General features: G+C 43.2%; 3 protein-coding genes across 10 annotated transcripts; 2 read left to right on the top strand and 1 right to left on the bottom strand.

Moving 5' to 3' along the window:
- Positions 1–15,970: 15,970 nt before the first annotated feature.
- Positions 15,971–24,758, top strand: PRDX4 (peroxiredoxin 4). Of its 2 annotated transcripts, XM_065858943.2 has the most exons (8): positions 15,971–16,259; positions 18,764–18,881; positions 19,898–20,014; positions 20,579–20,701; positions 21,320–21,450; positions 23,040–23,074; positions 24,243–24,289; positions 24,635–24,758. In XM_065858943.2, the coding sequence occupies exons 1-8, from the start codon at positions 16,019–16,021 to the stop codon at positions 24,636–24,638; spliced, it is 816 nt and encodes a 271-aa protein (XP_065715015.1). In that variant the 5' UTR covers positions 15,971–16,018; the 3' UTR covers positions 24,639–24,758. The 2 variants fall into 2 exon arrangements, with proteins under 2 accessions (XP_065715015.1, XP_065715008.1); XM_065858936.2 differs by lacking the exon at positions 24,243–24,289 and having other exon boundaries at positions 15,972–16,259.
- A 2,722-nt stretch (positions 24,759–27,480) lies between these two features.
- Positions 27,481–51,546, bottom strand: ACOT9 (acyl-CoA thioesterase 9). 7 transcript variants are annotated; one of them, XM_071812307.1, is made up of 16 exons: positions 51,339–51,546; positions 49,860–49,951; positions 48,292–48,318; positions 45,476–45,521; positions 41,748–41,918; positions 41,617–41,654; positions 38,686–38,769; positions 38,026–38,129; positions 36,840–36,913; positions 34,775–34,842; positions 33,661–33,810; positions 32,586–32,671; positions 32,030–32,115; positions 31,154–31,241; positions 30,818–30,968; positions 27,481–30,581 (listed from the first exon to the last, which is right to left on the bottom strand). In XM_071812307.1, exons 1-16 carry the CDS (start codon positions 51,350–51,352, stop codon positions 30,523–30,525), a joined length of 1,338 nt encoding a protein of 445 aa, XP_071668408.1. In that variant the 5' UTR covers positions 51,353–51,546; the 3' UTR covers positions 27,481–30,522. The 7 variants fall into 7 exon arrangements, with proteins under 7 accessions (XP_071668408.1, XP_071668416.1, XP_071668406.1 ...); XM_071812315.1 differs by having other exon boundaries at positions 32,586–32,676; positions 33,699–33,810; positions 51,339–51,541; XM_071812305.1 differs by lacking the exon at positions 51,339–51,546 and adding an exon at positions 50,767–50,913.
- Positions 51,547–58,760: 7,214 nt separating this feature from the next.
- On the top strand, positions 58,761–61,828 carry SAT1 (spermidine/spermine N1-acetyltransferase 1). The gene is made up of 6 exons (XM_065859065.2): positions 58,761–59,041; positions 59,344–59,395; positions 59,487–59,570; positions 60,768–60,869; positions 60,963–61,003; positions 61,311–61,828. The coding sequence occupies exons 1-6, from the start codon at positions 58,976–58,978 to the stop codon at positions 61,479–61,481; spliced, it is 516 nt and encodes a 171-aa protein (XP_065715137.1). The 5' UTR covers positions 58,761–58,975; the 3' UTR covers positions 61,482–61,828.
- The last annotated feature ends 9,332 nt before the right edge of the window (positions 61,829–71,160 follow it).

Raw genomic sequence — 71,160 nt, 5'->3', positions numbered from 1 at the left:
CATAGCAATGTTTCCAGCTCTGCATGCTTCACTGATGCTTCGTTTTTTCCATTAATGTTCATTTAATTTCATATTTTAGCAATATTTGTGTCTCCTGTTACGTTGCTGATGCCCACACTCAGTTCAGCTTCCTCAGCTCTTTATTCCACGTTAATTCTCTCAGGCGCCTGAGTTCGACTTTTCAGAAATCACGTCCCTCCAAACCCAGGCCTGGCCCAGCTGTTTTGAGGTATTTTACCAGGGCAGCAGGGCCCACTGAGCAGAGCAAGAGCAGAGTAAAGCCAAACTGTTCCTCATGGTGCCTGCAATCCCCATTTGTCCGCCCAGCCTCCGAGAACAGCAAAGCCCTGACCCTACTCCATCATCTCCCAGCTGCAGTTGCCTGCTGGGGAAGGGAGGGTGGAAGGAGCTGCTCGGCTCTCCCCCAGCCAGCCCAAGGTGGGACAAGACTGCAGGCATAGTGGGGGCTTGGTGGTTGCACAGGTCCACATGCACTCTGCCATCACAGCTGGCTTGTGTGAGAGCCAAGACCAAATCTAACCCCTAGCAAAAGAAGGAGGCTTCTCCAGGCTCTTCTACCTTCAGCTACCCAAAGGATGGGCACTGTTGTTCAGGAGCATCACAATATTTGCTTATTTTCCAAAAATTCCTCCTTTGAAAGCCTCAAAATCACATGAAAACTCATCTTTCATTTATGAATAAAACAAACCACAGTTTTGGGCCTCCATGGGAGCCCAGGCACATGAACCCTACACACACACAAGGAACCAGACAGGTTTAAAGATCTCCAAATCTATTACTGTTCCCATGTCCCCACTTTTTATCATATGGATTGGGCAACACCACTCCAAAGCTCACAGCACGTGGCTCATCCTTTCCTTTCTCCCAGGCTTTGGGCTCTTATGTGCCACTGGCAGTGCAGCAAAGGGGAGTTTCAGTGCAGGGACTTCCCCCACTGGTCTGGCAAGAAGCAGATCACTGCTGCCTAGCAGACCTCGTGCTCATCACTTGTGGGAGCATCCCTGTCACCAACAGCAGGCTTTGCATCAGAACTGTTCAGGCCAGAAGCAAAATCTTTACAGCTTCTGAAAAACAGCCAGCACCTGTAGCTACAGACAGGGCAGACTTGCATTTTCTTTGAGTGGCTGCAGAAGGATTCAGCTTGTTTACTGACCAGGCTATACGTTCTGTGGTCTGGTGTGGAGAGTCTCTGGCTGTGTGCTGTGAACAAGCCAGGGCTTGATGCGGCTGTGCTACACGGAAGGATTTCCCTGAGACACCAGAGACAAAAGGAAAGTAAACAGGAGCCGCTCTGCTCTCGACCCAGGCTGCAGGAGGGGCGTTGCCGCTGCGCATGAACAGTCTGTGAACAGTGCCCTGCAGCCAATCACCATAGTGGGGGGGGATGAGTGACTGTGAGTGTAACCAATTGTAGCCTGCACTTGCCGCATGGCCTTTTGGTATAGAGTATATAAGGCTTGGAAAAACGTGGTCTCGGGGACATTGATATTCAGTGTTGTTTAAGAGTTCATTAAAGAGTACGGATGGTAAATTCACATTGAATTAGACTCCTTACTCTCGCCCGGCCCGCCCGTTCGATCAAAGAGCTTATGCCGGCGTCTGGATTCGTCGAATTTGCTACCGCCACATTTGGTAGCAGAGGATGGTTCGTTAGCAGAGCATAACGCTTCGGATCTACATATGGTAGCAGAAAGATGGATCGTTAGCAAAGCATATCGCTCCGGATCGAAATTACTGCGGTGAGCAGCGTTCATAAAAACGGATTACCAACAAGCTTGAACAACTTAAGAGTGTCAAATGTAGAGAAAAATAAGGAACAAATTGAGTTTCAAAAACCAGCTTGCCCTTCACAAACAATGCAATCAAAGGTGCCTATAGATTCTACTGACCAGCCGCAGCCCCGACATGGCAGATGGTCAGGGGTCATCAAAGATGCCATTCTAGAAGGTGATTGGTCTCCAGCAAAATTAGCCCTACCGGTAATTCAAAATATGAACACTCAGACAGCGGTATGGGAACCACACGATTGGAAAATTTTGCAGCAAGCAAAACAAACAATCACCAACTATGGTATACGTTCAGAAGCGACCAGACAAATACTGCATTGGATTTTTACCGCTGACTTATTGTGTCCCATGGACTGTCAAAATTTAATGCGCCTATTATTAACTCCAGCGCAATTCCTCCTGTGGGAATCAGCTTGGTATCAACGAGCGCAGCAAGAAACAGCAAAACACACCAGTCCAAATGACCCATTAACCAATGTGGTACCTGATGCCTATACAGGTCGTGGACAGTATGCTACCATAGAAGTTCAACTGCGATTTACAGCTGAAATTCACCGAAAAGCTGCACAACTTGCCCTAGATGCCTTCTTAACCTTACCGGGACCATTAGCTCCCTCATTCAGCGGAATACGCCAAGGCACCACAGAAGATTTCTCACATTTTATTGACCGGCTACATGAGGGAGTAATGCAAAATCCGGACTTATCAGAAGAAATGAAAAATCAAATGTTTCGGCTGTTAGCTTTTGATAATGCAAATTCAAAGACTAAACAAATATTAGCAACTCTGCCACCAGGATCATCAGTAGAACAAATGCTGACACGAGTAGCCAGATCAGAAGAACACCGAAGTGCAGAGGTGATGGCTGCCGCTTTCGAAGGGGTCATGCAGAGATCTCTCCGACAAGTTAGCCAGCAAGTCTCATCTACAATGCAACCAGTTGTAGCAGCAGTTCAGCGATCAACAAATAAATTCTGTAAATCATCATACAATTCCTGTCATCGCTGTGGAAGTAAAGAACACGTCCGAACGAACTGTACTGCAGCAGTTTGGTGTGACAGATGCCAGTCTAACACTCACGCTACAAAAATTTGCCGGAGATCGGGAAACGGTCAAGTGAGCGCGAACGGAGTGCGCGCGAGGACACAAAGAACATCTCCGAACCTGTATCCCAATCAGCGACCAACTGTGAACCAGGCTTCTTTCACCTCAACAAGCCAAGCACCGCAGGAAGCCTCGGAGTTGATGTGGAGACAGCAGTAGATATAACATTGACCAATACTGCAATTCATAGAATACCAACTAATGCTAAAGGACCTTTATTTAGACAAGATAGTCTCATTGGAGGCCTATTGATTGGCCGTTCTTCTGCTAGTATCAAAGGTCTTATAGTAATACCAGGTATAATTGATGCAGATTTCACAGGAACTGTTCAAATCCTGGCCTACACTCTGCATCCGCCAATTTTTATTCCTCCTGGGAGTAGAATAGCTCAGGTAGTAGCACTGGAAAACTGCCTACCAATGCTTCCAGGAGTCCCTCCAGCATCCTCAACAGAAAGGCGTGATAAAGGATTTGGATCGACAGGTCCTACAGTTTGCTTCACCTCATCAATGACTCAGCGTCCCATGTTACGTGTGCAACTATTTCAGTCTGATTCTACTGTTGTTGTAGAGGTAAATGCAATGCTTGATACTGGAGCTGATGTCTCCATCATTAGTCAATTCAAATGGCCACGAAATTGGAAACTTCAAAAATCAATCTCTTCCACTGTAGCTGGAGTAGGGGGTCAAACTACTCCAAATATAAGTGTTGATCCCATTTCAATTAGATTCCCTGAAGGTCAATGTGTTACCCTTAGGGTGTATGTAATGGAATTGCCAAGCAGCCTTGAGGCGCTTATTGGCCGTGACGTCTTGGGGCAACTTGGTGCCGTGTTAACTACTTCACCTTTTCCTTAGTGGTCACTGGAAAGCAGTTGCCCAACCCTCCATTGACCTGGCTAACAGATAGCCCAGTTTGGGTTGACCAGTGGCCATTAACAGAAGTGCGACTGCAAAAGGCACGTGAATTAGTAGAAGAGCAATTAGTTGCAGGCCATATCAAGCCTTCTACTAGTCCATGGAATACCCCAATTTTTGTAATACCAAAAAAGAGTGGAAAGTGGCGATTATTACATGACTTGCGAAAGGTAAATGATCAAATGCAAGCCATGGGTGCTTTGCAGCCTGGATTACCATCACCTGTAATGTTACCAGAAAATTGGCATATTCTAATTATAGATTTAAAGGATTGTTTCTTTACCATTCCTTTACATGAGCAAGATACACAGCGTTTTGCATTTACACTGCCTTCAGTAAACAAAGCGGAACCAGCTAAAAGGTATGAGTGGGTAGTGCTACCGCAAGGTATGAAAAATTCTCCTACACTGTGCCAAATGTATGTTGCATGGGCACTTCAACCTATTCGTGCATCATGGAAACAAACAATTATTTATCATTATATGGATGATATTCTGTTCTGTCAACAAGCTGAGTTCACAGAAAGTTCCATAGTCCAAATTACGATCAAACTCAAAGAAAAGGGGTTGGTTATAGCTCCAGAGAAAGTTCAAAAGTCTGCACCTTGGAAATACCTTGGTTGGTCCATTTGTGATGCACAGATTCGTCCACAAAAAATTGAATTACATACTGATTTACAAACATTAAATGATGTCCAACAATTGTTAGGGGACATACAATGGATTAGAAATTGCGTAGGCATTACTAACAATGATATAGCACCTCTTACTTCACTTCTAAAAGGAGGTGATCCAGCTAAGAAAATAAGCTTAGAGTCCGTGCATCTCAAATGTCTTTCTGATATTACACAAAAAGTACAGACAAATTGGTCTAGCCGAAGACTTTCTGATAGACCAATTTCCCTCCTTATTAGCAATCTAGAACATCCGTGTGCAATCATCTGCCAGTGGCAAAACAAAAACGGGGAATTCCCCATAGATGTTGCTACAGATTCTTCCTTTTGTGCCACTGTCAGATTGAAAACAGAAAATGATTTGCAATTATTAGAGTGGATTTTTCTCAGTGTCCAACCAAAATTCAGTATTCAAACGAGACCAGAAGCAATTGGAGAACTGATTCGAAAAGGAAGATCTCGAATATTAGAAATTAGCGGTCAGGAACCAGATGACATCAGTATTCCGATAAATGGAGCCGATTTAGAATGGTGGCTGAGACATTCGATGCCTATACAGAATGCATTATTAGGATTTATAGGCAAGGTACATTCACGACAACCAAAAGGTAAACTATGGCAATTCCTTAGAACAAATCAGTGGTTAGAGAGGAGCAAAGTAAAAGCAAAACCTGTTGAAGGCCTTACAGTATATACAGATGCAGGAAAACAAAGACACCAGGCAGCATGTGTCTGGCAAGAGAATAGTCAATGGAAACAGCATTTAATTGAAGGTTCAAAAGAGGATTCATTGCAGACTTTAGAGCTCACGGCAGTAATATGGGCCTTAAATAATTGGCTGAAATCTGCTTTAAATGTTGTCACAGATTCTTTGTATGTAGCAGGTGTAATACCCAGAATGGAAAATGCCCTGTTAAGACAATCGAATAATCCTCGATTAGGAAAATTGTTTGTACAATTGAGAGCTATTTTAAATCAAAGAAAAGAACCCTGTTGTGTGATTCACATCCGCAGTCATCAATGGAATCTTGGTCTAGGTGAAGGAAATCAAATTGCAGATAGTTTAGTAAGTTCAGTACAGCACATGCCTCCAACAGATAAATTCCAACAAGCGAGACAAAGTCATGAGAGCTTTCATCAGAATGCCAGAGGTCTCCAAAGACAATTCGATTTAACTTTAAATGAAGCAAGAAGTATTGTACAGGCATGTCCTCAGTGTGGAAGCCAGATGTTAGGTATAGGAATCGGTGTCAATCCTCGAGGTTTAAAAGCCTTAGAATTATGGCAAATGGATGTGACACATGTGCCAGAATTTGGAAGACTTAAATATGTGCATGTCACAATTGATACTTTTTCAAAAATGATATGGGCTACTGCTTTACCAGGAGAAAAAGCACTACATGTATGTAAACATCTTACAGCTTGTTTTGCTGTAATGGGTGTCCCAGAAAAGATTAAGACAGACAATGGCCCTGCCTATGTTAGCCAGAAAGTTAGAACTTTTCTAATGAAATGGGGAGTGAAACACGTTACAGGTATACCTCATTCCCCAACAGGCCAAGGAATCATCGAGAGAGCACATCAAATCATTAAAGGGTATTTGAGCAAACAGAAGCAGGAAGAGTTAGATTGTCAACAGCGTTTAGCAAAGGTGTTGTTTACCTTGAATTATTTATGTCTAACTGGAGATCATGAGGAGCCTCCTGTGATCATTCATCATTATCAGATCAGACTAGGAAGGAAAAACACTTTACCGGAATTCATGGTGAGATATCGTGATCCCACCACTGGATTGTGGAAGGGACCGGTACCTGTTATTTTTAATGGTAGAGGGTATATGTGTCTCTCCACAGATCAAGGTCCATTGTGGGTTCCAAGCCGAGCAGTAAAGCCGGAGTTGAAACAAACTCAACCAAGTCAACTCCCTGCAGCAGAACCCTCGGAGGTCACAGAGTGAGGTGTAACCTTTGCATTGATTTAGCTGTGACATGTATGCGTACTATAGTTATATAAGTAGATCTTTAAACACCACTAGCTCTTGAGTAAGTTTATCAACACCCAGCACATCGTTTGTTATAAGTTGAGTATCTTTAAACCAAAGTTCTTGGAATTTGTTTAATCAATCCATTGCGATATTTAAACGGCAATGGAATACCTCAGGTTTATTGCAAAGTGCACTGTTTATGTTGATTGTTGTTGTTATTTATATGTTATGTATAAGTTGTTTTTTATCACATATCAAAGAAGGATTAGTACACACAGCTAATCAATCCTGGCTTGTCCAAAAAGAAAAAAAAAAAGGAGGAATTGTGGAGAGTCTCTGGCTGTGTGCTGTGAACAAGCCAGGGCTTGATGCGGCTGTGCTACACGGAAGGATTTCCCTGAGACACCAGAGACAAAAGGAAAGTAAACAGGAGCCGCTCTGCTCTCGACCCAGGCTGCAGGAGGGGCGTTGCCGCTGCGCATGAACAGTCTGTGAACAGTGCCCTGCAGCCAATCACCATAGTGGGGGGGGATGAGTGACTGTGAGTGTAACCAATTGTAGCCTGCACTTGCCGCATGGCCTTTTGGTATAGAGTATATAAGGCTTGGAAAAACGTGGTCTCGGGGACATTGATATTCAGTGTTGTTTAAGAGTTCATTAAAGAGTACGGATGGTAAATTCACATTGAATTAGACTCCTTACTCTCGCCCGGCCCGCCCGTTCGATCAAAGAGCTTATGCCGGCGTCTGGATTCGTCGAATTTGCTACCGCCACAGTCTGGAGCCTTCTTGATTTGTTATTTTTCAAAAAAACACCCACCTAGCATAGAAACAGGTCTAGGTGACATGTCCCCTTGGTGAAGGAGGACATACCCTGAGTGACAATCTTTCCCCTCCTTCCCACAATAACAACCCTGCAGCAGCTCTCCTGCTGTTATCCGAGACACCCAGGAACACCAAGATGGGAACGGAAGCAGCATGGGATTATGATGAGCTACAAACCCTTAACAAATAATTTGATACTGCCACTGCCTGGTAAAGGAACCAAGCACAGAGCCTGTGGCACAGCCAAGCTCATTCAATATCGATACCAGCTTGCCACAGCTGTTTCTGGCGGTATCCAGGGTTTTCCAGTAAGTAAACTGACCTGACAGGTAATAAAAATGAAATCACAGAAGAGATGTTGTCAGGCATTTTTAATGAGGCGTTTTTTAAGTAATTATTCCTTGCTAAACAGTAAGAGGCTCCAGTCTGTTGGTAATGTGGCTGCAGACTCACCAGGACGAAAAGCATCATGTCAGCCCTCTGCATAACCACAGCAAGTGTTGGAAATGACCTTGAAGTCTGTTTTCCTACAGGATGATCAGGAGATATGGAACCTGAGTTTTCCTTTTTTTTTCCTTTTTTTTTTTTTGAAGTGCTGCTTGTTTCATTTCCATTAACAATACCATCTGGCAGAAATCTCTCTGAAATCAACACCCCAGTCTAAGAGAGGAACTCTGGCCCACAAACTATTCTGTGTTATCAGCTTTCTTAACTGGGAACTTCAGCTCACTCAGCCAACTTTTCATAACAACTATTTCAAAGCGTAGGCTTGAGGAATAATTTCATGTAGCTTTGCAGCAGGTCAACATGTTATTTTACTTATCTCAGCAACAGTTACCATCTTCAAAATCTTGGAAAAAAATCTTATCTTAAAATCTTGTCTTAAAATATTTTTTTAAAAACTGGGCGTATTATTTAGCAGGGCTTCCCACCCAGTGAACAGCAGAAATGGAGACGACACAAATTTTGACACGTCTGCAGCTTCAGAGCATCTCGGACCTGCCTGTCCCCACGCTCAGAAACAGGCTTTGCTGCCTGGAGCAGCACGGGGTGCACCAGAGCTGTGCACGGGCTCAGCAGTACGATGCAGAACAGCTATTTAATTTTCAAATCATCCGACTGCACGAACAAACCTGTTGTCTTATTTACCACTTTAGACGCAATACTGAAAAAAACCTGTCATGTTATTTTGGCTTTTACTCCTTTATTGTAATTTAAGTGCATAAGTTGCATATCGTGCTTTGTTTTAGGCCTCCAGAGGAGCAGTTACAAGTAAATCAGCTGCACCCAACAGTAGCAAGTATAGTATCTTCTGAACATTTTCCTCTATTTTTTGTTCTGCAATGGTGACTGAGATTGCAGGGTATAAACATACAAATGCTTTGCACATAGGTAGGATACTTTCAGTGCACTATCTTCAATACATGTAGTATCTTGAAAATCCTGTGTTTTCACTTAAGAGTTTATAAACTTACAAGCCTTTCTAAACTTCTAAGAATGATGTCTTTCTCAAGAAAAAGTAAGCACATAGTAATAAATAAAACTCCTAGCTGGAAAATATGGGGGTTTTTTCCCCCCTTTAATTATGGGAAAACAACAGAACTCGATTTCAAGTTTAGATGCGGTAGATCAAATATTGGCTCTTGCACAAAGGCATGGTTTCCCAAGGCCCCTTGGAAAGCTGATGATCCAAACAGAGAAGAAGCTTTGACACAAACAGGGGTTATGTTGGTACTGACCTAAATTAACATACAGTTCACTACCAACACAATTTATACACTAAATTATACTAGAAGAGCTAACTGAAGGAGATTCAACATATAAACTTATGGTCTGGGGAACACAAATATTAGATCTATTTCAGATCCGATGACTAAGAAATTTTGCTTTGCAAGGAAACCTCTAGGTCCTTGTTCTCTGAAATGCAAGCAAAATTGAATTGGAATGGATGCTACCATAAAAAATGTAAAGTCTTCATTTATTTACAGCAATTCTAAATGGAGTATGGAGATTTCTGAAGCAGCGGAGAAGAACAAGGGCCTGTGCACTCCACTCATCTTAGTCAAACCAGAGACGGTAGCTTTCTGAACTGCTATTTAAACTCCCAGAAAAATGTGTGTAGCTAGCAAAAAAGGAAGCAGAAATGAAAATCCAATATTTATTTCAGTACTCCACAGTGATCAGGTTAAAACCTAACTTCTGTTACAAATTGCTACCTCTTTCACCACAAGTTTTATGGTTGTTTTTTCTTATTTTGTCCTCTTTTTTTAAGAGACTACTTCAGTATCCCCAGCATCTTCACTCTCCGAGGCATAATAGAGAAAGTTTCTTACTGAAAAAATATACAAGGTTGACTACCTTTATTGTTGTAAGAGGTTCACAGGAACTGGCGTTGTTTATGAGTATCGAATATAGATTTCATCTTGTATTTCCTTCACCTGTGGACCTTGAATTTTAGGGGAGAGAGAGGAAAAACAAACAAACAAACAAAAGTGTTTCTGACACCAGATCCTCAGATCTTAGGAAATTTAAGGCACTTGGAGGATACATTACTTCAATTTTTGTAATCAGTGTAACAGTATCTTACTGCCACCTAGTGAGCAATGTAAAAGCCACTAACACATCAAGGTGCATGGATATTTCTGGTCAAAAGCCATTTTTCTCTTTCACAAATAGAAGAAAAGGCAAATTTAGATATGGAACAGTGCTAGAAAACAGATAATACAAAGATCTTTTCAAGAGAAGACTGAAAAGGGGCAGGCAGGTAGGCATAAGGAGAGAAGCTGGGAATTTTTTAATACCATGTTATCCCTGTATCATGGGAATGAAGCCTCCTCTCCTCCACAAATCTTGATGTGATCACGCATGCTTCAGGCAGCAGGACCTACTTTTTCAAAAACAGTTAAACATTTCATTTTCCCCCACTTAGGCCGAATGCAAGGCAGCTAACACATCCATAAGCTTGGGCAAGGTTTTAGCGACTGCCCACGAAACAGACCTACCCAGGCATCATCAACAACCATCAGCAACATCTGTCTCTCTTCTGGTTTGAAATAATACGACATTGGGCTGCCACGGGGCTCCCTTCCACCCATGAGGCCACAGTGGCAGGCACCTGCGAAAGCAGGACACAGCTTCGCTTTTTGTCTGAGCTGAGGTGACAAATTTTCCACCTTTTCCCAAAGGCTGACTGAGCTCAAGACTTAGACCAAAGTGCATTGGCCTCAGCTCAGATCTGAGAAGGAAGAACCAAGAGTGGGACCCCAAGGGCAGGAGTCTGTGAATCCCCATGAATGACAATGATGGAGATCACTACACTTGGCACAGTGGGGTTTCTCCTCTGTGGTTGAAGGTCTCTGTTGATTAGCAACACCAGATGAAAGTAGCTAGATTATTTTGGCTAGCAAGCTCCTAGCTGTGATGGTCTCAGGGCACATCAGCAGCACACCGCCAAGGGTCTAGATGTCCAGCATTGGTTTCTAGGTGCAGCACTTCAATTGTTCTTCATAGTCCGCTGACTTGTAGACCACAGCATATGCCTAACAGGTATGGTTCAGTGTGGGCTTCCTCTGTCCTCACTGTTGTCAGTTTGACCTACCAAAAATCGTGCTAATGCTCAGAGACATTTTGGGCACTTTATTTGAATAGACGCTTGCCAATGGAAGAAAAAATGGGATAGAGCATAAATGCACTTGTAATTCACCCCTCCAGGTGTCAGCCAAAGGAACACTGACGGGGCTGCCCAAGGGCTACAGTATTTATTAGGTCAAGAAGGCTGTTTCACAGTATTTGTTTATCTTCAGCAACTTGTAGGTTCTGTCAGCACCTACAGAGGCAGAAGAAAGCTTGGAATGGGTGGTGCTTTTGGAACCGTGCTCCCCCATGGCCCAGTGACCAGCAGTTTTGCTCACCCTTTTATGCCATGCTCAGTCAAACACACAAAGACCATACTCAGTCCTGTTCCTATCACACCAACCCCGCAGGGTTTCTGACACTGATACCGCAAGAAGCAGAACCAGCTGGAGGAGAAGGGAAGGAAATTAAGCAGAACTTTTCTATGGCAGGTGTGTTTGAAGAGGAAAAGTATAAATTCATCTCCAAACACTAGCATATTCCCCAAAGGTAGGTTACAGGAATTATATAGGAATAGCTATTACACCTCTACACTGTCAAGTGGCAGATTTGAAGAAACTTCTGTTTATATTCAATTAGCCATACTGCTTCAGCTATATTAGCAGCAGGCAGAAGTCAGGATGAACCTCTCATCAAAGCAAATGGAACCGCCCAGCACTTATCAGCCTGATACACTTTTTCTTCAGGGACCCTGTGCAGTCAGTGCACACACAGCTGATCCCACCAGGCTAGCCTAATCAAGAGACAAAAAGAAGACTCCTCTAATTGGTAACTTTAATTATGATCATTCTGATCCAATACCACTTACAAAACAGATGTTTTCTACCCTGCTTTCTCCAGCAAAGTTTTCTACACTGCAGATTTTCTGTCACGCATGACAAGCAATGCAATACATTTGTTAAAATGTCCCTGTAAGCCATAAGGAGGATAAACCCAACTGCTAGCTTCACCAGCACAATATTGAGCATCTGTTTCATCTGTTCCAGGAAACGTGACAGGCATCTTGCTACAATATACTATGTTAATTTTTCCAAGATATTTTTATATTAGGTCATTTAAATGATAGTGAGGTATTTTATCACTACAAGCAAGGACAGAACCTCCATAACCATCTCTAAACTGCTTTAGTAGCGTAAATCACTCCCTGCTCCCACAATTCTAATGCCACCATGGCAATGACATCCTGCCACAGTCAAGCCCTTTGCCAAAACCAAACAACCTTGTGGGCCTGAATATGGCATGACATGCAGTTAACACAACTTAAAAGAAAGGAAGGATTTAAGAGCTTTCCCTTTACATGTGGTAAACTCTACCAACTGCAGAGAGCTGTACAATTGGAGCCCTCAGTACAGGAAAGACATGGACCTGTTGGAGAGGGTCCAGAGGAGACTACAAAAATGATCAGAGGGCTGAAACACCTCTGCTGTGAGGACAGGCTGAGAGAGCTGGGACTGTCCAACCTGGAGAAGAGAAGGGTCCGAGAAGACCTTATTGTGGCCATTCAGTACTTAAAAGGGGCCTATAAGAAACATGAGGACAGACTTTTTAGGAGGGCCTGTTGCAATAGCACAAGGGGAATGGTTTTAAACTAAAAGAGAGCAGATTCAGGCCAGACATGAGGAAGAAATATTTTACGACGAGGGTGGTGAAACACTGGCCCAGCTTGCCCAGAGGGATGGTAGATGCCTCATCCCTGGAGACATTCCAGGCCAGGCTGGACAGGGCTCTGAGCAACCTGATCCAGTTGAAGATGTCCCTGCTCATTGCAGGGGGTTGGACTGGATGACCTTTGAAGGTCCTTTCCAACCCAAACCATTCTATGATTCTGTGATTCTATGGATGAGTGCAGCACAGTGACGAATGAAGTAGTGTTTCCCATATTACATACTAGCAATGTAACTTAATTTTATCGATTTAAACACAAAAATCAGTATTCAGTTCAAGTATTTCATCCCTTGGCAAAGAAAAAAGGCTGTCTGTGCTATCCATTTGGACACTGAAGCATGACAGATATTTGGATTTCATCTTGAATTTCATTTACAGATTTTTAAACTTTTAATCACTGGCAGAAGCTTTGATAGTACAGCAGCAGCCAGAAAGTCTTCATTGTTGCTCATCTGAACTCTGTTCCATGTCTATATATACTTAATCACATAAGAACCTCAAATTAGTGCTATCCAACTAACATGTTCAACAGACAAAACACATTTCTGTCCTTCAGGATTTTCTCCACTCACAAGACACCAGATTCTTTCCTATTTTTATTGCATTGATTTTACCAGTTTTCTCTCTAATGTATTGGTATTTGCGAAAAATCTTTCAACTGAAGGATGTTAACATTATGCAAAGTACATACCTCTCAACCTTTCAACTGTTTTCAGCTTTACTATACAACTACTCTTCAAATCACTGCTCTTCCATGTGGTTCAAAATACCAGCAGAGAAGAGCAGGGACAACCAAACTAACTTTGTGAGGTCATGACTGTGACTTTCTTTACAAGCAGTGACATTTAGGAGAGCTTGATATTAATTTCAGTATGACTAGAGTTGGATCATGGAAAACAGTGATCTACCAGCACATTTTAGCAAGCTTAAATGTAAAGCATGCCTGAATCTGAAATCAGTGCAAGTGCCAAGATTGTTCAAGTGCTTTTTATCCACCAGGGCCAGAGTGCTTAACAGAAGCAAACAGATTTTGTTCATCCTCACTTTAAAGGCATGCCCTTGACAGAAGAGGAAAGTCAAACCTAAACAGCAGCACTGAAAAGATCAGATTTTATCCTACTTCCAACATTTTAGGAGGTATAATCAGAGACTGGCCACCATCAGTTCACTGTGGAAAAAACAGGACAACGGGATCCCATGTGCCATCAAGTCCATTTTTTATAATTTCACACACACTGATGAAGCCCGATAACTATGTAGATATTTTGCTTCCATAGCCGTCAGAGAGCTGTTCCAGAACCTCACCCTTCTGACCCTCAGTAATCTTCAACCCCTTCAGGTGGGCAAATATGCCAAAGTAAGGTTACTTCTGTGACAGTAACAGTATGAATGGCATTTTCCAAGCACGATGCGTAACTTGTAGAATCTAGACTGGAACTTAAAGGCAAACATGACAAGAGATGGGAAAGGAAAGGAGTTCCTTCTGAAGAGGAGTCAGAGCTTTGGAAGAAAACAACACTAAAATCACAGGGTAAGAAGTCCAAGCAAGTTTGCAAGGTCATGTTTCTCCCACTTCTGTGAATTTAATTTTGTGAAATATCTTTTTAAAGGGTGGATTCTCTTGTAGGAAACCAGAAAAACAGCAGGATTTTTTCCAGACACAATATATCATGATAGGTGCCTTGCTAATCACTTTCTTCTTTTACAGAGCCTATATTTTTTGAAAACGGCCCATGGTGTTTTCTTTTCACTCTGCTCTTTATGTGCCTGTTCCGTATCATTCTTAAAAGAGAAAAATTGTACTGTCCATTCTGGCACGGGTACCATACCATCCTGAAGGTGCACTTAGCACAAATCATCTGCAGAGACTGGATGCAATGCAGATGTTCCTCTGCTAAGACCCTGACATTGTCAGTCTGGAGTAACCCTCTTAGTGAACCATGAGTTTCCCCAGAGGATGGCATCCACAGTGCTGCAAGCACAAAAGGTCAGTGGTGTCCCCACTTTTGGTAAGGGATAGCTCCAGCCCTTTCACATCTGAATTTTTAAGGATCCTGGTTACAATTTCATTGATCCACTTGACAGATGATCTGAACTGTCCCAGTCAACGAGGTACGCCTAGCATAACTTAGTTCAACCAGGCATTGTGCTGCGAAGCTTCACCTACTGCTCGCCACAGCCTACTCACTGTCTCCAAAATTTTGCTTGTTATTAAATGCGCTGCTGAATTACCTTCTAGCTATGCTTGTGTGTGACAAATATGTAACTATTTTGTGATATGAACCACTATCTACTGGGCACTGAGAAAAATGACCTCACAGGGCAAACTTGGAACAAGATATTTGTGCCACAAAGCTCATCACAGGGCTGGAGCGCTTCTGAGAGGGCAGGTTGAGAGAGTTGGGGTTGTTCACCCTAAAGAACTTATAGCAGCCTTCCAGTACCTATAGGGATCTACAAGAGAGCTGGAGAGGGACTTCTTACAAGGGTATGTAGTGACAGGCAAGGGTTAATGGCTTTGAAATGGAGGAGGGTAGATTTGGACTGGATCTAAGAACAAATTATTTACCATGAGGGTGGTGAGGCACTGGAACAGGCTGCTCAGAGAGGTGGTAGATGCCTCATCCCTGGAGACATTCAAGGCCAGGCTGGATGAGGCTCTGATCAACCTGATCTACTTGCAGATGTTCCTGCCCATGGCAGGGAGATGGACTAGATGAGCTTTAAAGATCCCTTCCAACCCAAACCATTCTATGTTTCTATGATTCTATGAAGTAAAAGGCATTTAGTAGTCTCATTTCTGTTTAGCCACACTCTTAATGCAGCCACTTGCACTACATGGTGCTCATTCATGAATTGCTGCCCAGCTGGCAGCAATGCAAGATTTCAGATCTATGGCAGTTCGCTTTTCCACATTTTGTGTATTCATTAGGCCAGAGGGTACAAGCTGCGCTTGGCATAGACTGGTACGGCTGTGAGTGATTAAATGCCCACAGAACCCACTCTGCCACGATAAGGATAGAGACAGGATTATCTCACGTATTGGTAGAGAGTTTCCTTCTGCAATCACACGCACTGGACTACGTGCACGCTCCCTCTCCACATACACGTGTATTTTTCTTTTCTCTTTTTTCTCTAGGCACGTACACAATTTACCATTTGCTCCGGGACTTAAACCCGAAGCCACAGCCCGGCCGGCAGTGCCCGGGTTGCAGGCGGCAGGCAGCGCCCAGCCCCACCGAAAGGCAGGGCCTGGGGGTGGGTGTGCCGGGCGGCCGGGAGCCTCAGACCTCCGCCTCTCCTCAGGCAGCGGCCGCGGGGCGGGGGCCTGGCCGTGCGGCGTGTGCGACAGGCCCGGCCAAGCTCCTCCCGCCGCCGCGCCGCGGGGACGTGCAGTCGCTCGGCGGGCCATGGAGGCAGCGTGGAGGGGGCTGCGGGCGGGCGGCGCGGCAAAGGCCCGTTGCTCCGCTCTGCTGCTTCTGGCGGCGGTGGCGGTGCTGGGAGGCGAGGCGGCGGAGGCGGAGGAGCCGCGCTCGGCGCGGCAGCGGGGGGACGAGCAGTGCCATTACTACGCTGGGGGGCAGGTCTACCCGGGAGAGGCGGCTCGCCTGCCCGTCTCCGACCACTCGCTGCACCTCAGCCAGGCTAAGAGTAGGTGCCGGGCGGGATCGGGGAGTGGGAGACCGGCGGGTGCCGTACGGGTGCCCTTTGTTGCGCCGCCGCCGAGGGGCTGCCTGGGGCCGGGGCGGGGAGAGGCGCCCGCAATGCGCTTCCGCCGCGGGGCGGGCGAGGGGCGGGGGGCGGCGGCGGCCGCCCCGCGGCTTGGAGCGGCAGAGCAGCGGGGAGCGCCACGTCAAGCCGAGCGCCTTGGCCCTCCGCCGTGGGACTGCGGCCCTCCCGGGATCCCCATGTGGCTGGTTCCCAGACGGCCGCTTTGCCCGCCTCTCTGCACCAGCAGCAGCCCCTGGCTCTGCATGGCCCCCACCGCGGCGTGGCCGGGTGTCCCTGCGGGTGTCCCCGCGGGAGCGGCACTGGCTGCTCAACCCGCTGCTCCCGGGTGCTTTCCCTCCCCTCCCGTCGGCTTCCGGCCGCCGTAGCGGGCATGCGGCTGCCGGGGGGCGGGGGGCTCGGGAAGGCTCAACGTCCTTTCCAGGTCTGCGTGTTTATGATGTTAAACTGACAGCGAGTTAACGTTTCCCACGCATTCACCAACGCTTGCGGTTCCAGATACAGCGAAAGCGATCAGGGGAGCGCTTTGAACGACGTGCAGGAATGCCTTGTGTTCGCACGGGGAATAGAGATAGCCAGCGGTCACCTCTCTTGGCGCTTTCTGGCCATACTGGGCTGGGTTTGCCACTTTTGTGCAGACCCTCTCGTTGTGGTTTAAATGCTTTATGGTAGACTGAGGTGCAAGCGTCTTTACTTGAGTCGCAGTGAGATGCTCAGGGGGGTGCCTGTTCAAGTGCTCAGCTGCTCCCCAAAAGTCCTGGTTTTTTAGACTGAAGAAAGGAGAGAAGTCACACAAAACGTGTCTTTGCTGCGAGAATTTAGAGCTTTAAACCCTTTTCCTCTGCCAAGACAGGGCATAAATTCTGTTATAAACATTTGCAAACAGATGCTATGAGAAAGATGGAAAAGCAGTCAAGATACTTGTAACCAGTTCTGTTATTTTTTTTCCGTCCCTTTGTAATATTCTTACAACATTTTAGACAAGTCTTTTTCAGCTAATAATATCACTTAAAAACAGGTCAAGATACAACGTATTTTATTTAATTTCTTTTCTTTCTCCCTAGTAATCTGAAGGTCAGTTGAAGAGAATGTTTTGCTGTGATGAGATTAGATGATGAGTGTCACTGTTTTGTAAAGAGCAATATTTGAAACATTGTGGAGAGCTTAAAATAACTTGAAGATTAATCCTTGCTGTCACTTGAAAACTGTCGCATACCTACAAAGACTCGATAAAAATTTTAAAAAAAAAGAGGTCTGTAGCTTGAAATCTGGTCAGAAAGAATTCTACAGAAGACTTGAGAGGATTTCATCAAAACCAGTAAACTGAAATTATCGCTCGTACCTACTGACTCTCTGTAGTTGTATTGCTGCATCCCTTGTGGGTTATATCATGAGAATCCAAAGCCAGCTGCCTTCCCATTCACAGGCACGATGTGTCCGAAGATTTGGGGTATTTTTGGCAGTCCTTGTTGTAGATGCTCAATAACTAACAGCTGTAGGTTGTCCTAAAAAAAAAAGGAGAGACCAACAACATAGTCCTTATCCAGATAATAATTAAGATTCTCTATATTCTTCTCAGCAGCATTTCCCTAGTTCCCAGGGACTGTAGGTCAATGTCCTTGACATCACAAGTATATTCAGATCACCTTGGATCTCCAGCATACCCTATTCTTTGTCTCAGAGCTCACATTGCTATGAAAATAGTACCTGGCAGAATAATTTTTAATGGTTTTAATTCAAGGTTAATCCCTTCTGGTAGGAATAGTAGGTATATTTCATGCATTTTAATTGGATTTTTTTTGTAAAACACAATTATCATCAAGTTACAATTTGCTTAGGAGTTGTAATTTAATAAATACACACTGTGGTTTTAGGCATTTGTCTCCAAACGTGTTACAGCATGTATTCTTTTTGTGGACTTGAATTCCAAGTAGATTTTTGTATGACTAAAAACTGACAATATGAATTTGAACTGAACCATCTTATGTTTCTGATTTGCAACAGCTATTCCTAATGAAGTAGTGAGGGTTCCTGAAATCTTAAACAGCTTCCCCTTCAGTCTAACAGATGTTCTGCCATGGCCATGAGCTGGTAGCACACACATGGTTTGTTCAGTACACCCAGATAAGGTTTGTGTGGCCTTGATTATCAGTGATTCAAAGGGTTTATGTATTAGCACAAGTTGGTCAAATTATTGACTTTCCATATGTACTGAAAACTACATTTATTAATCATTCTGTAGCCTATGCCAGCTATGCACTTTTTAAAGCGATAAGAAAGTTTCGTTTTGTAACTGTGTGCAGTAGGTTGTTTTTCAAGCAAAAGGAGGAACAGTTGGCCCTGCAGGCAAGCCGGCTAGTGAACAGCTTGGTTTGAATACGTGCTTTGTATTCTGACTTTTAATTGAACTTTTCTTCGTATTTCAGTCTCCAAGCCAGCACCTTACTGGGAAGGAACAGCGGTCATTAACGGAGAGTTTAAAGAGCTGAAATTAACAGATTATGAAGGAAAATATCTTGTCTTCTTCTTTTATCCTCTAGACTTGTAAGTAAGATCACTGTAGACATACCAAGACTGAGTACAGCTACACTAGACTCATAGTTCATTAATTTTGGCCTTTTTTTGAGATCTTGGGTTTTTTGTTTGGTAGGGGCTTGGGGGAGAAGAAAGAAGCAATGAAAGAAATATGGTATTTTCATTTGTGTTTTCATCGTGCATTGGTAAAATTGTGACACAATCTTTGCCCTAATAAGTGTGTCCACTAATTTGTGTCTCCACACACACACACAAAAAAAAAAACCTTCCCATCTGTAGCAACCTTCACATTCTGTTTGATGCTGTAAATCACTGCTGCAAACAGAAGACAGCATCCTATCTATATTTCCAGAATGTATTAAGGACATTAAAAGATTACATTTTCCCTTTAAGTTCTTCCTACAACACCCTAAGGACTTCTGACATTGCCCTCATTTATTTGGTATCTGGTAACTTAAGTGGCTGAGTGGAAACACCTCAGCTCTCTACCAGACAGTCCCATTCATTTCCACAAAATGAAGACAAGAGGACAAAGATGCATAACTACCTTGACATTATAAAGGAAATAACATGGCTCTTGCCTGTTAGCTTCAAGGCCTTAGAAATTGTGGTCTTTATTTCTTCTGTAGTGGAAGTCAAAGGTCAAAATAGTTAAAATTTGCAGATATGCACAGTAAAAAGAAATTATAATATATTCCTCTGAATAAAATGGCATATTGTGCTTAAACTCAGCCACTTAATATTCAGGAAGTCTAAAGGAAAGTAACAGTAAAAACACTTATAATCAGATTGTAAGACAGCACAGGTTTGTGATCTTCTTCAGTAATAAACTGTGTGTAACTAAGCCAGAAACTGAGGCTTAAAGATTTGTCAGGCAACATTTTGGTTAAATACTTGAAGAAGCAATAAAAAAATAAGTAAGAGCTGAAATTGTTTATGATGAATCCACCATTTTAAGTTAAACAAAATTTACTGGATGTGTCGTAAAATTTTGACTTGTTTTTATCTTGTATTAAATTATCTAGTACATTTGTATGCCCAACCGAGATAATTGCCTTCAGTGACAGAATTGAAGAATTCAGAGCAATAAATACGGAAGTAGTAGCATGTTCTGTGGACTCAAAGTTCACTCACTTAGCATGGTATGTATCTTTTCCTTATCTTTCACTAAAAATTATTCACGAGCCCATCTTAGCTGAAGAACTGTATCCCCAGATTTGTAGCCTATGTAGGTGTATCATAATCTGTAAAAGCATGATACTATTGGTACAACTCTTTAAAATATTTTTCAGTAGTAAAATTTTTGAACGCTAGTGTGTGAAAGTGCCTTTATCTTTGAATCTTGTTTGATACATACTGCTTGAAATATATCATGTCTCAGTCCAAAAAATATTTCAAATACAAAAGAAAAAAAGGGATAAGGGTGCAGGTATCTGTAGAGACGTTACACTGTCCCAGTTCGTGAGCACATTGGTGTAAAGCTACTGTGACTGATAAGAAAGAGGTCATTGTTAATAAATGTGGCCAAAAACTGTGAAAGATCCACTGAACATTTTGCTTCAACTGTAAATAGTATTCATCTCCCTTGTATGAAGAACAAGAAAAATGTTGCTTGCCCGAAATCTGTTCTGATTTGTGACTTTTAACTGTGTGTAGGGAATATAAATCTTTATGAGAAACACATCTGTATCTCGTTTCTTTCAAAGGATTAATACTCCTCGAAAACAAGGGGGACTTGGACCTATGAGGATTCCGCTTCTTTCAGATTTGACGCACCAGATTTCAAAGGATTATGGTGTATATTTGGAAGATCAAGGACATACACTTAGGTATTTCACTTGGTTACTGTTCATTTTGTTCTGCTGGAATGGTACTGACTACTTCATATCTAAAGAAGCTTTTGAAATTTTTCTTTGAGAGCAATTTTTACTTGGGGCTTAGTGCTGAGAGACAAAATATATATTGAATAACACAAAAAAATTAGCCGTAATGAGTCAGAACAGGGATGGAGGTTACTATCCTGTTTAACAGCAGATACCTGGGGCAGGGCAAACATGCAGAATACCCCAGGGACCTCCCAAATCCAAGTGGAGTCAAGACTAAGAGTAACTAATAGATTGAAGAGATACATGTTTTATAAATTTGAGTAGTTGCTTTTGGGATCCCTGAAACGTCTTAGCATCTACAGCGTCCTCTGGCAGGGCCTGCCAAAGTCTGGCTTTGTGTTCTGCAAAAAAATATCCTTTTTTGGTTTTAACTTGCCATCATCTCATGTCATCTGATGCCCCAGGTAAAGAATTGTAGGTTAGTAGTATTCTAAGGTGGTGGGTATTGTATGGTGTTTTCAGAGATCAAATTCTTCCCATTCAACAGACATGCAATAGTATGTAAACACATCACTGTAATTCATTCTGTTTCCTAACACACACAAAAAAATGTTTTCACAGAGGCCTTTTCATTATTGATGATAAGAGAATCCTTCGACAGATTACGATGAATGACCTTCCTGTTGGGAGATCCGTGGATGAAACGCTGCGTTTAGTACAAGCATTCCAGTACACAGACAAACATGGAGAAGGTGCTCTTTTAATTATTCTACTTTGATGTTGAAGATTGTTTTACTTAGAGTGGAAGCTGTATTTGTAGCTTTTAGGACGAAAGGTACTCAGTAACTTTAGAGACTAATCTCATATAGGGAATTAAGTGGTTTGATTGCCCTGCTACAAGATTCTGTCGTCCCAGTGCTTTCATAGGTTGTTTCTAGAATAGTAGTTGATGTTTCGCTTCACATCCGTGAGAATGCAGAGCATAAAGCATTCCTTGCTCTGAATTAAGGTATTAGGTACCATCTGTCACAAGCATAAATCTGTACAAAATATGAGGCCGTGACAAATCAGGCCCAATATTTCAGTACGTTTTGACATACTAAAAATAACTGAGATGCCAGTCATCCTTGTCCAGTGTCATTCATTGAGGATCCACGACAAGTATTTGAGAGTGCTTCGTGCCAAGATACATGGTGATGCTGTGAAAGTTAGACCACCACACTTGTGTTTTCTTTACAAGTGCTATGGGATCATCTTCCCCTGACAAAGAAGCTTTCACTGGCTTCAAATCATTACTTTGTCTCAACAATTCGTATCCTCCTTAGCTCAAACATTGAATGAACTTTTCACATTTCTTTAATTAATGTGTTTAAATAAACACATTTTTCTATTTAACGATTTGTTTAAGTATTAATACACATGTTCAGCAGCTGAACTTCCATTTCAACTCAATTTCACCTGGCATTTGAAAGTGCATTTATCTTACGGTACAAATCATTATTATGCTTTGCTGTACAGATTTAAAAATGTAAATGCTGATACTTAGGCTACACACAGTTGACTGAGGAAATTTAACCTCTCTTGTTTAGTTACAAAGCTGTCTTACAGAATATTGATCTGCAGCATGTTTCCAGAGTACCTGCAGAGGAGAGCCTCCCTATACGCCTTAATGGCTTCTTTGCACAGAACAGGAAAAAAGTTCTCCACGATTCCTATTTGCATTTGTGGCATTTTGTGTGGCAGCATGCCTTAAAGCAGCGTGAGATGGCATAACACATTGGGCTAAAGACTCAGAGGGAGAGCTCTGGACAGATAAGAGCTTTGCTCCAGAATGTGCAACTGCGCAGGTGGTCACAGGTTTCTCTGCCACGCTGCATGTTAACCACATGCTGTAATCCCTTTACTCCTGAGCAAGGCCTCAAATAAAATCACTCATTCTCTTGTGGAATCTTTGAACTGATTTATTTGCTAAAAATTTTTCCCTAACATTGGTTTTAAAGAAAGAAAGGTAGATCTCTGAGTAGTCACCCGAATTTTGTTGCAAAACTTTTGTTTCCGCTACAATAGGTGTTCATTCTCAGACAGTGCTTTGTCTAGAAGGGCACAAGAATTAAACCAAGGCATCATATCCATCCAAAGATAGCAGAAGTGGTAGCTGGTAGCAGGTATCAACTGTTATGACACCATCCCATGTATAAAGCAAACTGCAAGTTGCAGATATTTACATATGACATTTGTGTGCTGTGTTACTTCAGGTTCAGAAAGATAATGTTAAATGCACAGAAGTAAGTGTGTATAAAAATACTTTTACTAACTTTTGTCTTTTTTTTTTTCCCTTCAGTTTGCCCTGCTGGTTGGAAACCTGGCAGTGAAACAGTAAGTCACTGTTTATATTTAAATGCATGTACTATTAAAAAACTCCGGTAAAGCCAAATCCCAAATCTTGGCAATTTTCAGTGAGATTATATGAGTAAACTCACATTATTATAGTTACAGCTTTTGGATTACTACTGATTTCATTAGGAGCTCATTTCCCTCACACTATTCCAGTTGTTTCAAACTCCCTGTGTATGAACAAAACTCTCTTGAGCAGCAGTTAGTTAGTGATCAAGAATGTTTTTTTTTCCCTATTAACACCTGGTGAGAAGAAGTTGGAAACTCTTGAATCTGTCTTCTCGGTTATTTGTCCATATAAATTCTTGGTTCTGTTAAGTGCTGCTGTGGATCCTAGCTAGGCACTACCCAGAAAGATAAAGTTCCCAGGCTGCTGTAGTATTTGGCAGAGATGGTGTGCCACTGTCAGAACTCCAGCAGAGAGCACTGCTTTGCTGCACAATAGCTCTTCCTCCTTTGTTACAACTCGCCTACATGTGACTAAAAGCAGAAGAGCAAGGGCACAGATGAACACCCAGAACCATTGAACTCATTTGTGTTCTCTGGCCTGGATCAAGCCTCAGCAGAATAATGACATTTTTACTGGGGGTCTGAGCTGCCTAGGTCGGATGAGATCACTGCCATTTAATTGAGCATGTGGTTTTCTTCTGAACCATCTGGTGATGACAGTGTTGTTGTTTAAGAGCTGTCTCAACAAAATGCAGGTCCAAGCAGCCTCTAAGCAGAGTACCAAGCATTGTAATTGACAGTTAAACCATGTTTCTTTGCTGGATGTGAAAATTGCCCAGGATGACTGGAGGCTCGGAGTCACCTCTTTCAAGCAAGCAGAGTGTCGCAGTGGAGCAAGCCGGATATTCAGACTGCAAAATGAAAGAGGGGTGGTTGACCTAACAGACATGTTTTGGCCACTGGAAAGTTCTGTCCTCTGTAACCATGGATGACCTAAATAATATGGCATTAATGTAATTTCTAAAAAATAGTCTTACAATGCTGAGATCAACAACTCCAACACTACCAATGTGAAGACCTAAAACAATACATAAGCTTTCTCCTCTATGCAAAAGATGCAGATAATTTAAATAGCATAGTGGTTCAAAAAACCTTTCTCGAAGATGTAGCCATGCCTTCTAAATGTGTTTGATTTAATTAGATCAGACCAGAGGAAGCCATGAGAGTGTGGTGGCCAAGGGAAGAACTGTAAGTAAATTCTAAGAGTCCTGATTACAAATATTAATTTATTAGCGTCTTGCTTTTGGGGCAAGCAACATAGATGTATGTGGTCCCAATTGTCAAGATTCTTCCTTTGGTAGGCTGCACTCTCTCTTTGCCCAGTTAGTTAAAACCTTCTGCTACTGTTGTTAGGTATCTTTAGAGATAAAACAGTAATCTAGGATCAAGTCCACTGATAAATTGCTCTTCGGTGTTGCTTGTGGGTTGGCCCTAGCATCATATTATGAAACATTATGCTGTTCTGGTTTTACAGTTTGTTGTGTTTATGTGTTTTGTTTTTTGACTAACATTTTCATTTTCTTTCTTGCACAGATAATTCCAGATCCAGCTGGAAAACTGAAGTATTTTGATAAACTAAACTGAGGCTTGCTTCCGTTGAATTACATAGGTCATGTTCAACTTGATTTTTGCCAATAAAATTTCAGTAATTTTGTTACTTTCATGAGTTTGACTAATATGTAACTGCAGTAGACCATTAAAGGTCTTGTTGCTTAAATGGGCGTTTAACCTATGCGAAGCATGGGTACCTAACTAGTTATCAGAAAATATTATTATGAAATACATGTTTTCCCTGTAAGTTTGTTTAGATGCTTGGTTTTCCCAAAATGTACTTCTCTTAGCATCTCAGGCTTAGATTCACGACTTTTGCTATTGATAAGATTACTTAATTTCTGCAAAAATCTTGTCTTGCTTGGTCACGTTCCAAGAGCTACAGCTAGAAAAGAGCCACTTGGTTATGGTACATTAGTCTGTAGTCCAGAGGCAACAGCAGCTAACCCAAAAGCCAGAAATAATTTACAGTTGCTGAATTAAAGTTCCAGTTTGTCCAAAGCTGGAAAACATTTTTAAACTACTAAGAACATATTCTATGCTACATAAATCAGTACAACTGCACTGAAAAAAATACTGTTCTGCCGGTTCATGTGATTCAAGGGCTGAACCAGTAATTTTTTCTGTGCTTGTATTTGTAGTTTACATGTTGATAAAATCAATTCCATTTCACATGGTCTGAATTATTTCCCTGGCCCTCCACTATTAATAGATGTACATGGTGGTCAGTGTCACGTGCTGATCCATTCATTAATTGCAGCTCCTAAATTTTAAGACCATAATTGTGGTCTTTCGTAAGATTAGTATTGATGTGTCTAATGATCTGTCAGAAGCTCTTGTGGCTCATGTACATGAATTTCTTATTTCACGGGAAAGGAACATCTCTGTGTAAGACACACTTCATGCTTGTATGCCCTGGAGAAGCCTTTCAGAAGAATGTCTATTCTTGCTTCTTCCCACCTCTCCCTCTTTTTAACATGGTGTTCTGGAGTCTGTGCAACTGGAAAAACAGCACTTGAATTCAGGGTCAGCTCTCCACCAGGATCAGCCTTGAGAAGGCCCCAGAGAAGGCACCCTCCCTGCTCCAGTCCAGCACGGCCACATTATTACTCTTGGTTGGAGCCCACGCTCTTGAGAACTTATTTCCCCTTCCCCAACAGACCATACAGTTCCCTTCCCTGTACACAGACGCTTCGGTTCTCTTCTGCAGAACTAGACCAGCAGTTGCATTTTCACTGCCCAGTTACCTGATTTTGTAGACTTCGGTGAATACAGAGCAGCTCTCTTGATCAGTCATTGCGGACAGTGAGTGGGAGTGGCTGCTTGCCTTTTGCTTCAGCTTTGATACCAATAACACCGAAGCACAGGCCTGGGGCAAAGGCAACCATGGCCAGAACAAGCAGGACTCCAGCAGGCCCCAGCCTCCCTGCCCGTGTGAGGCCTGGGGAAAGGAGGAGCTCCCCTCACTATGGGAAAGTCATTGAGGTGCTGGAGAGAGGTCAGAGATGGGCGATGAAGCTGGTGAGGGGCCTGGAGCACAAGTCTGATGAGGAGCGGCTGAGGGAACTGGGGCTGTTCAGCCTGGAGAAAAGGAGGCTGAGGGGAGACCTGATCGCTCTCTGCAACTACCTGACAGGAGGTTGTAGCATGGAGGGGGTTGGACTCTTCTCCCAAGTAGCAAGTGACAGGAGTAGAGGAAATGGCCTCAAGTTGTGCCAGAGGAGGTTCAGATTGGATATTAGGAAAAAATTCTTCTCAGAAAGGGTTGTCAGGCATTGGAACAGGCTGCCCAGGGAAGTGGTGGAGTCGCCATCCCTGGAGGTGTTTAAAAGATGCGTAGATGAGATTCTTGGGGACATGGTTTAGCAGTGAACTTGGCAGTGTTACATTAATAGTTGAACTTGATGATCTTAAAGGTTTTTTCCAGCCAAAATGATTCTGTGATCTCATCCAGAGGGCAGAGGCACAGTGGGACCAGCGCCAAAGGCTGGCAGCGTGCTGCTCCAGCCGTGTCATCTCAAAGACCAGAGGGCAGCATGTAGAGGCGCTTTCTCACAGTACTAGGCTGTAAACCAGCTGCTTGCGTTTTGCTTAGGATTTTGTTCACAACCTTTCTCAACCCTGAAACACCAAAGACGTGAACACAGAGAATGTCAAGTAACTCCGAGCAGCTGCAGTGTGATGAATGCACGCCCAGCTATTACATGGATATTCATAAGCAGCCCAAGGCACAAAGCAAACCTAATACTCGTGCCTGCTTTAGAAATGGCATTTGTGCACTCCTCCAGCCCCAACTCTCACCTCTCCCCCTCAAACACCAGCATTTTTGCTATGGAACAGAAAATAAAAGAGTAAGAAGCAGCTGATGCCCACAAGTGCCTCCAGGCTGGTAGAAGCTGTGCAAGGACAAGGATCCCCTGCTGTCAGGGCAAGTGCTCTGGCATATTTTCTATGCAGGCATCATCATCCAACTACACCTTCCACAAAAGGAATCACCAGTTTCTCTTTCATGGAAGCTGACTATTTATCTTTTTATTTTCCTGTTAGCTAGGGCCTAGCCCATGAAGAAATAATCTCTCCCACACCTAGTTAAAACTGCATTCAGAGGAGGACCCGCAACCAAACATATCTGTCGCCCAATGAAGGCTGCATGGAATGTGCAGTAAAGCCAATTAAACATGCAGAAAGTTTAGTGCAAGTTTCTAATCTATATCCTCACTCAGTGGCCCATGCTGTGCCAGCTCAACAAGTTTCTTCCCAGAATACTGAACCCCATGACATGGCTGCAAAGGAATCGCACATATATGAAGAAACGCTAGTGGAGGCTGTTACAGTCCAAGTAATATTTATTTTTTTAAAGCACATGAAAATAAACACATTTAAAACAAGGTGCTTTTTGGAGCACTGAGCTCAGCCAGTCTCACAGAAATACCCTTTTCTATCATCACCATTAAGTGAGAGGGTTAGGGCAGGCAATCCAGCCACCACAGCCTTCCTCCTCCTCACTGTACTCCAAGACACAATGGGCACAGAAACATTTACTTCCCACTGCAGAGCTACAGCCAATTACACAGATAGGTACACTATAAATAAAAAGATTTTTCTACCAATACCTTAAAGCTTTTGTGGTAATGATCAGTCATTTACAGCAGTGATGGGCTGGTCATTAAGTTGCAACATAAACTTGACATTAATTACTATGTTAAAATATTTCATTTCCCAATTTGAGATCGGAGAACAATTTTATCTCACACACAAAGGTATACAGCGACACGCATAAATAATGCCCTGGTACAAAGATACATTCAGCCTATTATCAAAGACGGTCACAACTTGGAGTTACGTTCTCAGATTAAAAAATATATGAGGACATATTCTTTGTTTATATATATTTTATATCTTTTACATATGTATATATATATATATACACACACATATTCTGCATTCTATCAACTACTGTGTTTGCGGTACTTGATTAAGTTATCATGAACTTCGAAAACAAGCTAATTCTTCCAAGCATCTTCATTTGCAGGATTTGTTTTCTTCACTGTGTCCAGAGATTCTGATGCCATGCCTTGCTCCCTACTCTATTACCTCTTTTTGTCCTGTCCAATCCCTTCCCAAAGGCTGAATTTAGAAATTATGACAAGTTAATTTTTAAATACAGCTGAAAAGGCAGTAGAGGAGGAACTTGGTATCCCCTTAACTTACAAGTGCTATACAAAACTGACCCAGGTAGGACCACTGGGTCAATGGTAAAAACCTGCAGTCAGGAGTAACACATAGTTCTGAAACAGATCCCTCCACCTTCTGCCTTATTTTTTAACAGCCAACAGTGACCCCTGCAGCAAGGGGGGAAAAGGCTGGGATAGAATTTCTGTTTGTAATTGGTGTGGTCAGTCAAGTATACTCAGCTTCCAAAGAGTTTTTAAAAGGAAAAAGCCAGAAAATACAATATATATGCACAGTCTCATTAAAGAAAAACACTATAACATCATACAGCTGAATCAGCACTGGAGTGTGGCTGAAGGGAGAAAGTCTGTGTAAGGAACCAAGAGCTCACTATAACTTCAGCACATTAATCTGATCTGGATCAGTCAACTCCGCTGTGCCTCCACTAGAAAGCAACCTAACTGGGACATCCAGGCAGCCCAATCTAGAAAGGACAGGCTGATGTATAACATGCTGGTTATTATAATACAATGCTCCTTCTCCTCACGTGAACAGCAGTCAGCTCTCAGGAGCCATGAACTTCATGCTACTCTAGTGCCAAAGGAAGCTGGTCCTAATTGTGAATTCCTCAAACTTTCTTACTCAGAATAAAATTTCAACATGTCGCTTTATTTTATCAGCCTGTTTCATGCATCTGTGCTGATTCATGATTTTACTTGCTGCTTCATAATTTAATTTTAAACCTAGCAGGGAAGCCACAGTCTATTCTTGTGTATTACAAGACATCATATTTCATGCATTTAACCATTGTGCCCAACTACTCCTTTGTGAGTGTCCTGCTCAGATACGATATCAGCCTTGATTCGAAGGTATCAGAAGTCCAATTTTGCGCTTGTGATGAATCATCCTCACTGCTAAAAGGTGATACGTGCTATCCACCCACCTTCTGAACTTCAGGATGTTGGGCTTTATCTGCCAGATATTAGAGACATTGAAACTTTCTCCACTACATCAGAAGCACTTCAGTATCAAGTACTTTCTTCCTGTTCCTTCCATGCTGTGGTTATGTCCACTGAGGTGTACCCTCTGTGGTGGGGAATTACTCTGTCCTTCATAGGTAAACTTGACAACCTTTAAAGCTGTGCACTGCTCTTATTTCATTACAGTCTACCAAGGAACCAGACAAATAATCCAGTTGAGGAGGCTGCCCTCTAGCTGTGCCACCACTCAGCAGGATAAAAATGCTCCCACCATTTAGCAGCTGACTTGGGAGCTGCTCAACACAGATTCTCTGCACCCCTAACTCCAGCATCAAATGTAACCATTACCATTTAAGCACCATTTTACTTTTCCTACTCCCAATCCCTAACAAACCAAATCATTCTGCTCTACAATGCCTCTTCTCAGTCCCACCCAATCTCACCAATCAGATCTCTACAGGCCACGAGAAATAATTCATTACGTAAAAAAACCCAAACAAACTAGAAGAGGCAGGGAAGAATTGGCTGTACACAACCAGAATCCCAGAAGAGACCATTTGGTCACCTCATTTCATTGCAAAAATCAGTTTCCTCCCAAGGGAACATGAAACCATCCAAAACAGAAGCTGCAGCAACCTTGTAAAATCCCAGCTAACGGGAAACACCTGCTTGACATTGTGCACACACTGGTGACTTCTGAGCTTATGCTGCTGCCCAGATGCATGTGTCCTTGTTAAAAAAAAAATAAGACCCTAAACTTAATCTACACAAGAACGTAGGTCAAATGGGTTCATCTGTCGCTATCTACTTATTGCACACATTTTTCTGATAGAATTTCTATCCCTTACCAAGGAAATACAAAGGAGAGCTGCAAAGGGAAAGTAGGCAGATGGTGACAAGACAGCAAAGGTCATAATGAGAGCTCTCAAAGCAGACAAAGAGAAGCTATGTAAAGCTTAAGATTGCAATTTTTCAGCCTTTTTTCCTAGCTTCGGCATGTAAAAGTAGATTTTAACAAATCCTAGTAGCAGAGTATAAAAAATCCAAATATATGCAAATACACAAATAGCACTTAAAAGGTATTTTTTTGTCCTGGAGTTTAGGTTGATTTGGGGTTTGTTTTGGGATGGGTTTTCAGTACTGCAAGCACCTGTCCGTGAGCCATCTCTGGTGACAGCTCTTTCCAAGACAGCATGCTGATGCAGCATTCACTGTGCATCAGATTTCTTTCATGGTTGCAGCAAAGTGTCGCTTCCCATCTAAATACAACATGGACTCTGAAATAAGGCAGAGAAAAGAGAGAACCACATTAGTAACTCAGTATCAATACTGGACAACTACAGAGAATGGTTAAAATTAAGCAGCAATCCACGTTGTCATCAAAGCATAAGGTGTGGTTTGCCATGAAATCCTGCTAAATTAATCAAATCGGCATAGTTCACTTATTAGAACGACCACAGAAAGTCATCTTTTCTACAGAGCTATGATGACAATGTTTTAACAGGATACTTGCCTCCATACGTTTTGGGGACAACTCGTGGGACCTCGTTTTCCGATATAAATGTAAAATGAAAGATATTGGTTGTCTGGTGCTCCCTGGTATCTGCATCATAAACCTCACTGTGTACTCGAACCTGGATGTAGTTTTTTTCTGTGTAACAGACCTACACAGTTAAGACAAGAGTTACAGCTTGCAATTTTGTCATTGGCACTGAAAAGCTCTGACAGACTTCATTGCACTGTTTAACAGGAAAATCATACTCTCTCTTAATGCAGTGTTCATTATCAGGGATTAACAATGACTACAGCAAATATAAATCATTCTTTTCAAAAAGAAATCAGCTCCTACCTGTCCAGAAAGCAGTAATAAGGATCCAACCTCAACTGGCCTCTGAAACATGATATCATCAACAGATACGATAAATGGTCTGGACCCCCTGAGCAAGAAAAAAGAGATATTTCTTCTCAAGAATAATGAGGGTGTTTGGAGAAATATAAAACATTTCATCGTTAGCATTTTAATCGAGGGTTACTAGAAAACAGCTCTCTCTCCTAAACATGGGCCACAGGAAGCACTACAGAATTATGTCATCGCCCAAGACAAAAATATCTAGAGGAAACCTCTCATGCATAAAAATACACACTCTCAAAGTAAACATTATTGCATCATTCTTGTATCCTATGACTTACATGTGCTAGGCAACCTTCAGGTCACCCTTGCTTAGGCCTCAGTTTTCCAAGCACTGACATGAAACACTTCACTTTCTGTCAAGCAATGCAGCCTCCATCACATTTACGTACTGACCTTGGCTGGGTGATGACCCCAGTCACACTTTCTAAGCACAAGTAGCTACTAGAAGAAGTTCAGAAACCACACCTCTTGTGTATGGAATGAGAACACATCATATTTATTTGATAGAATGTCTATTTTATACGGTTAGAAAGAAAACGTATCTGCAAAAGTCAATCTCAGAAAAAGGATGTATTTTCTAACTTGACATATAATGCTTAAAGACCAAGCTCCAAGGAGCAAGACGCAAATCTCTTCGTACGTACAACAGATGCTCTAAGGAAAACAGTGCTGTGCCCCAAGAGTACAAGATTCTACTAGACACCCAGGTCTTTTCTACTCACATTGTCATTAGGTTGGTTAGCTTGCCTTCCTGACCTACGTATATGCACACAGTGCTCAGGATTATATAAATATTGCAGGTCTACAACTCACCCATAGCTGCAAGCATTTGCCCATCCCAGTTCAAATGCCTTTCTCATGAGAAATCCCCCAAAGATCCTATTGAAGATGTTCCGTTCCTGTATGTGGAAACAAAACCAAACTGCTACTTATTCTTTTCAAAGCATTGGGTTGAAGTCTGCACTTCTGTTCACAGTATATAACAGAACTCGCAGCATCTGAATGTATAAAAAGCATGACTGAACTATATAAGCAAAAGTCCAAATGGCTGAGGCCATAGGAGCTCAGCTGACTTATCTGACAATATAAGATAAAAACTCAAATTGAGACAGTGACCAGAAGCCCAACTTAAACAGTTTGCAAAGGAATTTCTTTACACAAAATGAACAGTCTGGTAAGAAAATGAGGTAATTAAAAATCTTCTGGTTTGCAGTGGCAATCCATATAGATAAAAGAAAAATGGCAAAAGAAACTAAGGTCTAAGTACATTGCAAGAACTGCAGAACCAAACAAAATAACGGATTAACTAGTCTTACAAGGCAATTAATAAGTAACTATTTCTGTAATTCATTGATATTTTTCAAAATACCTGAGGATGGCAAATCTGTAGGCCTTTTAGCTTTGCATCTTCCATCCACACTGAATTGGGTGGTAATTTACGACTTCGGAAACTTACTGTCCTTTGGAAGAGACAATAAGGTTTATAGCCCAAATTAGCAGAATTCAGCAAGTCAAAAATGCACAAATAGTAAAGGCAGACACACACTAAAAAAAACCGAAATACCACACATACACACAAAAACCCCAGACCAAACAGAAATGCTGTCACTAAAAACTGTTCCAACTGACCTTGAAGCCTTATCTAACATGATACTTTGATTTGTTACTGCAATAAGCGCATGCTCCTGATCTTTCCAAAATTTCTGCTAATGTTCGAGCTTACGTAAATGAACAAGCTCGAGAAAGGTACACGAAAGAAAAAATGAATCACAACTACAAAGCACGCACTTTGTCAGAAAAGCCTTACTCTATTTTTTAAGTCATAATATGAATGAAAAGCACACAATGAGCTAACAGAGTAATTCAACATCAAACATGCAGACAGTTTGAAATTTTCAAATCCAGACAGAACATGTACAAAATACATCTGCCAATTTTAAGGCAAAGCATGTCTCACTTTGGTGAACAGCTTTGAAAACCAACAATTGTATAATGTTAGTAAGCTAAAGAAATTACAAATTATCCACAAATACAACATTGCACTAATGTCATTAGGCAATGTTCTATCACCATTGGCACTGGACAATTTCCCACAAATCTTGAGTTTAAGACAAGCACACCAACAGCAGTCACATGGCTGCAAAAGCATACTGTTCCCCTGTTTGGTTAAACATCATTAACCTGTTCGTCAACATCATTCCTAACAGCTTGCTCAGAACAGTTTGTGCTTACACTGTCACTTTCACCACCTGGGCACAGCTAACACTCTTTAATGACAGAAAACTCTTTTAAGAGATGCAGATGGCACATTAAAGTTTGTATCTGTGTTTCAACTAAAATTATATGGAATTTAAATAGTGAAATGGGAAAACAAAACGCATGCATTTATTTCAGACTACCCTCTTACGAGCACCCACTCAAAAGGCACATCACTTTTCTCTTACACAGGACTTCAGTTCTCCTCCACCCCTCCCCTTCTTGCCTTGTGTCCAGTGTATTAAGGAATATGTCATGAATAATGTTTCTTTCTTCTGCAGTGGGAGCCATTTTCAGTAAGGAAGCAGTGCTGAAATCAATCCTCTTCAGCTTGTTCACTAAACATGAAAAAGATATCAGAGTTCAAGGAAAAAAACCACACACACACAAAAAACACACACACATGTGGCTTGGCTCTGAACATTTTAACCTGGAACCAGCTCTTTCCTCTTTTCTCCCCTGTAAGTTAAAAGCTGTAATTTCACAGCCCCATAAATTGAAACAGAAATTTGGCTTTTAAAATTGACTGTATCGAAGAAAAAATAAGGCAGAAGTGCACTGTTACCAATGTGATGAAGACCTCTTATCCATATATTGTGATATTCAGTCATGACTCCTACAGAAAACTTAAGTTCCCTCCTTGAAGTACAGAAAAACCTATCAAATAAGAAATCCTACAGAACAAACAGTCTTCTTCAGGCTTTGCCCATGGTACAAGAATGCAAGTTCATGATAGAACTCATTACCATAGACCACAATGATTGAAATTTTAGCTTAAAAGATCTTTTGTTCAGTTTATTCAGTCTTTAATGTTTCTCTAATTCTCTGCTTTGAAATTCCAGCTTGAAACAAAAGATGGAGCTACACACTCTTTCCATTGCTCTCCCCCCTTCTTCTTCCGAGTTTCTTTCCAAAAAGAACGTGGGCACCCAGACAGGCAAGGAGCTGCGACGCACCCAGCAGACCCACCATGGGGACAATCAATCAGCCAGAGTACAAAAAAAGCCTGTGCTGCACCCAGGTCTAAGGTGGAACCAGCATCCTGGAAACAGAGGAGTCTTGGGGGGCTGCAGGGCACACCAAGAGCGCCCTTGTCTGTCAGTTTAGCCAAAGTGTTTCCAAGAACATGAGAGCAGGCTTTTAAACTATCTTACACTACTGATACCCATGAGACAGAACAAAAACCTGATTTTAAACAAATTAGGAGCATTTCTAAGCAGCAGAACTTCCAAAGTCTACTTCCTTCCAGCTACTAAGCTGAGCCTGAGGCAGATGTGTATGCTACCAGGAAGCATGACATACATTCCCCTTGCTTGATGATTTCTTCCTCCTCAGGGGTCTCAGAAACGAGTGGATTAACAAATGCTGGCCTACGGACAGGAATTATTTTGAAGTTACAAACATTGCAACAATTTGTCCTGTAAATACATTCTAACAGTTTTCTATGTTTGCTTACATACACATTACAAGATGAAAACACGTGCACTTCAGGTTATGTGGCAGCTGCCAAGAGAATATCATATTAGCTTTAACTCTGAAGAAGCAGTTAAGTGATCCAACCACTATTTAATTGAGAAAGAGTAAGCGATGCACTTCTGCTTCTTAAAGAGCTAAAACTGTACCCATACATTATAATGAAGATTATTCAAGCAGAAAACTGCTTAGAAACTCAGCAAACTAAGGTGTGATGACCTAGGATAGTCTAAAAGAGATACACAAAACTTGAATGGTGGTGTTGCTTGTGAAACAGAAAGAGCACGGTGCTGCAGCTGGCAAGCGTCGTTATAATCTACACATTCCCATGACAGCCTTATCAACAGCCAAAAGCTGTTTACCACACGTACCACTTATCGAAGATGATATGAGGCCGCCTCACGTACAAATTTGTATGTGTACTGCATAAGGAAGTTTACTCTAATCTAATTATATAACATTTAATTATTTCTTTTCACAAGACAAGACAAATGCTTATTTTTAAGAGCCATTCTTCCCCATTATTTCCAATTATTAATTTTGCTGAACAGTTTCACCTCTCCCCCAAGCCTTCACTTGAGCTGGTGAAAGAGGTGTGCAGAGAGGAGCTTTCCCCTTGGATCAAACTGCCCTTTCCTGGTTTGCTAAAGCACTGGATTTTAGAGACACACCAGCTCCTTCTCCTCAGCTCAGGAGACATCTACATCAGCTCGTCTGTTCAAGACCTGAGCTGCTGAGATGCAAGTTTGCTGTGGTCCTCAAGCCACACAACCACATTTCTGTAGCACTATACTGAACCTAACATAGCCTGTACCTCTTAGAAAAGCTTTTTTCTTGTATAAATACCCTGCTGACAAAGACAGAAGGCTTCCAAAACACAGCTGGCTTGTGGACCGCCTTGAAGGGCAGTCACTGAAGTTTTTATCTAACTGCACAACTCCATGTAGACTTGTGCTTAGTCAATCTGCTAGCATACAATTACAACAGATTTGATGCAATTCTTTTGCAAAATAAGTCCTTGAGATGTGAGTCATAAATATAATTTTGTGTACATACATATATTTAAATGTACAGTATGTTAAGTGGTTCGGAAAATATCTCACAAGTCAAATGAAACCAACCTAATAATTACTTATAATATTATCAGGACTAAATAATTATGTCAAGCAAAAGCCCTTCATTAAACATATGCTTCTTAATTAAATACAGGCAATTATTTGAACTAGTGAGAAAATTGTTTATTACTTTTGCAGGCTACATAAGAAAGGGATAAGAAAGACAAATGATTTTTCTGGTGCTGGAGTCATAAACCAAAACTGAAACTGAGCAGCCTGCTATTTTAATGACTAAAGAATTACAGAGAGAGTAAAACTAGAAAAATAAGAAAGTCTGTGGATTTTTTAAATTTCTGTGGGGACACTTACCAGTTCCATGTTACTTACATAAGCAAGTTTTAGGTCAAATTACTCTGATGACACCTACCATGTCTATTAGTGGATTAATGGCATTATTCACTCAAAGACTAACCATTGAAATTCAATCTTTTCCATTTTTATGGCAAGAAGGCAATTAATTCTAATAACTACTACAAGGCAGGTGGGTTTCTAGCAGGTTCATTAACTTCTGTGTTCATCAGGACAGACATTCAAACACAGGGAAAACTGGTTGAAGGAATGTCCCAAGACTAACACCAGGTCCCAGTACCATCTGACTGCTGATAGCAATGCTCTGAAGCTGGCCCCAGGGAAGTAACACTTGCCAGCAGAAAACATCAACTATGTGATTTATTTATCATCTATACTATATGGCTTCCGCACATACATAGCAAGCTGCCATGTTTGCTGTTTTCGCTACAGCAGGAGTCTGAAAACTATTTTCCTGTCCTACAAATTACCGTTTATTCTCTGGATCCCGGGCCACCATGACAAAAGTTGCATCTAACACAGGGCTGTAATCACCATCATGTAGCTAAAAGAGACAGGAAACAATTATATTTTTAACTCTAAAATTGTAAATGTGCTTAGCAAGCTATTCAAGTTGACATCAACTATTTCATCACACTGTCAACGTGGTTTACTTTCATGTTCTGTCATCTCTTCCAAGATCTCTCACAACAGGTCGAAGAGAAGGAAATAACACAAATTAAAACTCTGGTTTCATGAATTCTGCAATGGAAACATTAAGCAGGGAATGCTTGTTAACTGCTACTTTCAGCTGGGAAGCGGAGGAAATCAACACAGGCTTTGTAAAAGGACACACCCTTTATTCTGAGAAAAGCAACAATTTGTTGTCAATACCAAATTGTCACTAATGCCAGCACTGAGAAGAGTTCAGACAATAAAGGTGTAACATTATCTTCTACAGCAGATACTTTACTTTAGGAGACCAACTGAATTTAAAAAAAATACCTTTTATCTGAATTATAGCCACTAATACCACTTAAGTGTTCATAGCATATCGCTGTTACTCTACATAATTAAACAACTGAATTAACATTTCCGTTAACTAATCAATTGTCAGTAAGTACTCAACAAAAATGTTAAGAACTTTTTAATTGAATTATTAATAAGCTTTTTGCTTCCTGTACAGTGTAGCCTAGTTACACCATTCATTTATTTTCTATTATTTAGTATTTAATAACTTATTACAAAAATTATTCTACACAGTAGATAAGATGAACACAAGAGATACAATTTAATACTGAATCTGAATACCAACATTAAAATTTATAAATCTACAAAATGTAAAGGTATAACGAAAATGAAGGTTTTCAAAATCAGGGAGAAAAGAACATGCAGAGCACAGCAACCTATTTTTTTTCTGTTGGAGTACTGTGTTGCAATTTAATTTTAAAATGTTGGTTAGGAAAAATGCATGCCTTGAAAGAAAGAGTAGCACAAGAGTATCTTGCTGCATCTAGATTATTGCAAGTCATCTTGTTCTTGAAAACTAAGGCTGTCTTGAGCCCTTCAAAAGCAGTTATTTTAGAAAATCATTTTGATTGCTAATGTCATCATCCAGACTTCCCCCTGAAGCACCTCATGCCTGTTGTAAGACAGAGAGAAGTCACAGGAACCAACCTGCAGCATGTGCATCTTCACTTCCATTGAGGTCTTCCCAACCCAGGAAACATTGCCTGTGAATTTGATGTCACAGTCTGGATATATAATTTTCTTGCACAAATCTACAAGACAAACATTAGTGGTTACTGGAGACAGATCACTCACATCTAACAGTAGAAAGACTTGATTCTCCAAGACCTTTTTGTGTTCTGCAAATGGTAACACACACACAGACAAGCCAGGAAAGACAGCTGTTGCAAGGGAGTATAGCACTAGCCTGCAGCTTTTGCCTTATCAAACTTCAAAAGCCAGAGCGGGAGGAGGACACAAGCACACGGGTGGCACACAGGTGCCAGACCCACAGAGGTGTTCAGTAGAACACATGACGCAAGCAAGGTCCAGCTCCACCAGAACAAACACTGTTCAATAATGACATTAAGAAACTCACATGCCAAAATAAAACTAAACACAGAAGTGCAGGAAGCATGAAAGTTGTATTTTGAAGGGAAGGGAAATCTGAAATGGCGAAAAGCATCTCAGAGTTCAAAGCCAAAACAGGATGAAGTGAACTAAACAGAAGACAGAAGAAGGTCTCCTCAGCAACAACCACGGGAAGGCAGTAGCTGCTGGAAAAGACAAACAGATTAAACCATCTCTATTGACCAAATTGCCACTTACTGATTTTATCCACCAGAGCTGTAACTATGGACAAGGGAGACCTTGGCTGCATTTCCTGCTTGGTGTGCGTGTAGCAAATAAGAACTGTGGAAAGACCAAAAACTGAATCAGCTCAGTAACAAAAACAGCAGTGGGGCAGATCAACACCATCTTTGTGAAGCATGAGAAGTATCTGCAAAGCACAAACTAAAGTACCATACTGTAGGTGTACACATGAGTTCCACGTTTTCACATATATGACTCATAGGATTGCTATAAAGAAACCAGTGATTCAGCAGCTGTCTCAGTTATGTGCGTATTTATTTACTACAGAGAGAAATTTAGCTGAGCACTTTAAATCAATCCATCGCTCCACTTCCAGTCCCACATAATCTTTTCCCTCCACCCCTGCAGCCCACTGTCTCAGATCCTTCCTACCTTCTATTTCAATTTCATGCAGATTATCCAAGGATACATGCTGTCTGAGGACTTACTTTCAAATACTGATTCCTTTTAAGAGGTGCAGATTAGATAAACTGTGCCTTACAGGCATGAAAAGCATCATAAGAGATATTTGTCACAGTGTAATTATTACTAGCCGAACAACCATTTAAATTAATTAGCTCTGCTTATAAGAGCATGCCCAAGTAAACAGACTCCTTAAAGTAATATAAGGTTGTAAAGATTTTTTTTTTCTAGTATTGACGTGATTTTCACTCAACACAGATTTCCATAATCAGAAGTATCTGTTTGTACTTCATGAGATAAGAGAGAAAGAAGATATCTGCCCTTCCAGGTAATGTAAGATCTGTTTTACGCAAAAATTACTGAAGCCACAATTCTAAAAACTATTATACCTATCAACTCATGCCACCAATGTGATTAGTAAGAGTCTGAACAGGATTTATCAGAAGCCTATTGCCAAAGACAAAAAAGTAGAAGTCAATCAGACCTTTATGCAGTACATCTGCTGAGATCACAGAATATATTGGGGGCAGGGGGCACAAGGGTAAGATGAAACAGTACATCTTCCTATCAAAACTGCTGGCCAGCATCTTGAATATTGTGTAACTGGGATAAAATATTGATTAACCCAAAAAGATACATACCCAGCGGAACTGGCTGAAGCCCACTATGACTACAAACAAGGCAAAGATATTCTGTGCTGCAACAGGAAAAACCTAAGCTTCACAGATTTCCAGGGAAAATAAACAAGGCACAGAATGAAAAACAGGTTCAGCTCATCTACCAATGGAGGGCAGTCAATAGTTTCAAGTCTCTTATTCTAATTCAGGACAGGTACTGAAGCCACCATCTTCTAAATCCCAGAAATAAATATTAATCATCTAGCTACTTTTTCTATCCTTGATAAATATGCGACATGCATTCAGTTGTTTCTCTGCTCTCCTCAGTTTTGCCCACCTGGACCCACAAAAGGTCTTTCTTTCCTGCCAAAAAAACCCACGCAAACCTGTTCCATTCAGAACTTTCCCTTAATAAGCACTTTTTCTTCGTCAAAAACCTCCATCAAAATATTCTCAATGAACAAGAGAACCCTAATGAAGAAGGAAGTCACCTTGTGACATTTTAAGAGAAAACTATCTCCAAGTTATATTAACAACCTAGCACTTACTCAGCTGCAAAACCAAAAATCTTGAACGTTTAAAGACCATGAATGAATGAAAAGGAGGAAAGAAAAATAAGAAAGCTAACTCATTAAACAACTGAGTTGTTTGTACCCTTAACATCAATTTGGAGACAGGTCCCAAGAATCTATCTCAAGTATTTTTCATTTGTTCTCAACAGTCACTTTCTGTTCTTTCCACATTATACACTCTTCCCCCTAAACGGAAGATTAAAATATTTGTACCTCACTATGTGTTGGGTTTTGTGGCATTTTAGTTTGGGTTTTGTCTGTTTGTTTACTTTTTTAGAGAAAAATCATACGTTTTAATTTGAAATGGTGTGGTCTGCAAATTTTTTCTGATTTAACACTGTCCTGGTTTTGTTAAAAACAAGTTTCTCTTTTAGTGAATTTGCCTGTCAGCTAAAGCCTTCATGTTAGCTGCATTTTCCTGGAGAACCCGACACATGTTTTGGTTAAACCTAGCAATGGAATGCAAACTTATTGATAAGCACGGATGGACATCTCACAAGAGGGGCAACGAGAAAACTGATGACCGAGAGACTGACCAATGGTGTATAACATTCCATTCACGTGAATACTTCATATAAAAGTGGGACATCACGAGGATCTCGTCCCTTTTCCCTTTTTCCTTTTTTCCTCATGGCTGACATTAGGAGAGGACCTTGCTGGTCGTCCCTGCGAACTGAGGCCTAGTGAGAGACTGAATCCAGCTCCGGTTGGCTGCAGAGTCTAATCCAGGACTTTGGGCGCTGGCTCTGCAGTTGCTGAGACTTACAAGATTGGTTTTGTATATTTTGTATTATTTTCTCTATTCTTATTAGTAGCATTAGTAAAACATCTTTAACTTTTCCAACTCTCTTCTCTCTGTCCTTCTTTCCCCCCTGATCGCCTGTCCTGAGTGGGAAGGGGGGAGAGGGAGGGGCAAAAGGGGGAAGTGGTGGGAAGAGGAGGTTAACAATACATCTGCCAGGGTTTGATTGTCACCCCGCAATCTTAACCCTCGACAAACACTCAATGCAGATTCACAATCTAGGCTCCTTTGTCAGTAAATAATTCTGGTCGTTCACAAAATTGACAGAGACAAGAAGCTCAGCTGAGTGATTTTGCTTCTGTCTGTTCTTTATCATCCTTCCTTCTCTTTCAGCATCAGTATCCTTTCTTTTTTTCCTTCTCTTTGACACAGTGCATTGATGTGACTCCCTCCCTGAGGTCATACTATGTCACACCAAACAGCACCCAACCGTACTCAAAACTCACTTTGTCAGCATTACTTGTGCACTCTTTTCAAGGGCACCGATACATACCTCCTAAACTGTCAAGATCTTCAAGTATCCTTCCAAACCTGTAAGATACATTTTTTGACAATTAAATACCTACATCCATACTAAATGAAATTTAACACTTTCCCGTATGTGTAACATGGTTGCTTTGTTACCTTACACTGTTGTGTACATTCAGGTACTTTTCTCTTATTTCAGGTTGACTTCCTAGAGGCAAAATAACTTCCAAGTAGCTGTCCTTCATTCTCCTAGGAGGGAGATCTTCCTGTCGTTTTGCCAACAAAGTGTGAAGAGCTTTTCTTTCTTGCATTGCTTGCACGTGATCCCTGGTAAGAAAAACACCACTCTGTCTGGTATATGGCCATGGAACTGCAACCCTAGCTAAAAGATGTCACATTGAATATTATCAAAATGAAATCAAAGAAGAAGTAAAAATAGCAAGATACAGTAAATGTGTCTTGAAAAGAAAGTGAAATGTGCATAATGAGATGTGCTAAGCAAGACTACCATAGAAAACTTTTAAATAGTTTTGTGTAGAAGTAGCAAGCATGTACTTTGCTCTAAACAGATGAAGAAGATTTATCTAATTCTGAATGCTACCAAAATGGCTTCCTTTAAAAAGAATAAATCAGACATAATTTAACGTATGAGGTTTTATGCATATTCATTTCTTCCATAACTACTGTATTACAACTCTTCCTACAGTGCCAATTTTAAAGTACTGACTGTTAATTTAAAATCTCTCCCTCTTGAGAGAGCAGATGTAAAATAGTTGACGTAAAGAAGCAGATATATAGTGTTGGTTAGTACCAACAATAAAGTACTAATCTGCTAAGACCTGCTATCTTCCACAGTCAAGTTCTCCCTTTACAGCATCAGTTCATATAGCATAAACTCAATCAGCAAGTTAAAAGATAGGGAAAAATAATCTATTTCTCTTTCGATTCCTACCCAGTCATCTTACAACTCTACAGGAAAGTTACAGAAAGACACAAAACCGAAAAGGGAGCACTGCCCCTCCAGAGCTGCTTTTCCAGCACCACGAAGTCAGAGGGGTTGTAACTCTCCCAAATGAGTAAAGGCCAACTCACTGTCACTTCTTTCCAACTTACCAAGTCAGCTCCTCGCACAGGTGTCTGCGAGACAAGAACAACTTTGCCCAACATTTTGCCCGTTCCTCCAAAGTTTCCTCCCCCCAAATGTGCAACCTGACTGAACAAAGCGAGTATTCCACAACATCCCTAGAATCATCAACAAAGCACTAAAAAACCTAAGGGTTAAGCATGCAACAGTTCTGATATAAAGCCAAGGAGTAAGCAAAATGATTAATCCATTTCACAGAGCAAGAGAAGGCATAAAACATCATGTAACCAAACTGAATTTTAAACTTGTGGATATGTGCCGTTCATTCAGCCATGCATGCTGCATTGCCAAGATTTGAGTGCCATTGTGTTTAACAAAAACAATTTAAAAAAAAAAAAAACAAAACTTTAAGAAAACACAGAAAGAACTTTTTCATCAAAAAGAAAATTTGTCTTAAGTTTTGACTTTGGACAAACCCTGGGTATTAGCCATTTAAGATGAAGACTTTTTTGGCATGAGTTTTATTTCCGGAAGAGGAGAGGTACAAAGCAGTCACACTTCAACATATTTATATTCCCTCTTTTCTGTTTAATAACTTCGGGGGAAATATTAATAATCCATGATCAAAGAGAGTAAACGTCTAGCACAAAATTTCAGTTAGCTTTGTTCATTTGTCTGTTTTAAATATGAAATATGGTTTACCTCATCTGGGCAACATGACTACTGCAGAGTTCAGGCAACAACCTCCTCCAGAAGGTTACTGTTTGAAGTTATGCCACTGCATAGAAATACAACATACTACACAACTAAGGAAAGATGCAATGTCCAAGATGATGCACCTTTACGCTTTTAAAAATATTTGTTTCCAAGGCCTTTCAGTGAAAGGTTTAAGAGCAATTAATCAGAGAGTAAATCAGAAATTTGTCGACAAACACAAAGAAACCAAACAATAAAAATGTAACTATATTTTCTTTTCCCTACTTCCATCCTAGCTCCTCTGAGGTCAGCAGCAAAACTCTTCTTGACTTCAGCTTCAGAATGTACTCGTCAACGTACAGAAGTATTTGGCTCCAGGCAATAATGGTTTTTAACAGATAAATACACACTGCAGTACCAGCCATACCGTAGCAATATTTCATCTAAGTAAGTATTAACTAATATCTGTCCTAAACATTATCTACTTCTGAAATGGCCACAACTCTATTTAGGCTATAACTAGCAATTAACAGATTAACAGTCTTAATTACAATTTAAGTACAAAATGATAATAAATATATAAGCAAGATCTTTCTTGCTAACACAAGATGCCACTGGCCCTTACAAGAGAAATCACGAACCAAAGTTTCCTTTTAGCAAAATTAATGGCCTAAGGCATTCCTCCAACACCCAGTACTCCCTCTCTCCCAGCAACCCAGGGGTATGCACATCAGTCCTTCCCTAGTTCCCATCTTGGGACCCCTATGAAGCTGTTCCCTGAGGTTTGTCCTCTTCAGTCATTCCCTGGCCTAACTCAGTTAAAACACCAGCTGTTCAGTCTCTGTATGTGTCAACTGTATGTCACTCCATTTTAAAAGTGGGATCTCAACGGCCGCACGATCCTTGTCTTCCAAACCTCCTCATATTAAACACATCATTCTCAAGTACTCCCAGCTATGGGCTCCCCAGCTTTACTGCTTCATGGCACCTGAAGCACCCGGCACCATGCAAACCATTTCTGCTCTATTTTCTACAGCACAACAGACACCTATCTAAGAAAAACGCTGCTGTGCTGATTCTGGCTTCAGTCTGTTCTCCTGCCAGGGTGGGAGCAGTGAGGGAAAAGAAATTGATGGAAGATGATATTTAACCAGAGCTCTCTCAAATCTCGATCCTCTGATGGCATTTCCATATGGTGCGGTTCCTCCCCAGCCATCCTGGGCTGTAGCAAGGGTTTTTTAAAAAATCTACTTCTGGAGCCCTTTTCAGCTGAACTGCTGGAAATTTCAAGCCCTTTCATGCTTACACACTAGTCTTTCTAAGCAAAAATCAGCTTCCCTGATTCAGGCATTTTCTTTAGCATTCCTGTAATCCTGCTTAGATAAACCTCGCCAGAAGGCCTGGACACATCAGACACTCGACCCAGGCATGTCTCCCTCCATTTCCCTATCAGTTCACAAAGTGAGAAAGAAAAGCTCAGCAAACACAGCCATAAGAAAATTAACAATCAATACAACAAATATGGGACGAACCAAACTGCAAGATGTCATTCCCCCAGACTGCTATACTTTTTTCAGAAATATCAACAACAGAATTACAGTCAACTTTGGCTTATTCAGCGTAATGGAGGTGGAGGAACGTAACCTGAATAAAGCCAAAACATCAATTATTTAAATTATATGTAAAGTAATTTAAAATTAAGTTACAGCAGAGAAAATAAATGCCAAAGGTGCTCCTGACTAAGGAGACCTCAGCCCCAAGCTGACAGTTTTCCAAAGTGACATGGGTACTGCCAGGCTATTCATAACACAGCCTGCTTCACACTGAACCAGCTCAACTGCCTCAATCCAGTGCAGGATAAATTTCACCACATGGATAATCCACCGACAGACAGCTCAAGAGGTAGCAGCAACATAATATTTCCAGCCAGACTTTACCGCTTTTAAACTTCCATTGGATTCAAAGCTAATGGGAGAATCTTGTAAGACTCAAGACCACCTTTTTTTGTTCTTTTGGTGTTAAACATTGTTAATTCTACTACCACAACTCTGAGCTCTACCTGGGTTTTGCAAATAAAGTAAAATACATTTAATGTACACTGTACCTCCAGTTGGTAGATGCTCCTACTATATCCCTCAATCTGCTCCGCACTGAAAAAGAAACAAAAAATCAAAGCAAATCAAGCTTAGTTCTGCCAGTGATGAACATCAGGTTGTCTGGTGCTAAAAGGCACAATCCTCATCCCAGAACAGGAAAATTAAGCAAATTCATGCAAATAGCAGTCCAGAAACAAAAGTTTCGCCAAATTCACTGATGCTGTTAGTAGGCATATCACAATAATGGGTTGAGTAACACGATTCCGTAGCTTATTGTGTATAGCCAACAAAGAGTGTTAATGCAGTCAAACACCTGCAGTGCTAATCAGCAGCTAAAAGAGACAGCGGATCAAGATCACACTGAGGAATTTTAATGTGAAAATATTTCAGCCTAAACACAAACAAACTGTGGAGACAACACGAATCAGAAAGGCATAAAATAACATTAAAAAGAACAGTGCAGCTGGGAGACAGGGAATGAGAAGAGTAGTACTTAAATAATCCCAACCATGAAGGCAGGCAATGTCAGCACACTGGCTGTTGCCAGCAGGGTTTCATAGCCTAAGGAACAGTGTTAAGACACTGAAGACAGGTCCATAAAATTGTTTCCGGCATGGTTTGTGTTATCAGAGTTAATAATAGTTCTGCACAATTTTTTTCCTAAATTTCAAGAATAATCTTCATAAGTAGTTTTTCTGCTCCTTCCTTGGATGAGACTAAGCGTGCTGAGATCCCACCAAATCTATAAAACTACTATATCACTGTTATGCAGGTGAAGGTATGCTGTTTGGAAACACCTGAAAACTAGCAGCAACAATTCCCAAGCTCAGAATAGAAGTTGAGAATTGCATAGTAGGGATTCCTTGCTTAGTTACAAATATTGTTATAAAAAGGAGTTCAAATATTAGGTCAAAACAGTTAAGGACGCATCAAGGAAGGGCTACCAAAAAACCCACAAAATTTCATGGTGAAACAGAAGGAGGGCTGCTGGTGACTCATGAGCTGACCCTTTATATTTTTAGGTGATTAGACATCATCAAGCTTGGCACTTGTCAAGCTAAATGCCTTCTCAGAGTACTTACAGTGATCAGTAAGCTGTCCTGTGAGCGAGCAGAGCCTGATTTCCTAGGTATTTACATCATATACCCCTCTCCCTTAGCCAGATCCACTCAGTTCTGGCCCCCTCCTCCCCACATGGTCACTTCAGCTCCTGCTGCTTCCCTGCCCAAGTCCTCCACACCCCCAGCTCTGCAATACCCCCAAACCTCCTCTTTCTCATTCCCTCCCCTGCAAGACCCTCAGCTCCTGTCCCTGTCCCCCCAGCCTGCTCCTGTTTTGCCTGCTTGCTAGACAAGCACTGGCATGAGCTGTGGCTAATACCTGGAGCTATACAAGGCACTGACTGACAGCCACCACATGGATCCCTGTCGCCCCACAACTGCCAGCAACACCAGGGTCCATGATTTGGAAGCCAGTTTTCACAAAGCTTACTGAAACATGGTTCTCTTCAAGAATTGTGTTCATCTACTGGGCTGACATCAAGTAACAAAAGATTCTGAAAGAACAGGGAGACAAGAAGATAGGCAGACACAAACAGATTACTTAGGACTCATTTCTTTAGGAAATTAGGATAAAAAACATGTTTTGAAACAAGAAGAGTTCCACTACTAATTCTAAGGACAAAAAAAAGTTCAATGGAAGAAACTGACTGAAAATCCTAGAGTTGATTTTTTTTTGCAAGGAGGAGGGTCTGATTTTTTTAAGAAGCAGTGGGCTTGTTCACAGAATAGGCACTACTTTCCTGTTACTCACACTCCACCTGTGAAGGATGCCATAGCATGCATTGGGTCAACACAGTGTTAGCAGAAACACTGTAACAGCTTCTAGAATACAAAACCTCAATTTTCCAACAGTGTGCAGACTGTGCTGGGATGGAGGGGAAATAAACAGCACTTTCTCTTTGCTTAAACTAAGGTCATCTTCCTTTTCAACTCTGCAGAAGTAAAAAGCTCTGAAAAAAAAAATCTTGGGTCCAAACCTGCAAATGTGTATATACACTGTTAGTCCCATTTAATACTTCTGATTTCAATTTCAGGCATACAAGTAAACATTGGCTAGGCTGAGATTACATAATTTTAATTTTAACAATAAAAGGGACAAAGCGTGTGTTTCTAAAATGTTGCCAAGCTAAACCTAGTCCATTTTACAGCCTCATAAGTACATAGTTTTTATCTTTTTTTTTCCCCTTGGGGAAACTATATTGCTCTTCAAGATATTAGTTATTTTATGACAGAAATTTAAGTAAGTAATTAAGCATAAGAATCTGCAAATTCTTCCTCTTCTCTTATTTGGCAAATGTCTTAGAAGTGCAAAACAATTACACCAAATGGGGTTTACCAATCATTACCATGTTGTGTATTTCACAGTATCTCCTAAACTGTGGTCAGTGGAGCACCAATGCCAGAGCAGCAGGGTACTGGTGTACAGCTGGGTCTGTACTTCAGCGAAAGATGCAGATTCAAGTGTCTAAAACAAATCTAAGTGCTGCAGGAGCTGCTGCATACGAGATTTTGTATCCCACAAGCCTCTTAGGAATGGGTTAGCCAGCACACCTCCAGAAATACACCATGCTGACAGAGACCTGGTACAACAGTATTGCCACAAGTAAGATCAGAGCTGTTCACTGAAGACAAAGAGGCTTTAAGCAAGTTCACAGAGAAGAATAATAGCATTTTTCATGAATGCTGAAGTAAGGAAAGATAGTAGCCGACGAAATTTAGTGTTACAGCAAATATTAAAATATACACAGATTACCACAACACACCATTATTCACATGAATGGGTAAGTGTCCTGTGGAGTGGAAAACACAGGTTAGATTAACAATTTAAAGAAACAATGCAAATTACTTCTATTAAGGGGTCACCTGGTTATGCTACCTGCTTGAGTTCTATTTATGCACACCTGCCTCAATTTTAGTAAGCAACTGCAGGCAATTTGTCCTTGCCTGATTAACAGTCAATATCTTTGTGTTTTCAACTGGGTCTGCCTTATCTTTCAAAGCCAACTCTCCAGTTCCTTTGTCTCCTGGCTCTGTGTAGTATCTGCTTGCAGTGTAATTCCAAGTTTTTCAAACTTGGTGCTATCAGGCAATGTTGACGAACACTATTAACTTTGGGAAGAATATCTGGAGCATTTTTCAGGAAGCAGGATGACAGTTATCTTGGAGGAGACTTCCAAATTCCTGCATGGTGTGCCTTTGGGAGAGTCAAGGAAGAAGTGAGGGTATTCACAACTGGGACCTAAAGCTGGGAGGAGGCATGTGAAAAGCTAATAAGAACGAGTATTTGGTGTTTTGTGAAAGCATGGATACCAAATTAAAGGAAAATAGTTTACATGTCAGCATAAGTTTGTATAACATCACTTTAATGTTACAATTTTGGAATAGAATCTCGATTATCTACAGTTACTACAGTCCAAAAAATACTAGCATTCCTTGGAAACAAAATCAGAGGCACAGCCAAGATGGCCTCACTGCTTCGTTACTTTTACCGGCCTTCTAGGTGGTATCATTATGAAATATCCAAATAAAAGAGTGGGGTAATATTTCCAGGTATGCAATATTCTGTATCTTTGCTTCTGTCCTTCAACCTCTCAAATTGCTATGTATTAACAATAACAAAAAGAAAAGTTCTATAACAATCAATAACCCTCACCTTCTCTTTCTCTGGATTACCCGGGCTTTCTTTTTAAAGAACAAAGTGGAAAATAAGATCTCAGAAACAAGCAGAACTCCATGAAGGAATTATTTGTACCTGGCTCCAGTCCTTTTCCTCCTTTCCTTTTCTCAGTAAATGGGATTAGAATGCAAGAAAACTTTTCTAAAAACTTCTGAAACAGGAACATTATGGTGTATTACCATTAGAGCGCTAAAACAACCTTTCAACACAAAGCTCCACTGACATGAGCATTTTCATGAGGCAATGCTGCTGATCTGATTAAAATATTTCTCTAAATTAACAGTATTGACACATTAAAAGCTCTGTAAGACATTCTTTCCACTCAGTTCCTCCATTCCTTGGCCATTCTCTGCACTCATTATAGTACTTTTCTGTGCTTTGTTGACTTTCTAACTAGAGCCAACTTGAGAAGCAGTTGTCCCTCCAGAAAAGAATCACACGCTCTTCCAAGACTAAAGAACCAGACAACCCCTATATCTTCAAGTATTATACATATTTGTTGCCCTGCTACTTCCTAAATACTCACACTGTGAGCTAACAGTCAAAAGCATGTCCATTATTCAAATCATATTAACACATTTAGGGCCACCAGCTGAAAGAATAAACTCCTTAGAAACATTTCTAAGTCTTCTAAAGTACAGCAAATTACTTCACCTTCAGACATGTCAGGAAGCACAGAGGAGCCACTGGTCCCAGAAGTCAGTGTCCTAGCCAGAAGAGAAGGAAGCTTCCTCATGGTGCACAACCTATAGACAGAGCAGAAGAATTCAGTGCCATTAAAACTAATGCCACGAAAATAACTTGGGATTTATTTGTGGAATGGCACTGATTACTTCAGAAACTTCCTTTCTTATTTTTAGCTGGACTTTTAGAATGAGGTACAATCAGTAAAAAAGCCAGGTGAAATTCCAGCTGATACCTGTCCTTATCTGAAAACAGGAAGAATGACTTGCTGGTGGTAGCTGTTTTCTTCACTAACTATTCAGATGCTCTGGGACAATCGGCTTAGACAGAACAGCAGCTTCTACCTTGTAGACACCCTAACAGAGACAGGATTCATGTGCATTTAGGAAATCATCCATGACCCTAACAATGCACTTCTCATGTGCTTGGCTGGCATGCATAGCAGTGGAAGGTGAAATATACCAGGAAGGATATCACAAGGCCTCCAACACAGTCCCATTCAGCTTAAACCTGGTCTTCTCCTCCATGGCTTAGTACTGCTATAACTCAAAACAAGTCTAAAGTGCAGGACACAATCTGCTTAGCTATTCAGCAAGACGGGACAACCACAAAATCCCTCAGAGAATGCAATCCACCCAGCAATTCCGTAAGCATTCAATCAGGTAAGTAGCCAGTACAACTCCTCCAGGCAAGCAAAACTGTGACAATACAAAAATACACACAGAGGGTCAGCAGGAGTAAAATCCCTCGTGACAGTCCACAGTGTTATCGTGCCAAGGAACATGGGTTGCCTGTCCCTTAATTTTCTTCAGTAGAGGTTTCATCTCAAAAAAGAGGCAAGTCCCCAGCCACCACTGGAAAAGTAGGGCGTACATACCTACACATATATATCATGCACACACGTTTCCTTTGTGTCCAGTATCAGTGAAGAGAGTCAAAGGGGACACACAAAAGCCCCCGAGGAACCAACAGAGCCTCGTATGCACCAGAGATGTCAGGAATGGACGCGGTGACAATGTGAATGGAGACGGTGACAACTCCCTGCACCTGCTGCAGCCTCTGGACTCAACTCGTGTCCCAAGGCACAGTCAGCAGCCGCCCCGCCCGCCCCCCGCAGGTCCCGCAGACGGGGCACCCAGACCCGCTGAGCCCCACCGCCGCCGCTCCCCGGGCCGCCGGCCGGTCGCTGACAGGACCAGGCGCCACCACCCGCCGAAGCCGCGCTGCCCGAGTGCGGGGGCGCTCCCCCACGCCGAGACCCCGCACGGAGGAGGCGGGGCAGCCGCGGGGCGGGAGTCGGGGCACGGCACCCCTGGGCCGGGCGGCGAGTAGGGCTCTGCCCCACCGCCCCGCCGGGGGAACCGCTACCTCAGCCCCTCACGGAGCGACGTCTCTGCCGGCCGCCCCCCATCCCCGGCCAGGGGCTGAGCGGCACGGGAGCAGCCTTACCGGGTGGCCAGCATGGTGCCCGCCGAGCCGGGACCGCGATGGGGCCAGTGCCGGAGCCGTCAGTGGGGGCGCCGCTCGCTCAGCGCCTGCGGGGCCACGCCCGCCACAGGCACGCGGTCCTCCAGCACCATAGATTCGCGGCTCGCATGGCATAGAAAGTGCTCCCCGCGCGGCCCCTTCCACCCCGCGCTCTATGCCCTCCGCACGCAAGGACCGCTTGGTGCCGGCACTCTCGGCACTTCCCGCCCCCGGGCACCTCCGGATGCGCTGGGTGGTGCCGCTCGGTCCCGGCCTCCTGCCAGCGACCGCGCCTTCCGTGCAGGGACGGGCTGCCTGCTCCTGCGGCCCGCTCGTCCCGGCCGCTCTCAGGGGCGGAGGTTCATAGAATCCCAGAATGTTAGGACTTGGAAGGGACCTCAAAAGATCATCTAGTCCAATACCCTGCCAGAGCAGGAACACCTAGGTGAGGTTGTACAGAAAGGTGTCCAGGCGGGTTTTGAATGTCTCCAGAGAAGGAGACTCCACAACCGCCCTGGGCAGCCTGTTCCAGTGCTCTGTCACCCTCACTGAGAAGAAGTTTCTTCTCATATTGAAGTGGAACCTCCTGTGTTCCAGTTTGTATCCATTGCCCCTTGTCCTATTAGGCGTCGGGCAGGACCTGCCCTTCGGGCTCTGCGTGGGTGTCACTTTTACTGAATACCGTGATTTTTTTATTATTATTTTCTTTAAATACTCGTTTTTTTCCGCCGTCTCCTGCCATGGAGCGGGCCCGCGGGCGCGCAGCTGGGCGCTGCCGGAGCACTAGGCGGAGGCGCGGGCGTTCCGCGGGGCCGGGCTGGTCCCGCACGGCCGCGTGAGCCGGCACACGGCGGGACTCGGCCGCCTCCCCGGGTCCGGCACTCGGTGGCACTGTTGGGGAAGGTAACCGAGAGCCTTGGTGTTTTCTAGGGAGGTTTAAGAAAACACCGCCGTGCTGAATACGCCCTGCGCTTCCCGCAGGCGGAGAGTCAACGAATTTAACGCGGAACCGAAGAGTCTTAGGGCAGAGAGGACAACCCGCGCACGCCGGACTGCGCGGCCAACTCCTGCTCCGCACGCAGACGCTGTGGAGCCGGCTAGGATCTACCTGCCAGTAGGAGAACCGGCCGCCGGCCGTCTTGGAACCTCCCAGGGACCGGTGCACCGACGGCCAAGTGCAGCCCGCGGCTTTCACACCCAACAGAGTGTGTGTGGCCGTCCCCGGTCATTGCAACTTGCCAGCAAAATGGTGCTTATAGGAGGTGGAAGTTAGCTATGAGGTTGTTCAACATGCCTTGCTAAAGACTTACCCAAGACACCACTGAGATTGTGCGAGGATATGAGAAAACAGATGTTCTAGCAATCAGTGAAAGTACATTAACCAGATTATTACTTGCAAGAGTGTGAGAAATGCAGTTGTGATTCGTGCTGAAATGTTTAATGTTTACAGATATAACCAAATGAGGCACTGACTCCGAACCTGGAAAAAGGGAAGGTGGTTAAGTTCTATGTAAAAAGTTATGAAACTTGTTTATGAAGTTATATTGACAGAGAGAACTAACATTTTAAGGGTTAACTAAACATATAATGGGTGCCTACTAACAAACTAACACTTTAAGGCTTAGCCACACAATAAATGCTTAGTTTAGAGCTTTATGTAAACTTACGTTAAGAAAAACAGAACCCCATCGAATGCCAAGATAAGAAGTTTTACTGCACCTAGCTGTAAACTTGAGGCAAGATAACAAAGATTTACAGCAAAAGGGAGCACAAGTCTGGTTTCAATCGACTTGGCAGCTTGGGTCCCAGTCAATTCAGCATAATGAGCCAAAGGTAGAAAGTTCACCGTGACGAAGCTGAAGGAGCCTTCATCCAAAGACCCCTCCTCAAATTCACCAAGTGACACTGCACAGGCGCAACAGGGTAGGGTCAAGGAGGTGACTATGGAAATGGTTATCTGAGACTCACTTTATGAATATGTATAGGCATTCCTGGGGTCATTATGAATATGTAATACCTTACTGTATTTAAGCACACTTCTTATTGTTAAAAGGTGTGCGTGTTGGGCGGAGCGAATCCCCCGCGCACCCAGCGCTGTTTTGCTTATGCTCTAATGAACATGTGTTTAAAGAATACAATTAAGGAATTGGATTAAACGTTGTTTATCCATAGAAAAAGCGTAAGTTATTTATTTCAATAGTAACATGAAAGGTTGAAGGAGCTGGGTCTCTTTAGTTTGGAGGAGACTGAGGGGTGACTCCATTAATGTTTATAAATATGTGAAGAGTGAGTGTCATGAGGATGGACCCAGGCTCTTCTCGGTGACAACCAATGATAGGACAAGGGGCAATGAGTACAAACTGGAACACAAGAGGTTCCACTTAAATTTGAGAAGAAATTTCTTCACAGTGAGGGTGCCAGAACACTGGAACAGGCTGCCCAGGGAGGTTGTGGAGTCTCCTACTCTGGAGACATTCAAAACCCACCTGGACACATTCCTGTGTAACCTCATCTAGGTGTTCCTGCTCTGGCAGGGGGATTGGACTAGATGATCTTTTGAGGTCACTTCCAATTCCTAACGTTCTGTCATTCTGTGATTCTGTGATCAGTCTTTTTTTCTAGTATCACCTTACTTTTGATAAATTGCTTCCAAACAAAAGAAACTAAGGCTATGTGAATTGAAAAGTAGAACTCATTTCTTTTTTTCATAGGAGACTTGTAATAGATTGCAGATTTTGGTTTTGAAAGACTGAGCGGCTGAAGTTGTGTGCCTTGTACACCAAGCAAAACCCACCTGGAACCAGCCCTTGCCACTAGCACGGTTTTTCTGTCATGGATGCAGTGTGAGCACTTACCTCCTGTTTCACAGCCGCGTAACCGGGCAAAAGTGAGGGGCCTGGCAGGTGATCCTTGTTCACAGAGCAGGCAGGCTGGCACACAGGGCACAATAGGGGAAAAGCTCTCCTCAGCCAGCTGACACCCCCGAATATCTTACAAGTCCCATCCCCAGCTCCAGTCCTGGTACACACCAGCCCGTGCAGTCACACGCCTCTTGCGACATGACCACGAACAGACCAGTTCTGTGTGGCTGCAGAGGAAAAAGTTGAGAGTGCTGTTGCAAAGTTGCTCGTTCATTGGGGCATGAGAAAAAAAATCTGGAAACCTGTTGCTGGTGCATGCTGTAGGTTCAAAAAACAAGATGCCATGAAAAGAATCACCTCTGGACAGTGCAAAAGACCATGCCAAAATTATGATTGTGACATATAGGAAAAGCACCTGCTCATCCTGCAAATCCCCATTAGTTTTAAGCAAAAATTTACATTCCCCAGGTATCTTTTTAGAGCCTGAGATAGTGCACCCGAGGACACCAATTTAAGTATGTTGCAGGATCAGAGACAAAGGGACTTCTACTGTATCCAAAACATTAAAGTTACAAAATTAAGGCTTGATTTTTTCCCAATATTTATTATTGTAACTTTTATACCCCAAATTATTTGCATGCATGATACAGATGATTTGTGGAGGCAGGCAGACCGCTACGTCTAAATCTCAGATTCATCATACAGGAATGCAAGGAATCTTCCTAGCGAAGGAGGAATTCAAAAATTAAAATATGAGAAGTAAAGAGAGTTTGATTAGTCAAACAGCAAATAAAGAAAACTGGTGCCCACTTTGAGCCTTTCCATCCAGACTCCAAGAAAAGAGGATATTCAGAAATCTAGATGCAAACAAAAATATGCTATCAGTTCAAGTCCAGCTGAGGTCCCATAACTCTCTGAATAAATCATTCAGCTGTATCGCCGTGAAAGGTTCTCAGGGAACTGACCTGGCTCCTTCCTATGGCTTGAGACTAGACAAGACCTCCAGCTCTGGAGAGGATGTGGGGAAGACATAGCACTCTGTATGCTCTTATTAATACCAGTTCCTGTTGCATGCTAAAAAAGAAAGTGCTGCTTGCTATTTTGCACAACATTCTCTGTTGCCCCACTTACAAGTAAGATTTAGGGAGGAGATAAAATGAGAGTAAGAACAACAATACACATGATCTTTTTAGATAATTCTAACCATTCTACCCCTCAAACATGGAAGCAGCAGCCCTTCTGGTGGGAATGAAGACGGATTCATTCAGGTTCTGCACAGAAGCAGCTGCTGGCTGGTAACAGAAAAGTGAGCTAATCCAGAGTTCAGTGCATATTTCATTACAACAGGTTATTTCGACCTCGGTTTACCTCAAACACACCTGCTAACCGCTTTCCAGCATGCACATTTGCATAATTTGAGAAAAACGTGATCCTTTTCAGGAGACTTACCACTATGCATTCGCTTGGAGACAAGTCCAAAGAAACAGGCTGACCGCTCAAGGATAAAATCTGAGCCCTGTGAAAGTCGCCAGAGATTTCACCACTGACCTCAGTTACACCAAGAGGACACAAAACCTGCTCAAAGAGAAAGAGATCTGAGACAAAAGGCAGGAGCTGTACAGTATAAGGCCCATCAGTTTGATTCATTCACAAAACTGAGTTCTTTTAGAACTTCTCTGTAAAATATTCTTACACTTCTTATTAATCTTAGTTATTCTGAAAAAAATACCTCTAGTATAACTAAATAATTGCAGCATAGTCTCAGAAATCTAGGTATCTTAATTGGATATTTTTCTTTTTTTTTCCTCTGGATTTCCTATTGTTTCCTGAAACTATTTTTGATACTTTGGGGAAACTTTAAATTGTTTTTTCTTCTACCTTGTGAATTTGAAAGCCATTTCTAATGAACTCTATTCTCTGGGGTGGCACAATATCAGCATATTTCTGAGCAAGTTAAAGCAGGACTTTCAAAAACAGTCAAGGTGGACACTGCTTATTTTTGCTGAAGCCTCAATTTCTAAAAATCATGTCTTTTTTCACTTGAGAATGAAAGAAACCAGGTACTTTCTGCTCTTACGTAAGAGTAGGTTTCCAGACAACGTGACTTCCTCGTTGTGAAATACAAAACAAAAAGAGCTGACACAACACAAACACTGTTGAACCTTTCAGAGGGACAGTATTCCCCATTTCTGATACCACTCAGATAATTTCTAGGCATTGAAAAAAAGTATTTTCATTAAATATTTGTAGTTAGGCTAGGTCTGTTTGCTAGTTTATCCAGATTCAGTCTCCCTACCAAAAGCCCTGTCCTGAAGGATTTACGGATCCTTAACACTTTCTGAAACATATCTTAACTTTTCTGCTACCAGCCATTGGCTGTTGTTTTGTGCTTTGGAAATGCTTCGGTGCTTTGGGCATCTCTGTTTTTGCTGCAATAGAGGATACACAGAGCCAGTCAGGGTGTTTGCATAAACCCTAAATCACTCTTCCAGAGCTCCAAGTGCTTTCCACTGTGGCAAAGGATTTTTTTTGGCCAACACCAGCCACCAGAATACACACCTATATACAATTCTCTTGTAGTCTCATGTTCCATGCTGGTCCTCTGTCTAAATGAAGGTGAACCTTGTCGGATACACTGAAAAACAGGGCACGAGTGTTCTAAGACTGTTTGGGAATCCAGGTTTTAAGGATTGTTATTTTGCAGCAGTAGCATGACTTAGTGTCTTCCCATATCCCAAATCATTCTTAAGTCTGATTAAGCTAAATAAAAGGCTTCTTTACAGTACCTAAGAATGGACATGACGGTTGCAAAGTTTATAGAAGAGGGTGAAAAGAAAATAATGCATATGCCAAATAATTTTTTCTATACTTCTCCGGGTGGCCTATAGATCTGCGTGGTCAGGATGCAGCTCTCGTTCTGCAGCAGATATAGAATCACAGAACCACAGAATGTTAGGGATTGGAAGGGACCTCAAAAGATCATCTAGTCCAATCCCCCTGCTGGAGCAGGAACACTTAGATGAGGTTACACAGGAATGTGTCCAGGCGGGTTTTGAATGTCTCCAGAGGAGACTCCACAACCCACTGGGCAGCCTGTTCCAGTGTTCTGATACTCTCACTGAGAAGAAGTTTCTTCTCAAATTTAAGTGGAACCTCTTGTGTTCCAGTTTGAACCCGTTACCCGTTGTCCTACCACTGGTAGTCACCAAGAAGAGCCTGGCTCCATCCTCGTGACACTCACCCTTTTACATATTTATAAACATTAATGGAGTCACCCCTCAGTCTCCTCTTCTCCAAGCTAAAGAGACCCAGCTCCCTCAGCCTTTCCTCATAAGGGAGATGCTCCACTCCCTTAATCATCTTTGTTGCCCTACGCTGGACTCTCTCCAGCAGTTCCCTGTCCTTCTTGAACTGAGGGGCCAAAAACTGTACACAATATTCCAGGTGTGGTCTCACCAGGGCAGAGTAGAGGGGAAGGAGAACCTCTCTGGACCTACTAACCACCCCCCTTCTAACACACCCGAGGATGCCATTGGCCTTCCTGGCCACAGGGCCACAGTGCTGGCTCATGGTCATCCTGCTGTCCACCAGGACCCCCAGGTCCTTTTCCCCTACACTGCATCTGTAGGTGATGTTCATATGATGAGCTGGGCTGGGCATAAGTCTTCCTGCCTTTCATACTCCAAAGCCATTTTGGGGAGTTTATGCAGATTGAATTTCTCCATCACATCATCCATACCTCCATGGGAAAGGGGTCTTGGCCTCCCTTATGGGAGATGACTGGCAGACCCCTCTCATTTTTAAAACACTCTGCTCCTTTGTGCTTCTCCCGGCACTACCCCTTCTGGTATAGCGGGTTGGTTATTGTGTGTGCGTCAGGCTGGAAAATGCCCAAAGTCCACAGTGAAACTCTGACCCTTTCTCCATCAGGTCGCTCCTGCCCTTGGTACGAGACAGCCCCGCTCCGCAGGGTGTGGTACGGGTCGCTATTGAGTATTTCAAGGAAGTACAGAGGCTTTTTTTTCTCTCTCTCTTCATACAGCAGTGAAAAATACTATGCCGAAAGCCGCCGTCCACCCTGAGCGCTGAGCCAAGGCGGCGCCACGGCCCCCAAGATGGTGCCGCGGTGCCCAGCGTCCCTGCCCCGCCCGCCCGGGCTCGGTTTTCGGGGTACCCTGGCAGGCGGTGCCGGGAGAATCCGGCAGCCCCGAAGGGCGGCAGGGAGGGGTCCCCGGGCGGCGCTGGGTGAGTGCCCTGAGCCCCGGGCCCGTCGCCCTGCACCCTCCCTCCCTCCCTGCCGCTCAGCGAGACCGGGCGGGTCCGACCAGAGCGCCCTGCAGTGCCGCCCGCCTCCGCTAGGGGGCGCCACCGTGCGGGGAGGAGGAGTGGGCGAGTCACGAGACGCCCCGCACCAACTGTTGCCGGCAGGCTGAGGCAGGATTCCGGAGAGGGGCGCTATCATTGGCTGAGGGCGAGCACCACAGGCGCTCCCATTGGCTTGCATGCCGGGAGAGGAGGAGCGTGGGCGTCTATAAAGAAGGATCCCGGCGCCAGTATCGAGCACCGTTCGAGTCCGGGACACAGCGGCTTCTGGTCGAAGGTCGCGTGTCTGCTGAGCGCCGCCGGGACATGCTCGGAGCCTGACTGACCGCAGGTGGCCGCCGCGCCCGGGACACGAATGAAGAAGCAGTTGCTCCTCCTGTTCACACATCGGGGACTCGTCAGCCGAGGGGGCCGCAGGGGGAAGCGCCGTCGAAAATGGCCTCGTTCAGTATCCGCGCCGCGCGTCCTGAGGACTGCTCCGACCTGCTGCGACTGATCAAGGTGCGGGAGGGGCGGCGGTTGCGGGGTCGCTCCGGCGGCAGGCGGGGCTGGCCGGTGCGTGTGTCCCCCCCAACACCCTTCCATGGCTGTCCGGGGAGGGGCCGGAGGCCTCGTCTGGCGCCGCTCTCCCCGCGGAGCGAGGGCGGGTTTGGGGCAGATCCGCAGCCGTCATAGGGGAAGCGGGGGGGTGTGCAGCTTGTCCTTCGGTGTGAGCAAAAACAAGCTCTTGCGCAAGGCGGTGGCGGGGGGGTGGGTGGGGAGCGGCCAATGGGAAAGTCCCCTTACGTGTTGTTATCTTCCAGGAGCTGGCGAAATATGAGGACATGGAGGATCAAGTGGTGCTAACTGAAAAAGGTAAAAAAGCGAAGCGGCACCTCTTCACCGGGTCGGTAACCAAGTGAGGGTGTCTGTAGCTCAGGTGCCGGTTTAATCTGTTTTTTTCTAGAGCTGCTTGAGGATGGTTTTGGCGAGCACCCCTTCTACCACTGTCTGGTTGCTGAAATTCCAAAAGAACAGTGGTCCTCTGAAGGTGAGACTTGCTGATGCTTAAACTTCAAATGCTAAATGTGTGAGAGCCATCTTATACTTAATGTTATCACTTATACATAAGGTTCCACTAGTAAATTGGGGTAGGAGGAATAGGTTAACCATTAAATGCAGTAACATACGGTAATACTCAGCTGAAGTGGTTGCTGATCCTGGAGGCATGGGAAGATCAGGTATAACTTAATGTACTTGACTCCAATTAATTAGATGGCTTTTCTTGTTTGACCCTGACTTACCTTGATGTAATCCTGTTGAATCACTTTTTTTTCTTTAATTTGTCCCCAATCTTCAGGTTACAGTCTCTAGCTTCGCCATGTACATGGCCCTTCTGTGTACATGGATGGGCGGGGAGGTAACTAAAAGATCCGTTACACAATAAAGTAGATGATCATAATATGAGGTAAGGTCTACAGGGACAAGTGCTGTTCCCAAACCTTTACCAAAGACACAGTAGAACAGAAATCTGTTTGCACGCTTCTGTTACAGTATGTGCAGAGTGTTATGGCAGATGTGGTTAAAATACTTGAGGTTTAGGTTTGAGTGGGTTGCTGTTGGAAGAGTTGATTTCTCTTCCCTGTTGAAACACAGAGTTATAATTGAAGCTTGAGCTTTGCTTACCTTGACTGTAGGGTGCTGAAGGTAAAGAAAATGGTGTGGTGCTGTCAGTGGAAGCATAAGTTGCGGTGTTGGAAATGCTGCTGTAAAGGTGTGCTGTGAGCATGCACTCCCACACAATGTAGTTGCTGAGGAATATGCATTGGAAGATCAGTGTTGTGGAGTTTCATAGACTTTTGGTTGCTAAGGAAGCAGAGTTGGGGCAGTCATCTGGATTGTGAACTGTTGTGTAAAGTTTCTACCTGTGTTCCAGAATGGAAGTACTGATAAATCAGTAGGGTATACATTTGTTTGTAGAAAAAAGCTTTGCATTCAGCCCTTACTATGATAGTGCTTTTGAGGATTTCAGGGTATGGCAATGGCAATCTTCATTCTGTTAGGTTGATAAAATTAGCCAGAACTCATGTTTTCAGTAGTGTGCTTATTTGTAAACTTCATTATTAATTCTAACCTAGTTGCCAATATCTGCATGTCACAGAGAATCTGTATGTTTAAACATGCATGTAAGACTTAATATTTTTGCCTCTTAAATTCAGACTAGCTGAAGTTTCACCCTTTGTTTCAGAACACTGCATTGTGGGATTTGCCATGTATTACTTTACTTATGATCCATGGATTGGGAAACTGCTGTATCTTGAAGATTTTTATGTGATGGCTGAATATAGAGGTATGTATTACAGAATTAGATGAGTTGCTTCCTGTAGGGCTTCTTTAAAATTCAAACTTAGTTTCTTATTGTGGTGTTCTTGGTTTTTTTTAGGACTTGGCATTGGGTCAGAAATTCTGAAGAACTTGAGTCAGGTATGTTTAAGTGATAAGTCTAAACAAGCAGAACTGAGAACACATGGTAAGGCAGTATTCTTGCTCTTCCAACTGCATGAGAGCTTTTCCTTCAGCACTACTCAGAACTAAATTAAAGGAAGTGACAGAATACTAGACAGCTTAAAACGCTGTCTAGAGTCTGAACAGTGACAAGCACTGAAGTGACTGACAGAATGAACTTGATGACCTGTGGTGATACACAGTTGCTGAGTAGTCTCACCAGTTCTCACTGGGCTTGTCATCTGGAGCTGTTGATGGAAATGTGTTGTGTTGCACACTTTTGCAGGTTGCTGTGAGGTCCCGCTGCAGCAGTATGCACTTCCTTGTGGCAGAGTGGAACGAACCGTCGATCAGGTTCTATAAGAGAAGGGGTGCCTCTGATCTGTCCACTGAGGAGGGGTGGAGGCTCTTCAAAATTGACAAAGAGTATCTCTTGAAGATGGCAACAGAAGAGTGAGAGATGATTCCAGCAAATAAATTCTTTCCGTGAATGCACACGCTCTCTGAATAAACTCCTTCTTGCTTTCTGTGTACAGTTTGTAGTGGAATAAAGTAGTGTGGATGCTAATAATTAAAATTATATGCAGGCGTGGTCATAGAGTAATTGGTACTGTGATCTGGATTTGAGGCATCTGTGAAGTTGGGTCCATGTGCTTGTGTGCATCCTTTACCAGTGTGGGCTTGTAATCTTTGTATATGGAAACTTCATTCTTGTAAGTGTCATTCAAATGTGTACAATGTACACACTGGTAGGGTTTGTTTTAATTATTGCCTTTTATAAAAATAAATAGTGTTTTCACTTCATGGCAGTAGTTCTGACTCTAATTCTCACATACAGTTTTCAGTTAGATAACATGTGGATTTTAATAAAAGACTCTCTAATTCACCCTAACATTTTCATGGGCCTTACTGCAGTCCCAGAGTGCTGAAAGGAGCACTGTGACTGCAGGACCTAGTAGTGAGCTGCTGGGTGTTCAGAGGGGTTTGAGATCAACCCCTACTTTGTGTGTGGTGCAGAGCATGCTCTCTAGTGAGCACGTTCTACAACTGAGCTATGTGTGAGGTGCAGTTGGAGCCCCTAAATTAGGCCACTGGAAAGTGGCTTCAGGAAAATCTGGAGCCTCCAACATTGCCTCCTTTGGACATGTAAATCACAAAACTAGGCTTGACTGGTCAGGAGTAGGAAAAGTATTTTTATCATGGTCTCCTTTCTGTGATTCTTAAAACATCAAACTATAGTGTTTCTGCTAATCTGGGTTTATGTGCATGATTTCAGATGCTGTGCGGAGTTTCTGCATGTACATCAGTGCACTCTGGTCAGTGGCAGTGATGAGATGTTTGAAATTAAATGTTGTGTTAAGCAGTGGAAAACAGATGTGTATTTAAGGCTTGGTACTGCAGTAAGTGAAAAGAATGCTGCTCATTAATTTTTTAATTAGTTTTGAAACAAATTTATCAACTTTGCAGTACTGTGTCTGCCCTTAGCATGAGCTGATGGTGAAAGTGGATGCATGCCAGTTTTAAGCTGTTCTCCTCTTGCCCTGTAGTAACCCCACAACAAAAGGCTTCTTTTGGCCAGCATTGCTTTCACTTCAAAGGAAAGGAAGAGGCTTACCTGCCTTGTAACACGCACTGATTTAAATAAAACAATGTTTTAAACAGATTTTAATCACTGTAGTAATCATGTAATCTGGAAGATGTCTTGTAATCCTAGAGAGTGGTGGGCAGTGACTGCTTCAACCATGGGTAATGCTAACCTAATTTTAAAAGCAAGAAAGTATTTAGCATGAAAGTATTCTTGGTTCCTGTTTTGTTTTTTAACTAAGGTGTAAGCAGCAGTGTGCCAGCTCTCCCCAGGTGTGAGATACAGCTGTCAGCTGTTGCCTCAGGAATGAGAAGACAAGTAAGAAACACAGGAGCTCTTGGAAGCAGAAGGTAGTGTATGTCCAAGTGATTGGACAAATACGTGCTGGACTGAGCCCAGAATATGTCACATAAATAGCCTGATTTAGCAGATCAGGTTCTGCATAAGAAACAGTCATTTCCAGCCACTCCCCGTGTCTGTGCAGCACCTCAGCTGTGAGAGATTCATACCACACACAGGAGCCTGAGACTCAAATCCCTCTTCTGCTCAAGGGGAACGTAAATCTGTGTTTCTCACTGGGCAGCAGATTAAATACCAGGCTACACACCTCCCTGCTTGCTCTTGCTGAGCCTATGCTCTTCTGCAAGTCCCTAGGCCAAAAGAGGTGAGAATAAGCCCACCTGATGAACTGGCCTGGCAGCTAGCACTGGTTGTGGCATGGGAAGGATGAGATAGTCTCCAGCAGCTCTCACTGAGCATCAAGGTGTTGTGCCTTCTCATGGGTGAAGCTGCAATAACTTCTCGGGTAACTCTGAGCTACAGTAACCTACCTGCGCATCTCAGTCCTCCTGCAACCTGGTTTGAAACTATTTTAAGCTGGTGCTTTTGGCCCTGCATCTCAGCCCAGAAGGTGATTACTAGTAGAGCAGTTTAAGAATGTTTTTATTTTCAAATTAACAGTTCATCAGATATCTAGGACAGACCTGCCCAAATCTCAGGCCCCAGACTTCTGGAGCACAATAAGGCTATCAAAGCTGCACAACTGAATGGAACAAGCTAACTAATTACGCATTATAATTAGGAAAGTAAGCAGCTTAGTAAAATTCTCAATCAATTTAAAAGTGCTTATCGTGTCTCATTCATCATCTTCTGCCACTGCATTTTCTAAATGAATTCTGCTGAAATAGATTTTTGGAGAGTCACAGAAAACAAGGGAGGCAGCACTAAATAAGAAGACCTTTTCTAGCTGACTGTGATTATTTTAAACATTCACATGTGAAAGTAAAGACAAGGATTAACCTTTCAGATGTGACTTTCACTGAGGTCCCACTCAGAGGTAGGGTTTTTAAAACCAGCAGAAATACTCTTGCAGTTCAGGTAACAGAGCCTCCAACAGAGTGATGTGGTAATGCCATGGCTCAAGAAAAGACTGACTTCGAATGCCCTCAATAACTTTTTCTCAAGCTACCGGGCGACCAAAGTGCTGATTACATCTCCGGGGAGGTGAGGTGCAAAGAACCTCCCGGCTCTCAAGCTCGTGACCCAGGAAGTTCTCTTCATGCTGAGCCAGCCAGCAGAAGACTTTGCAATCACAGCATTTCTGCGTTCCATCGGGTGGGGATAGAAGTGACCTCGGACAGCCTTGAGACCAAAGGACACGGTGGAGGGTCATACCCAGCTGCAAGAAGGAGCACTGGGCTTGCCACCCCCTCTCGGCTTGGTGTTTTCCTGCTCGCAGGCTCCCACACAATGATCTGAGCTGTAGCCATAGCAACGGCATGGAAGGAGGCTTTTTTTGTCTACATAATTTAAAACATAATATATATGTGAAAAACAACCCTTCCCCCTCCTCTCTTCTTTTAAAGAGCCTGTTATCTCAATGTAATTTGAAAAGCCAGTGCAAACTTCTTCCCCAAAGAGCATATAGGTGCTTGAAGATGGGAGATGTGCCATCTGGAACCTGGCCAGGTGAATGTGGAAGTGTCTCTGACGCAGCTGCAGGGAAAACACCAGCTACCTCCGGAGCAGGGCCTCAGGAAAACATTGCATAATTCGCCGTCACACAGCATTACCTCAGGCTGGAGGCTAGCACAGGGATGTGCTTCATGCCTCCCTTTCTTTGAGTTGAGCACAAGGTTTACTAGGTTTATTTCCTTCAGCTTGCATGAGTTCCCTCCTCACAGTGGTCGCTCTCCCTCCACATGCCTTGGGGGAGCAAAAGCTGAGCTGAAGGTGCGCACACACTCAGCCATGCATGTACAGCTGTGCTCATACAGCTGTGCACGTACAGCTGTGCACACACACACACTCAGGGCACACAGCAACTGATGGCAGTGCCAATGAAACCTGCACCACACAGCGGTTTCCCTTGGTTTAACTAATCTGCCTCACTTAACAGACTCAGCTTTGCCTAGTTGTTTTGCTTGTCTGGGCAGGATTGCCTAACTGTTTGTTTGGCGTTTTGGTTGTGGTTTTTTGTGTTTTTTTTTTGTTTTTTTGGAACAGGTTTCACAGAAGTGGCTGCAATTTAAATAGAGGCATTAGCTGCTATCAGAAAAAAAACAACACGCAACTAGTGTGGCTGCAGGTAATGTTCAGTCTCAACACAAACTCAAAGCAGGCTGTAACTTCACCATGCAGGTGCGACTCCCTCCCATGGCTCTTCTTTCTCCCCCAAAGACCTAGCTAAATTTTTGTTGCTGTTGAGCAGGTTTTGGGGAAGTGCAACCTTGATGGAGGGCTTTGGAGCCCATCAGGAGCTCACGCTGGTCCCAATAGGTAGGTCCTGGAGGGGAGGGCATGAAGCTGAAGATGATGGACAAATATCTCAAGGGTGGGTGTCAAGAGGATGGGGCCAGACTCCTTTCAGTGGTGCCCAGTGATAGGATGAGGGGCAACAGGCACAGACTGAAGCACGGGAGGTTCCATCTGAATACAAGCAGAAACTTCTTTACTTTGAGGGTGCCAGAGCACTGGAACAGGCTGCCCAGAGAGGTGGTGGAGTCTCTTTCTCTGAAGACATTCAAAACCTGCCTGGACACATTCCTGTGCAGTCTGCTCTGGTGAACCTGCTTTAGCAGGTGGGTTGGACTAGATGATCTCCAGAGGTCCCTTCCAAACTCAGCCATTCTGTGATTCTGTGATGGATGTGTGCTTTGGGGTAGGAGTACAGCCAGGTGCACTTCTCCTGTTCCCCCAGCCTCACCCTGCTGTGCTCTGACTTTTTTCCTGGCAGAAACACTCACGGTGGTTGATAACCAAATAAAGCACAGGTACACACATCTACTAGAAATAGGGAGGTGGAGGAAAGAAATCCATCTTCAAACCAGTTTCTGTTTCATTTCACAGTTTTACTGGAGGCTAAAGCAAGAGTGGAAAAAAAAAAAAGGCCCCAGGGGATAATTAGCTCATGAGGATGAAAAACAAACACCAGTTGCAGAAACTCCTCTAGGTTAAGTAGTATTGTTTATTTGCATTTGGGCCTTTGTGTATTTCTATTGTTCACACAGCAGGTGTGAGCTGGTCACATTCACTCAAAGGGAAAAGGCATCTCCAATTTCTTAAGCTCTGCTTCCCTTCTCCACCAAAACAGGTTAAAAAGAATGTGCTTTGGTAAGATGAAACCAGGTGCCCATCCTCCCCTGCAAGTTTGCTGTACAGCCCCATGAGGTGGCTTCACCTCTTGCAAAGCACCTCTCAGGAGCTCACCGTCCAGGAAAGGGACATGGACCCCTCAAATTCCTATTAGAAACCTTCTTCCACCTGGGGAAAAATGCATGGTAGCTTTCCACACGAAAGCTCATACATGTTTCCAGGCAACCTGGATATTGCAACGGTGTTTTTAAAACACACTGGTAAAAGTGCAGAGTGAGATTTTTCAAAACCGGTTACTATAATTAGGCATCCAGATACCACTGTAAAGATACCTTTGAACAGTCTTCTTCTAATTGCTCTCATGATGAGCAAACTCCAGTCTGGCCTCTTCACAATCTCCTTGAACTTTCACATTTGTCCAATATTAGACACTGATGTAAAAATGCCACTGTGCAGCTTACACAGGAGGAAATGAAAGGACTCTTTGTTTCCGCCTATAGTTTAATGCCTTTTGCAATCAGTTCATATGGCAGGATTTTGTTGTTGGTTGGGGTTTTTTTCTGCAGCCAGCTTCCTACCCTGGGCTAACACAAGTGTACAAGAACATTTCCCACCACATAGTTTTAGATACAGTTGCAGGCACATGGGTCTGTTTTTTCTCCATATTTTCAGAGCCAACGTGGAGGGGAGGATCAAAAATCTGTGTTCGCCACTCCTACAGATAATTACCTCAGTACAGACCTGTAATTTTGCTATTGGGGCATAAAATGCAAGGAAAAGAAGAAGCGGGAGAGGCCTGCAGCAGTGAAGAGATGCCAGGGGCAGAGGCTGACCATGTAAGCTGCCATGGGGAGCCATGGAGGCCATGGCATCAAGGGAAATGGTTTAGGCTTTATTTTTTCCAAGTAAATGTAATCAGAAGAAACTAGAAGACTCTTATTTAGCAAAATCATAAGTCTCGGAGTTCAATTCCTGGGAAACATTAATAACTTCTGGATTATTTTTAACCTCCCATCGATCTCATTAGCCATAACTCAATGGATTAGCAAGCATTGGATTTAGTGGTGCAAGAGCAAAAGTTATTTGCTGCCGAAAAGCAACAGGCAGAATTGGCAGACAGAAACAGCAACAAGTGCTAGCATCAAAGAAATAGCACTATACTAATTCAGTTTTGAACAAAACTAACTGAGAATTGAAGGGCTAATGGCAGTCAGTGTTACGCTGTTCCTTAGGCAAGGAAACACACCCTTTTCTTGTAACTGTGTATCTGTGATAGCTGGCAAACTGTAAATAAGACTGATAAAGTCCACCACATTGCAAAGTGCAGCTGGTCCAAATGATGGTGAAGTGAGGACAAAGTTAAAGAAACCCCGAGGGAAAACAAAAAAACCTTTTCATAAGCAAATACTCAGGATTTATAGGCATCAGTTGACTACCTTCTCAGCACAGAGAAGCAATAAAATGATTCTGCATTTCCATGCTGATCTTGCAGTCACCAAGATTTGACTGCAATTTGATCACAGAAGTCCTGTGGGGAGTCATGCCCAGGGCAAACCTTGCGTGTATGAGGAAGCTGTGCAGCGGCCAGAACCCCAGAGCTGCTTTTCTTGCCATTTGGGCTTGACGTCAGCAAGTTATTGTTTTCTGCTGTTAAAAGCCAAAGCACTTTTTCACCCCTGCAGTTCAACACCCTCAGACATTCCTGCTTCACTCCCAGGCAGGAGAAGGTTTGCCCCTGCCACCCATTCTGTTACCCATACCCAAGTGCCTCCCCAGCACAGGTCAGGCAGCTGGGGCTTTCCTTGCACACACCTATGTCTGGTTTCTCAGCTAGGGTATTTTCTTGGCATAAGCACAGGGCTGCAAAAGCCAAAGGTCCTCTTAGCACAGGTCTAAAAGCAAGAAGGATTCATGAGGTTGTAGCAGATATACCTACCACAATAAAGACCAGGGCTTTCAACAAGGCAGCCGCTGGCTCTTTCGTGCCCTTATTTTCATGCCTTTTGCACCACACCGTGGCTGTTGTCACATACACACTTTTGTCAGGCATTGACTGCCCTGTACCCAGGGCACAGTGACTCTAGTCATCTAAACCCCTCATTTGGGGAGCAAGACAGGCAGCACCCCCTTGGTGCAGGGGGTGCTCAGGGTCCTCAGCCGAAGTGCCCCAGCCCAGAGAAGCTTCTGGACCATGCCCATAGATGACCACAGCTCAGATCTGGCCAGGTTACAAGTGGGGCCCCTGGCCAGAGACCCCCTTTTGAGTGGTTTCCTCGGAGCAGTGGGACTGTGATCAGAAACTATCCCCTTGGAAACTGGGACACTGTCCAAGGAAACTTCCTGGAACTGAGTGTCCTCACCACCCGTTTCCCCTCAATGAGTTATTATATCTTCTGGATATATCCTTGAGTGAGAGTTTCTCTTTTTGACTGAGTGCATCATCATTCGATCATCATTCTTGTCTGCTGTCGTGTAATGATAATATCCCCAACTGGTACATCGAACTTTGAGTTTGTTAAATGTCAACAGAGTGTTAATTGATTTTTGATTACCCTGGCTGCTCATTGTTTTTTGTCATTTGGTTTTGGTTTCCATTCTGAATTAAAGTTGATTTAAGCTTATCATTTGCTTGGAGTCGTTTTGGGATGCCTCCGTGACAGAGGTGTAAAGGAGGACATGATATTATCTCCTTTCTTAGAGAAGCTGTTGACCCTTTGGAATCCAATAAATGATGGTCCTTCCATTTAAAATATAAAGCATCAGGTGCTTCTGTTTGCAGGAGTAAAGAACATAAAACAAATGTAAATCTGCCTAAAACTATGTGTTACTTGCAACAAAAGGGCTGGAAACACAAATATACCATGGGCTGTTCTGGCTGGAGTGAAGCCCCAGCAAGGCCCCAGTGTTGTGGGGACAGTGGCACTTGCAGCTGATCCTTCTGTTTCATGATCTTTATTAAGTTCAGCCCTGGTGGTCTTACTTTACGCAGCTCCAAACAGCACTTGCATCCTCCGCCTCAAACCCACTACAGGCACTGCAGTACATGTTTCAGAGGAGCTTCTGTGGGAGCTGACGCAGGATGGAGGGGCATGGAGGTGGCCATGAGCAACTGGAAGCCCTCAACCTCTTGGTGTGCAAGCACTTGCTCTGAAGTGAAGGACCCACTGAGTACTCCATGGGAGAGCTGTCTGCCTGGGGACATGATCACAGACAGCTCCAAGCGTCAATGTCTCACAGCGTCATCCCTGGTGCTACTGCAGGCAGCAAAACCTGCCCGGCTGCAGCGTGGGGAACATCTCCTGCAGGCTCAGAGCCTGCTGACACACCATGCAAGGGCTGGTCCAAGCCAAAATAACGTCCATTTCTGCTGAGGCTGAGCCCCAGCAATCTCATCATACCACAAATGATGGGAAGACCCCAGATAGATCCCAGCCAGCTCCTCGGCCGTGGGGCTGAGCTGTGGCAGCCAAGATTCAGAACCTGCTGGGATGTGACGGCCAGAGTCGTGGCCACGGGCTCGTCATGGTCTGTGGCAGGAGCACAACAGAGGAGAAACATGCTGAGATAAATGTGGGAAGAATTGGGGACTAGACACGGGGTTGTCCGTCCTCAGACATTTAGCCACCTGACTGGCTGGCGGAAAGGCCCAGGCAAGCCGAGGGCAGAGGATTATGAATGTGATATGCAAAGGGTGTGCTGTGGGGCCACAGACACACACTTGGGTACACGCCTCACAGGCTGCTGCCCAGCACACTCGGTTAAACATACACCAAGTTTTATAAGCGAACTACAGCCCCCTGCAGCGAAACAGCAAGTGTTCCCCGAAACAGCTTTCTGCAACACAGCTGGCATGAAACACAGATGTTTTTTCCAGAGAGCCTCTTTTACAAAACCTCTGCAAACTCAGCCTCTGCCTCGGCCAGGCAGCTGCTGGCAGTTGGGGCTTGCATACCTGCGTTTTGGCAAAGCACAGGCGCACGCCAGGGCCCCGCGAGGATGGCCAGGAGGATGTTCAGGTCTGCCCTTGAATCAGCCCTCACTGCGACACCTGCCAACAACCTTCTTGGGCATCTTACAGAGCTGCCGCTGTTACCTCAATACCCTTTTCTTCAATGTGGTTCATTAAATCACACAGCCTCATAGTTATGTGTGACTTGTATGATGTGTGAGTGAGCACGTGTGTGTGAGCTCTTCTTTCGCTCCGTTAAAAGTATAGTTAAAAGACTTTTCCCATAGAAATACAGTAGAGTTTTACTTAATTCCCAGCAAGTACAGCACCTGAGTGATAATGTGCATAAATAATGCATAAGTTGCACTTGGTCATTATGCATTTTTGTGTTAATTTCATTAAAAGAGTAATGGTGAACTTCTAATGACCATGTCTCAAGAAAGCCTAGAGAAAATCTGCTGAAGACACTAAACACTGCATTTATGTATAACGTAATTTATTCTAAGTGCTTTACTATTGAAACAAGCAAATGTACTATTAAAGTATTAAATCAGAGACTTTTACAACCGCCATTAACAAGTGCATACTATACCCGCTCTTTTGGAAATTGCTGCCCATTGCAACCAAGTGCCATATTTTGTGTGTCCTTTGCCCAGCTGAGAAAGACCAGCAGCCCCATTGTGTCCTCTGCTGTGTGCCAGTGGGGTGAGGAGCTGGTCGCTGCAGCAAGGACCAGCTACCCCGGCTCACCCCATCCCTGGCTGGTACCTGCCAGCTGACTCCCTGGAGGTGCTACAGTGCTTTTAGGCATGGGAGGGGAGCTCATGTCCTGCTGAGCCCCGCAGTGGGGATGACTAATGGCCAAGCCACGTCTCTGGTGCAATCCTATTTGGTTCAACAAGCCTGCCTCCCATCTTTTCCTGGAGAGCAGGGGGTGACTGGGTGCCATTCAGACTTTTTTTCTTGCCTTTCATTTAGGAAAAAGGGCAGGGGGCTCTGCAGTGAGCC

The sequence above is a fragment of the Patagioenas fasciata genome, chromosome 1 (genome assembly GCF_037038585.1).
Source record: "Patagioenas fasciata isolate bPatFas1 chromosome 1, bPatFas1.hap1, whole genome shotgun sequence".
NCBI lineage: Eukaryota > Metazoa > Chordata > Aves > Columbiformes > Columbidae > Patagioenas > Patagioenas fasciata.
The sequence above is the reverse complement of the archived record's forward strand: the minus strand, read 5'-3'. Positions and strand labels throughout refer to the sequence as shown.

Coding starts and splice junctions, on each gene's coding strand:
- SAT1 (XM_065859065.2), top strand. CDS start 58,976: ATGGCCTCGTTCAGTATCCGCGCCGCGCGTCCTGAGGACTGCTCCGAC. Junction 59,042..59,343: donor ACCTGCTGCGACTGATCAAG/GTGCGGGAGGGG, acceptor GTTATCTTCCAG/GAGCTGGCGAAATATGAGGA. Junction 59,396..59,486: donor AGTGGTGCTAACTGAAAAAG/GTAAAAAAGCGA, acceptor GTTTTTTTCTAG/AGCTGCTTGAGGATGGTTTT.
- PRDX4 (XM_065858943.2), top strand. CDS start 16,019: ATGGAGGCAGCGTGGAGGGGGCTGCGGGCGGGCGGCGCGGCAAAGGCC. Junction 16,260..18,763: donor GCACCTCAGCCAGGCTAAGA/GTAGGTGCCGGG, acceptor TTCGTATTTCAG/TCTCCAAGCCAGCACCTTAC. Junction 18,882..19,897: donor TTCTTTTATCCTCTAGACTT/GTAAGTAAGATC, acceptor TAAATTATCTAG/TACATTTGTATGCCCAACCG.
- ACOT9 (XM_071812305.1), bottom strand. Junction 41,655..41,747: donor AATGTACACAACAGTGTAAG/GTAACAAAGCAA, acceptor TGTATCTTACAG/GTTTGGAAGGATACTTGAAG. Junction 32,672..33,660: donor GAGGAGAACTGAAGTCCTGT/GTAAGAGAAAAG, acceptor TCCAAAGGACAG/TAAGTTTCCGAAGTCGTAAA.